This window comes from Castanea sativa, chromosome 5, assembly GCF_040712315.1.
Source record: "Castanea sativa cultivar Marrone di Chiusa Pesio chromosome 5, ASM4071231v1".
NCBI classification, from domain to species: domain Eukaryota; kingdom Viridiplantae; phylum Streptophyta; class Magnoliopsida; order Fagales; family Fagaceae; genus Castanea; species Castanea sativa.
The window spans coordinates 3315647-3387735 of record NC_134017.1 but is presented as its reverse complement, the minus strand read 5'-3'; the positions used below and the strand labels follow the sequence as shown (position 1 = coordinate 3387735).

The 72089-nt window shown below is 34.1% G+C and overlaps 5 protein-coding genes and 2 pseudogenes across 17 annotated transcripts; 6 read left to right on the top strand and 1 right to left on the bottom strand.

Annotated features, from left to right (window-relative positions):
• Positions 1-1295: 1295 nt before the first annotated feature.
• Positions 1296-7867, top strand: LOC142634426 (G-type lectin S-receptor-like serine/threonine-protein kinase RKS1). Of its 4 annotated transcripts, none has more exons than XM_075808716.1 (9): positions 1296-2547; positions 2621-2758; positions 2942-3132; positions 3287-3497; positions 3658-3895; positions 3991-4141; positions 4221-4316; positions 4439-4525; positions 7410-7867. In XM_075808716.1, exons 1-8 carry the CDS (start codon positions 1296-1298, stop codon positions 4490-4492), a joined length of 2331 nt encoding a protein of 776 aa, XP_075664831.1. In that variant the 3' UTR covers positions 4493-4525; positions 7410-7867. The 4 variants fall into 4 exon arrangements, with proteins under 4 accessions (XP_075664831.1, XP_075664830.1, XP_075664829.1 ...); XM_075808715.1 differs by having other exon boundaries at positions 4436-4525; XM_075808714.1 differs by having other exon boundaries at positions 4221-4525.
• A 14217-nt stretch (positions 7868-22084) lies between these two features.
• Positions 22085-26466, top strand: LOC142633566 (G-type lectin S-receptor-like serine/threonine-protein kinase RKS1; annotated as a pseudogene).
• Positions 26467-26999: 533 nt separating this feature from the next.
• LOC142634548 (uncharacterized) lies at positions 27000-66778 on the bottom strand (annotated as a pseudogene).
• LOC142636905 (G-type lectin S-receptor-like serine/threonine-protein kinase At1g11410) lies at positions 34386-39380 on the top strand. Of its 5 annotated transcripts, XM_075811197.1 has the most exons (9): positions 34391-34741; positions 35805-36689; positions 36801-36944; positions 37119-37315; positions 37478-37688; positions 37836-38073; positions 38182-38332; positions 38411-38712; positions 39038-39380. In XM_075811197.1, the coding sequence occupies exons 2-8, from the start codon at positions 35888-35890 to the stop codon at positions 38708-38710; spliced, it is 2043 nt and encodes a 680-aa protein (XP_075667312.1). In that variant the 5' UTR covers positions 34391-34741; positions 35805-35887; the 3' UTR covers positions 38711-38712; positions 39038-39380. The 5 variants fall into 5 exon arrangements, 4 of the variants coding, with proteins under 4 accessions (XP_075667309.1, XP_075667311.1, XP_075667310.1 ...); XM_075811194.1 differs by having other exon boundaries at positions 34386-36689; XR_012844427.1 differs by having other exon boundaries at positions 34387-36689; positions 38199-38332.
• Positions 46278-51110, top strand: LOC142636906 (G-type lectin S-receptor-like serine/threonine-protein kinase RKS1). Of its 6 annotated transcripts, none has more exons than XM_075811200.1 (8): positions 46278-48486; positions 48598-48741; positions 48922-49112; positions 49275-49485; positions 49635-49872; positions 49983-50133; positions 50212-50513; positions 50839-51110. In XM_075811200.1, the coding sequence occupies exons 1-7, from the start codon at positions 47184-47186 to the stop codon at positions 50509-50511; spliced, it is 2538 nt and encodes an 845-aa protein (XP_075667315.1). In that variant the 5' UTR covers positions 46278-47183; the 3' UTR covers positions 50512-50513; positions 50839-51110. The 6 variants fall into 6 exon arrangements, 5 of the variants coding, with proteins under 5 accessions (XP_075667315.1, XP_075667313.1, XP_075667314.1 ...); XM_075811198.1 differs by having other exon boundaries at positions 46281-48486; positions 48916-49112; positions 50839-51102; XM_075811199.1 differs by lacking the exon at positions 50839-51110 and having other exon boundaries at positions 46281-48486; positions 48916-49112; positions 50212-50593.
• On the top strand, positions 58036-62517 carry LOC142636908 (G-type lectin S-receptor-like serine/threonine-protein kinase At1g11410). Its single transcript, XM_075811203.1, has 7 exons — positions 58036-60345; positions 60457-60600; positions 60781-60971; positions 61143-61353; positions 61494-61731; positions 61860-62010; positions 62091-62517. The coding sequence occupies exons 1-7, from the start codon at positions 59082-59084 to the stop codon at positions 62391-62393; spliced, it is 2502 nt and encodes an 833-aa protein (XP_075667318.1). The 5' UTR covers positions 58036-59081; the 3' UTR covers positions 62394-62517.
• A 3948-nt stretch (positions 66779-70726) lies between the features above and the next one.
• Positions 70727-71344, top strand: LOC142637191 (ethylene-responsive transcription factor RAP2-3-like). The gene has a single exon (XM_075811478.1). It carries the CDS (start codon positions 70746-70748, stop codon positions 71271-71273), a length of 528 nt encoding a protein of 175 aa, XP_075667593.1. The 5' UTR covers positions 70727-70745; the 3' UTR covers positions 71274-71344.
• Positions 71345-72089: the final 745 nt, after the last annotated feature.

The window sequence follows — 72089 nt, the reverse complement described above, 5'->3', positions numbered from 1 at the left end:
TTTAATTTACGTATAATAATTAAATAAGTAATAAAATTATGGGGTGTTATAGAAATCTTTCCCAAAATAAAAATTAAAAAAATAAATAAAAAACTTAGAGCAACCTAAAGCGAATGATTTTATCAATTCATTTACCAATTAGGCCCATCAATGTTATTCTCCAAGACAGCCACTAAACGATATGGTTCATACTGTATTTATGCCTCTCCTCAACGAGATGCTATCTCTAGTTACAGATGTATCATATATGTGGATTGAGATACAAATATATCATATATAGCAATCTAGGGTATTGCACCTGATCCAATTGCTCTCATTCATCTCACAAAATAGTTTTACTTCTTCAATTTTTAAATTTTCATTATTTACTTCTAATTTTTATTCAATGAATGAGATTAAAAGTTTCTTTTTTCAACTCTCAGTTTCAGTTATTGAGAGCAATTGAACATGGCCCCATGATCTATGGGACCCATTTGTTGGAAAAGAGTTCGCTGCATGTATCTAAAACAAGTGATAATTACTCTTCAACAAGGAGAGTGCCTATGCAAATTGCAATGCAACACCTTGAGGGCGTGATACTCTAAAACCTTAGGCCAAAAAAAAAAAAATAATAAAAGAAAAAAAGTTTACTACATGATTAATGTCCCTGTGTATCATCACTAGCTTCTATTTCAGTCCTTAGCAAGGCCCGACTGTATCAATCATCATTTTAAAAACACATTACTAACTCAAGGCAGGATGGGTAGCCCTGCCTCCATGAAACTTTTGAGTAATGGTACAAACTCAATATGTTTTACAATTTTTTTCGCAATTGTTGACATGGTCTATTGTGATCTATGCAACAGCATTCAAGATGCGGCTCCAAGCAGAATATCATGGTCCAAAGAATGGAACTTTCACAGAACCACCTGTGAAAACGCCAAGTCTGGGTTTGTTTGCTCATGACCGTTGTTACTAAAACATTGTGGCCCCATACAAATAAAGCCAAGACCGATAGTCGGTTGAACTTGGCCTTTGTGTGCCACAATATTCAATCTGTTTGATGCATCCAGCAATAGGAGCTGACCAACGAGTACATCAAGTTGCACTAAAAGTAAAAGTAAAAATAAATGATATTCAGTCAACAAAAGCCTTCGCTGACAAATTGACAACTAGAGAATTCTCAGTCCATATGCGCAATCCTTAGTCAAACCTTTATCTTTTGGTCTCAACCACAAAAAATAAAAAAAATAAAAAATAAAAAATTTCCAGGTTAAGAAACCATTTGCACAAACAAGTGTGTGCTGAAAAAAGAAATGTTCAACTCTTTGATTCTAATCATTCTCTTCTTCAAATTTTGCACTTCCCTTGACACCTTAACGACAAACCAATCCATCAAGGATGGCCAATCTTTGATTTCCAAACACAACAATTTTGCCTTAGGCTTCTTCAGCCCTGGCAACTCTAGCTACAAGTATCTTGGCATTTGGTATGTCAAAGTGACACCACAAACTGTTGTGTGGGTTGCAAATAGGAACGATCCTATTATTGATTCTTCTGGAGTTCTCTCAATCAACCATTATGGAGATCTTGTCCTCCATGACAGTAATAACCGCCTACCACTTTGGTCTACAAATGTTTCTGTCCAAGACCAAGTGACAACCTCCTCAGTAGCTCAGCTTCATGATTCAGGAAACTTGGTATTAGTCCAGGACAATAACAAAAAGGAGTTGTGGCAAAGCTTTGACCATCCTACAGATACTCTGCTTCCAAACATGAAGTTTGGCTTGCATCTTATGACTGGGATAAACACGTTCCTAACATCTTGGAAGTCAAAAGATGACCCTGGAACTGGAAACTATAGCCTTAAGATGAATCCTAATGGCTCTCCACAATCGTTTTTGTACAACGGTTCAACCCCATATTGGAGAACAAGTCCTTGGCCATGGCCTAGTACGCCAACAACTGAAAAGTACAATTTTGTTAACAATCAAGATGAGATATCTTTCAGCTACTCTGTTGATGACCCTTCCATCATGACAAGAGTAGTGTTGGACAGCACTGGACTGCTTCAGAAACTTGTGTGGGATGATGGTGTTCATCAGTGGAAGGAACAATGGTCAGCACCTAAATACCGGTGTGAAAAGTATGGACGGTGTGGTTCATATAGTAAATGTAGTCCTGATAATATTAATAGGTTTGAGTGTATGTGTTTGCCAGGGTATGAGCCTAAGTCGCATAGAGATTGGGATCTCAGAGATGCTTCAAACGGGTGTGTGAGGAAGCACTTGGAGTTATCTGTGTGTGGGAATGGAGAAGGATTTGTGAAAGTGGAGCGTTTGAAGCTTCCCGATTCATCATTCAATGTAGCTCGGATAGGGATGGGTACGGGTAGCTCTGAATGTGAGCAGGCATGCTTGATGAATTGTTCTTGTACAGCTTTCACCACCATGAATATTGATGGGAAGGGAACCAGTTGCTTGGCATGGTATGGTGAATTAATGGACATTCTAGAGTACACAGGTGAAGGGTCAGATCTAAACGTTCGTGTGGATGCGATTGAGTTAGGTAACCTTCTTTCCTCACATTTTCATAAACTTCTCCATTTCTTTCTTTTTTCAGTTTTTTCCTTCTCCTTCAGCGAAGTATCTAAGGAAATCCAAAGGCTCTCTTAGCAAGCAGAGGAAGCTGGCTATTGCATTAGTGTCTATTGTTGTGCCAATGTTACCGGTATCCTTAGTAGCCTATATTTGGCTAATGAAGAAGAAGAAAACAAAAGGTAAATTAAGTCACTTGTACATGGTGTTGTTCATATATACATGTGTTCGGCTCAGCTATGACAAAACGTCCCATATATCAGGAATCATTTAGATTACTCCTCCACATGATGTCAGCTATATTATATAGATCCTGAATTACAAAGTTATATTAAGCAATGTCTCTCAAATATGTTTTGGGACAGGGAAGAGAAAAGTGCACAATCAATCATTAAATTTTGCGAGTACCAAAGGCTCTTTCAAGGGGCATGAGCTCCACGACAGTAGTACATATCCAGATTTACCGATTTTCGATCTAAGCTGCATAGCTGATGCCACTGAAAATTTCTCTCCGACCAACAAACTTGGGCAAGGTGGTTTTGGCTCTGTATTTAAGGTACAATTACAATTCATTGACATTGTTACGCATTTTTATCTGTTTCATATTCCATTACTATAACCTACGACCAAAGTTATTGAAGGAACAGATAGAGCTTAGTTGCTTTAAAATAATATTCATGAGTAAGCTTAAGTTTGGGTCATGATTTCAGGGCCAATTATCTAATGGAAAACATATAGCTGTAAAAAGGCTGTCCAAGAGTTCTAGACAAGGAATAGAAGAATTCAAAAATGAAGTTATGTTGATTGCAAAACTTCAACACAGGAATCTTGTCAAATTGTTAGGCTGTTGCATTGAAGAGGATGAAACAATGCTTATATATGAATACATGCCCAACAAAAGTTTAGACTCTATTATTTTTGGTATGTCTTCTTGCTAAAAATCTTTGCCTTCATGTTTTATGTTCTTTTATTATATATGTGCAAACAGGAAAAAAAAAAAAATCTTTGTAGTTCCTAAATCCACATATTTCAACACTATTACATCATATTTGGTACACACTTGAGCAAAATCTTATTGTAGATCATACAAGAGCATCATTCCTAAATTGGAAGAAACGCTTTGAAATCATCCTTGGGATTGCTCGAGGAATTTTGTACCTTCACCAAGACTCAAGACTAAAAATAATCCATAGGGATCTTAAAGCCAGCAATGTTCTTCTAGATGCCGAGATGAATCCCAAGATTTCAGATTTTGGCATGGCTCGTATATTCAAAGAGGACCAAACTCAATATAAGACAACCAGAGTTGTCGGAACATAGTAAGTATGCACTTAAACTTGCATGCTTGAACACATACATAGCCATAAAGCATTATGCAAATGTTAAGATTACCTTTGATACTGTTTATTTGCAGTGGTTACATGTCACCAGAGTATGTAGTATATGGACAATTTTCAACAAAATCAGATGTTTTTAGTTTTGGTGTCATATTATTGGAGATTGTGAGTGGCAAGAAGAATTGTGATTCTTATCAGGAGCATCATTCCCAAAATTTGATTGGACATGTAAGTAATAGAGAGCAACAATCTTTTACCATTTGCTTTCATAGTACATCTCTTTATAGATAATGCTACAAACAAACAGGTTTGGGAACTATGGAGAGAAGATAGAGCTTTGGATATAGTTGATTCATCGATAAAGGAGTCATATGTTTCCGATGAAGTTTTGAGATGCATTCAGGTTGGTCTGTTATGTGTTCAAGAAAAAGTAGTGGATCGACCAACTATGTTTGCAGTTAATCTTATGCTGAGCAGTGAAACAACTCTTCCTTCTCCTAAAAATCCTGCCTTCATTTTCAGAAGACCTTCCAAAAAATTGGACTTAGTCACAAGAGGAGCTTCTTGTTCTATAAATGAAGTGACAATAACTAAATTTGAAGCTAGATAAAGGTAAAGGTTCTAGTTTAAACAATGACACATCCTTAGTAGAGTTTTATATCTTTGTTTTCTAACAGCACATCTTTTACCAATTTTTTAACACCCATCTAACTTATGCCATTTGCATGCATAGCACTACGATTTCTTATTGAAAAATGTCCCATCTGTGTTTTGATCTCGTAGATTCACGTGGTAAGCAAACTCATAGAGTTAAGGAGACATCTAAACTTTTTTTTTTAGTAGAAAATAATAATAATTTAGACGCTAAAGCACCTAAGGTATTGCAACTTATTATTTTAACACTTATCCACATTGATCGTTTTTATAAATTGGGTCATCTATTTATATGTGGGTTCAAACCTCCGCTTACAAAAAAAATCAATTGATTTCTAAGCTTGAATAATGATAATGAAGAGCAAAATAAATAAAAATGGGTCAACTCTATGTGATTTTTTAGCATGCCACTAACATAAACTAACAATACATTTTTTAAATCTTTTTTATATTTGGCTTAGACAACACACTTGTATAAGAGTTTTGTACCTCAAGTAGTAAGCACATTCTGGTGTTTCTATGATATCCAGGATTCGAAAACACACACACTAAAATGAGGCAAAACTGGACCATTAAGTTGCAAACTAGCTAGGGAAACTATCAGTCATGCCAATTGATTTTTTATTAACTAAACTATTAGCCATGCCAATTGATTTTTAATTAATTCAAAAAATGCACCAAGTTTCAAGTACATAAAAATATCCCACTTCTTAGTGTCTTTGCTACCTAATATCTGGAGAAAGTTTCTCTGCAATCTAAACTGGAGGAAGTCTCTCCAAACTACAACGTGTCAATATCAAAGAATGACACCTGTCCAACCCAACAAAACTCAAATTCAAGAGGTAACTCCCGTTAACTCAAACAATAGCCACTTTTCCATATCTTTTTTTATTAAAAAAATAATTAATTATTTCTCGCCACCATCTTCTAAATGCTCAGTCCTCTCTCTCTCTCTCTCTCTCTCTCTCTCTCTCTCTCTCTCTCTCTCTCCAGGCCCTTTCTCCCTTTATTCGATCATTTTCAGCCCCAACCAATGCTACCTCCGCCGATCCCCCCGATTTGTCTGTTGTCTCCGACGATCCCACCCATCCACCACTCTCCACCATTCCACCCATCGAATCCCTCATTCTGCCGTTCCCATCCCACACCCACACTGTCGCCGCTGAGCACCACCCCTCCAAACCCTTCTTTTTGTGGCAATCCCTGTGTGATGAATATGATTATATTCGTTCGCAATAATCTCTATGACGAAGAGAAAGATGACTGCTTAACCTTTTCGGAGGTTTTTTTTCCATTAACAGATTTAAGATTTTTATGCGTGGTTTTGTTATTTCTATTGTTGTTCATTGTTTGTGATTGATTTTCAAAGTTTGAATATTGGAGTTTTCCTTATTTAAGTTGAGTTTTGTAGCCCCTAGTACCAGTGGAATTGTGTTTAAAACTGATGTTGTACTATCTATTTAATTTTCCTATCAGTTTTTGTTGGTAGTGATTATCAATGGTAGTTGGGTTTGTTGTGGCTAAACTTTGATTACCGGTGGTAATTGGGTAGGGATACTAGAAGTTGTGAAGGAGGGTGGTAGGATTCTTGGAGGAGGATTTGATGGTGGAGTTTGGGTTGTCAGCCAACTGTTTTACAAGGGAGTTCCTTGCTTGTTGGGTAGGGTTTTAGGAAGAAGTACAAAGAACATAATGAGAATGAAAATAAAAAAATTGACCGGAAAATTGAAAGGCCATTACAGACTTGTGTTAAAGCAGAAAAAATTAGCCAATACCCCCTGTTACTGCATAATTCAAAGCAAACTTAGGGGAATGGTTTCAAAGTTCAAACTCATGCTTAAGTAATATGTGGATTTTCATAGTTTGTAGGTAGGCATTAAAATTGTGATGTGTTAATTAGTAGTTTGATAATATATATATATATATATATATATATATATATATATATATATATATATTTGTATTATATCTAAATGCATTACGCACTTTCTATGCAATAATTTAATGGGGAACCAAAATGCAATAGGCTGTTATGTTTGGATGGCTTAGTTGAAATTCCTAATCCTTTATCCGGCAATTTGTGAAGTCTTGTACTTTGTATTTTGAAAGACAAAGTAGCTGCACTTGTTCTTAATAGTAGCTCTTAGGTTTGTAGCCTTTGTTATGGAAAGCAAATACCAAGCTAGGAGATACAAGTTGTTAAGAAAAACATTGTGTAATGTACTGTGATCGCGATTGTCAAAGGCTTGAAGGTGCTAAGTCATGTTATTTTGTCTAATCTATTGTCGTAATTGAGATTTTGAAAATTGGTGATGCTAGATGTCTATAAAGGCTTAAAGGTGGTATAAAGTTCAAACTTTCTTTTTTGCTTTGTAAATGTTAAAATAAGTTTCTTTGAATAGATTAAAGTCTAAATCAAACCAGAAAAAAACACTAATCAAGAATCATAACGTATAAAATGGCGTTGCTAGATTTTCCTTTGTGACATTTTGCACTAAACTTTGTAATGGACTTCGTAATGTTACAAATTTGAGTGCTACAGGTTCATTTATATATAATTCCCATTATCCAAAAAAAAAAAAAAAAAACCATGGGCTATTTGACATGTACATGTGGTTTGAGTACAGTATTTTTGTAGAAAGGGACTAACTAATACAAGCTTCTATACTATGGTTTAGAAGCTCTCATATTGCTTTTATCCCTCAATAAGTTATGTTTGAAAACCGTATTCACCATTGGCCTTATTATATTTATTCTTTTTTATCATATATGTCATATAATGTAATGTTTGCATCTATAAGATGTTTAATTTTTTTTTTATCATGATTATTTCAACATATAGGGAATGGGAGGACGGATGTAAGCAAGGGTAAGCAAGAAAATGAAAAAAAAAAAAAAAAAAAAAAAAAAAAAAAAAAAAAAAAACCAAGAACTGAAAATGAAGGAGAAGACAAAAGTTATTTCCATTGGACTTTGTATATGGAATGTGCCTTAGCTGAAATTCTTAGAGATGAGCACAACTTAAGCCATAATGCAGATATCATTGCTGAAAAGTTGGAGATATTTGCCTCAATTTTTCACCTCTACCAACAGTGAATTATGCTAAAGTTGGGAGATATTGCCTCAAGTTTGCATTAGAGATTGGCTGAAATGTTGTTGAATAACCTTTTGGTTTCCTTTTAGTAGTTTGTTTTGGAAATTGTCTTGGCCTGTAATTGCTTGTGTTCTTGTTAACATTGGTTAGCTTGTTTTGGTAATTGTACTTGGCTTTGGATAGCCTATAAGTAATTTCTCTATCTATTTTTGCATAGTTCAATAAAATATTCACTTGTTTTGAAGAAGTTGAAAACATAACGTGCAATCTAAAAAGTAATAAAGCTTCTGTAATATACCACTTTGTTCTAGTTTATAGATTCTGCAGCATGAAATAAAGCCATCTTGAAACATAAAATCCAAAAATGAACACCACCTAGCAATGAAACAAAAAAGGCATATACAAAACTTTTTCATTACATAATATGCAGTTATGCACATATGGATCTTAACATATAGAAATGTACATTTCCATTGCATTTAAAAATATTTGTCATTTTACATATATCATTAGTGCCTATCTAGAAGCTAGTCAAACATGCAAATATAGAACCTAACATGTTTGAGTGGCTTCATTAGTTACAAAAATTGTTAGATATTATTTCCAACAAATTGTCCAATATGTTGTTGCCCACTAGCTGTCATTTGTATGTGCAATATATTGTCCATTAGCTGTGCAAAAAATTGTCCAAAAATATTGACTAGCTTGCCAAGTAAGACATGCTCTGCAAAAATATAATTCAAAAAGTCTCCAATATGGTGCTCTTCAAGAATTATAAATTATCATCAGGAGCTACTAAAACTTGCAAATATGCCACCAAATATAAATATATGTATGAAAAAAAAAAACTAGGAAAAATATAGGTTCAAGTTGTAGCAAAAATCACAAGGAATATGCATACCTGATTTGTCTCAACAATTTGTCCAACAACATAGTCTTGTCCAACCAAATGACTACAAAAGACAGATTCCTACATTTTACATTTTAACAAATTGATGTCAATGACATGTTTTTCTTATTATTTCAAGTAGTGAGGTGTTCATTCAATAAATAAATAAATATATATATATATATATATATATATATATATAAAACTAATTCTCCCACATAGGCAATTAGGCTTTGTTATAGGAAGGAAACGTTTCCTTCTTAAAGAAAGGGTGGAGGGGGAGAGAGAGAGAGAGAGAGATGCAAGATTAGCTTATAAATTCCAGTTACAATTCTAACACATATTCATTGCTTCCCCCAAGCACAAGAGATGGATAAAGCGTGACCAGATTTCCTATGAAAACAAAAAAACAAAAACAAAAACCTTACTGAAATTGTGGAACTTCTTAAATTACAATCTATCAAATGGCTAAGTTGCCTATCACACGGACGAGCTTTACCAAATTTCCTAAGAAAATATCATTGAGTTTGTGGAGTTCTTAGTATTATAACTGACCTGCCTATTACATAAATTTGAGTCATGTTGGGGCCAATTGAAACACAAATTTCAAATCTGCTTGGACATATATATTGTCAATGCCTGGTGATACGGCCACCTCTTATTCGCTATCATATAAGTACCAAGAATAAATGAGGGCACATTTCCTTGCTCCCCATTCCTTTATGGCACCCTTTGTTTTGTCATATGAAAAAGAGGGTATATTTGCACAGTAAACATTCCATTAGCATGTTAGCATGAAATTTTGTTTCAAATTTTTTACAGGGAGATGCTATAAATTGTAATAAAGTCTTTGTACTATATCTTTCATCTAATTCTTTGATATACTTTTGCAGCAATATACTACTTTCCATGAGCATGTTGCTTCTCATGAAAGTTGGCAGATGGAGCAACTTGGTAATTATCTAGGAAAAGAAAATGCACAGTGATTATTATTGGTAGGTTGAAAAGTACTCGAAAACTTAAACCCAAAGATTCATACCTGAGTAAAATTATCCACCAATTGTGAAACTTGTTCAACATTACTATGTTCTTCAAGAGAATTAATGTCAACTGAGGAATTCGCCTATAACATGTGCAAAGAATAATTGTCACATAAACTTAAAATAAATTTATAGACATATAGATTCATATATTATAGTGCAATGTAGCATATCTTACTTCATTTAGGCATCTAAGTGATTGAACTTGTCTTGACTCACATGCCTTTTTTCTTTGAGATATAGGATTTCTTGGCCATTCTAACACACCTTTCAACCTTGATTTTGAACGTCCAACAGTAGGTTTTGTTTTAATCCCACATATATCTTGAAATGTTATGTCCTCATGGGATTGGCATCCATTATCACCTTATAAAACATCCCCAAGCACAACTTCATCATGGACCTCTGTCTGATCCTCCATGCTAAGGGAATAATATTTTTCCTCATTTCTTGCAAATTTTTCAATAATGTGTCAGAACATCTTTCAGCATAATCACACATTATCTCAAACTCTGCTGCAAGTATGGAAACTTCACGAAAATTGTGACATAAATGATAGTAACGCTTTCCCAATGACTTTTGAGCATTATTATTAATATCAACACCATGATAGTTCTTGATAGAACCAAACTTTGCATCTTGTGTCCATCTTTTCAATATATAATGAGTTGGAAGTATCTTAATGTTTTTTTTGTCAAGAACCTTCAAAGCATGGACACAAAATTTTTACAAAGTTGAATTTCATGCAACTACACTAAACATTAGTTGTTGAGGCTTCATATTTAACCAGGTGCTCTTGAGTTTTTTGCCTATATTTAACTTTGTATTCAATGATAGTATTAGATTTACTAACCTTGAAAATTTTACAATCCCCCATCTTCATATATTCATCTTGAAACAATTTGAACATTTTTGGGGTGTACAACTTTACAACATGTCTCAACATCTCTACATCAAGTTATAAAACTAGTGTTGCCTGCCTCATTTTGAACTCAGCTTGTAGTTCTTGACATCTCCTATCAGCCATGACTCTAGAGTAATGTCCCAAAAAAGGCTGTTAGGACATTTGTGATTGGATGTTAGGAACATATGTCAACATTTTATGTATTGGCTAATCCTTTGACAAAACGCACTTTAATTATAATTGGATAGATCTAAGATGTGTTTAATACTTCAAGGAACAAGAGTTCAAGTCCAAATATTGAAGCCATGCAAGTATGTCCAAGAATCAAGTAATGAAGTGCTGCATTTTAAAGCTCAACAACTAATATTTATCGAGGTTTATAAGCTGCTGAAGCCCATGGCTCAACAGCTAGTTTGATAGATGGCTATCTATTGAGGTTTATGAAATTCAGTTTTCTGAACTTTTTTTCATCTAATCCGTGAGTATGTGTTTGGGCTTTCTTTTCTCACAACCCTTAACATATATAATGATTATATTAAGGGTCGTATTAGGTTGCATAGCCAAGAGCATAGTTGCACAAGAGCATAATTCCTCAAGCGTAACCGGAAACCTAGTTTGCCCTAGTTCTTGAAGAAGCTGCTGTGTTTGTACACCGTAGGGTTTTGTGACCAAGTAACTTCGTGATCTTCATGTGTTGAAGAATAGAAGAACTTTGCAGCCAACACCCTTCTCAAGTTAGTGATCAAGTCACTTACTAGGATCCGTGCATCTATTGGTAAGTCACATACTGGAGCCGTGCAATACAAGGAGAGATTGTCACTCCAGAACAAATCCAATTAGGTATTGGGGTAAGGGTTCAACTGTAGGTTGGTATAAGGTACTAGGATTCCTTTACTTGTAACCGATTATTTTGATAATAGTGGATTATTGGGAGTGGTGACCTTAAAATCACCCGGTGGGGTTTTTGCCGTATAGGTTTTTCCTATTCGTAAACAAATCACCATGTCATTTAATTTTCGCTGCATATTTAGTTAATTGGTGATTTGTTTGTGTTGTCACACTCATTGTATGTAATTGAACCTAATTAATTCACTTGGCTAATTAATTGGTTAATTCATCACAAGGGGGTCAATACATTTTTTGCCTATCAAGTGGTATCAGAGCAGGCACACTCTAATTAGGGTTTAATCTTTGTTGTGAGATCCATTGACCCCAGTAGTCATGGCTACCATTGGTAAGAAAAGATATGTTATTTCAAATACATCTTGTTTTTCTAACCTCTATTTAATTGAGTGTTTCAAAAAATACAAGTCTAAAAGTTATTTGAAAGTCGTTATGAGGATGATTGAAAAAGATCTTAACATGGTAAAGAAGAAACTAGACTGCCTCAAAATGAGAATGTGCAGACGAGTTCATCTGAGAAGGGTGAAAGTTAAAGGCCTTGGTTGCAAATGGCGGATAAAAGAGAACACCATTCTTACAGATCTATCATCAAAGCATGAAGTGTGCTTTATGATGAAGTCTGCATTCAAGGTAATGGATACATGCTTGTGGTACATTGATAGTGGATGTTCGCAACACATGACTGGAGATCGCTCTCTCTTTAAGATCTTCGAGTCTAAGAAAGGTGGTAATGTTACTTTCGGTAATGGGAGCAAATCATAGATAAAAGGAAAGGGAGTTATTTCTTTACCTAAACTGCCAGATATTGCAAATGTGCTATATGTAGAAGGTTTGAGAGTGAACCTGTTAAGCATAAGTCAGATATGTGATCAAGACTTTATGGTGCTGTTTTCTAAAGGAAAATGTCTTGTGCTAGATGAATCTAGAAAGAAGCTAATAAGTGGTGTTCGCACTTCAGACAACTGCTATGGTCTAGTACCTAATGCTGATACTGTGTGCAATAATATTCACATACCAAATGAAGATCTATGGCACCAAAGGAAGGGACATGCTAGTTACAAACATCTCTTAATTGTATCTAAGCATGAATCAGTGTTGGGGATACCAAAACTCAGCAGAGTGGACAATGTTGTGTGTGGAACATGCCAGCTTAGGAAACAGACAAAAGCCAAACATCCAGGTACTCAGACATCTGCTACATCTAGACCATTGGAGCTACTACATGTGGATCTCATGGGTCCAACTCAAATTGAGTCTCCTGGGGGAAAGAGATATATTATGGTTGTAGTAGATGACTTCACTAGGTACTCTTGGGTCATTCTTCTAAGATCCAAGTCAGATACTCTTGAACACATTGAAGCCCTGTGCATAAGATTGCAAAATGAGAAGAGTTTAAAGGTTGATCGAATTCGGAGAGATCATGGCAAAGAATTCGAAAAGATATACATGGAGTCCTTCTGCACTAGATTGGGTATATCTCAAGAATTCTTCGCTCCTATTACTCCTCAGCAGAACAATGTAGTAGAAAGGAAGAACAGGGTTATTCAAGAGATGGCTAGGTCCATGTTGCACAACAAGGGTGTGGCTAGAAACTTGTGGGGAGAAGCTGTGAACACTACATGTCACACGGTTAACAAGGTATACTTTAGACCTAGTACCAAAAAGACTCTCTATGAGCTATGGAAGGGAAGGAAGCTAAATTTCAAGTATTTCAAAATCTTTGGGAGTATTTGTTTTATTCTCAAGGATAGAAAGAATGTGGAAAAATTTGACTCCCGAAGCGATGAAGGAATATTTTTGGGATACTCCTTCACAAGCAAGGCTTTTCGGGTATACAACAAGAGAACCAAAAAGGTGATAGAAACTGTAAATGTTGTTATCAATGAAGCTTTAGAGTTCTATTCTGAGAATGTCAGTGAGGAAATCCCCAAAGAAATTCTTCCTCCCCAGCCCAAGGACATTCAAGAACCTGTTGATCAAGAGCCTGCCTCTCCAAGTACTCCTGTTGGGAAATTTAGACCCCAGTTGATACAATTAACAAGTTTTAAACTCAAGTTGTTAATTAAGTTTATTATGAATAAAACTTGTTAAAACAAACAAACATCAATATCATGTCAAACTAAAGTGCAGCGGAAAAGTAAATAAGACAAGATATGATGACCCAAGAAAACTAATGAAACCAACCAGTTTCACAGTAAAAAAAACCTGGGGGGAAACCTTTCCGAAAAAAATCCACTATAGTAAAGAGAAGGTTCAGATCTGGTACAAAACCTTTGTCCCTAGACTCTACAATCATCGTAGATGAACTTACAGCAGAAACCTTCTACCGCTTCAGAACCTCTGAACTCTTCAATATATAAACGCCACCCTTTGATGCACGGATCCCAGTACGTGACTAACTTCTTTGCACGAATCTCAGTACGTGACTCACTCACCAACTTAAGAAAGAAGAATGTTGGCTGCAAAGTTCTTCACTTGATCAACAATGAAGATCAAGAAGCACTTGGTTACAAAACCCTAAGGCGCAAAGACGCAATAGCTTCTTTTAGAGAGAATAAGGGTTCGGTCACCTTTTGCATATGTTCTCCTTGTATTTTCTTATGTGACGACCTCTAAAATAAGCCTTATATATGTCTAGGGCTGTGAGAAAAGAAACCCTACACAAATACAAAAGCCTGACCCAAAAATCAGATCTGAAAATTCTGATTTCCGTAACCTCGATAGATAGCAGGTGTCGAGCCTCATTAAACCTCAATAGATAGCTATCTGTCGAGCAGCTGTCCGCAGATGTCCACAAGTGTCGAGCTATCTGTCCAGCTTTAGTAAACACATTTTCTTCACTTGTTTCTTGGTCTCTTTAATCACCATATTATAAGTTAGAGCAAAATAACTCCAAACATATTTGAATTCAAAATTTTGAAATCAAACTTTTTCTGTCATTCAAATATATGTTGCAAAACATACATGAATTGGAAGTTTATGGAATATAAATCCTAACTTCATGCATTGAACTTATAGCAACCTAATGCAAATGATTTTATCAATCCATTCACCAATTAGGCCCATCAATGTTATACTACAAGACAACCACTGAACCATTTGGTTCATATGGTACTTATGCGGGGCCAGAGTTAGAAATTTTCCTTTGAAAGGGAGGGGGTGTGGGGGAGACTAAATGATCATATTGATTCACAAGACACACACACACACACACACACAAAGTCTTGGCCAACTCTGTGTGTGTATTGATCATTTAGACTCTGGGGTGGCCAAGATACACACACACACTATATGTGGGGGAGGGGCCGGAGTTAGACTTTCTTGTGTGTGTATCTTGTGAATCAATATGATCATTTAGTCTTGGCCAGCTCTGTGTGTGTGTGTGTGCGTGTGTGTGTGTGTGTGTAATTACTGGACAAATTTGTCAAAAGATAAATTTTTTAGTTTTAGTATGTGTATGAGATTTTTCAAATAAGATTAGTGGTACCCTATATTGGACTATGAAAATTTATGCATCTAATCTAGTATTAGATGTGTTTGTCATACCAAAGCTTACTTAAATATGGTTGTCTTTTTTTTATGTTAGTATGAAATACTAGATATAAATAATGAATTAGACTATCAATTAGATTCATAAATAAGAGGAAGAAAGATAATTATCAACCATAATATAAATAAATTGAAATTGAAATTGAAATTGAAGTTAGATAAAAATAAATAGAATTTGATGTAAAATAGAAATGCAAAAGGTGAAGAAGAAATGGAGTAGAGAGATTAGGGAACACTTTCACTGTGAGTGATGAGGTAGGTGGAAAATACAAATTAAAAAGGTGAAGGAATAACCTTCTATAAAGGAAGCTACAGCCCAATAGTAAAAATTGTAAAAGTTGAGCTTGTGTGATGATGTGTTGGGGGAGGAGAGATGGAAAAAGACTAACAAAAGGTCAACATAGTTGAATAAATTTGAATGAAAGAAGGAGACTTGGGGGTGGCCAATCAGTATCATTTGAAGGGGCCAAATCTAACAAAAATTCTTTAGGCCTATTTTTTTCGAGCTATAAAAAATTTTATGCCTCTCCTCAACAAGATGCTATCTCTTGTTACAGATATATCATATATGTGGATTGAGATAAAATATATCATATATAGTAATCTAAGGTATTGCACCTGATCCAATTTCTCTCATTCATCTCACAAAATATTTTTACTTCTTCAGTTTTTAATTTTTACTTTTTTACTTCTTCTAACTTTTTTCATTCAACAATTGAAATTGAAAGTTTTTTTTTTCAACTCTCAATCTCTTTCACTGAGAGCAATTCAACATGGTGCTCAATCCCATATATGTAAGTATGTAACAGCCATTCACAATAGGAGGCTCCCATGATCTATGGGACCCATTTGTTGGAAGAGAGCTCACTGCATTTATCTGAAAAGGTTGATCATTACTCATTCTCAATAAGGAGAGTGCCTACGCAATACCTTCAGGGCGTGATACCCTAAACCTTAGGCCAAAAAAAATAAAAGAAAAAAAGTTTACAGATGACTAATCTCCCTGTGTATCACCACTAGCTTCTATTTCAGTCCTTAGCAAGGCCCGACTGAATTAGCTACTGCTAGCCCAAGATCAATCATCATTTTAACAACACCTTACTAACTCAAGGCAGGATGGGTAGCCCTGCCTCGATAACACTTATGAGTAATGGTACAAAATATATTTTACAATTTTTTTCACAATTGTTTACATGGTCTATTGTGATCAGTGCAACATCATTCAAGATGTGGCTCAAAGCAGAATATGATGGTCCAAAGAATGGAACTTTCACAGGACCACCTGTGAAAACCCCAAGTCTGGATTTTTTTGTTCATGACCGTTGTTACTAAAACATTGTGGTCCCATACAAATCAAGCCAAGACAGGAGAGTCTGTTAAACTAGGTTCTTGTGTGCCGCAATATTCAACTTGCATGATGCATTCCTCTAAAGGAGCTGACCAGCGAGTACATTAAGTTGCTCTAAAAGTAAAACTAAAAGGAAAAGACATTCTAGATGCATTAGGTAATCACCATGATAGTCATCAAAAGCCTTTGCTAAAAAATTGATGCCTAGAGAATTCTCAGTCCATACACACAATCCTTAGTCAAACCATTTTGGATTTTTTAATCTAAACCACACACACAAGAAAGTCTAAGTTAATAAAGATCATTTGCACGAACAAGGATTTGCTGGAAAAAAAAAATGTTCAAATCTTTGGTTCTAATCATTCTCTTCTTCAAATTTTTCACTTCCATTGACACCTTAACAACAAACCAATCCATCAGGGATAGCCAATCTTTGATTTCCAAAACCAACAATTTTGCCTTAGGCTTCCTCAGCCCTGGCACCTCTAGCTTCAAGTATCTTGGGATTTGGTATGTCAAAGTGACACAAAAAACAGTTGTGTGGGTGCAAATAGGAACGACCCTATTAATGATTCCACTGGAGTTCTCTCAATCAACCAATATGGAGACCTTGTCCTCCATGACAGTAATAACCGTCTACTTTGGTCTACAAATGTTTCTTTCCAAGACCAAGTGAGAATCTCCTCGGTAGCTCAGCTTCATGATTCAGGAAACTTGGTATTAGTCCAGGACAACAACAAAAAGGTGTTGTGGCAAAGCTTTGACAATCCTACAGATACTCAGCTTCCAAACATGAAGCTTGGTTTGAATCTTTTAACTGGGATTAACATGTTCCTAACATCTTGGAAGTCACAAGATGACCCTGGAACTGGAAACTATAGCTTGGCGATGAATCCAAATGGCTCTCCACAAGTGTTTTTGTACAACGACTCAGCCCCATATTGGAGAACAGGTCCTTGGCCATGGAATACTGTGTCAAATATAGCAGCCTCATCAGGTTACAAGGTCACTTTTGTTAACAATCAAGATGAGATATCTTGCACCTACTCTGTTGATGACCGAGATCATGACAAGAACAGTGTTGGACAACACTAGATTGGTTCATAAACTTATGTGGGATGATGGTGTTCATCAATGGAAGGAACTATGGTCAGCACCTAAATACCGGTGTGATAAGTATGGACAGTGTGGTTAATATAGTAAATGCAATCCCGCTAATATCAATAGGTTTGAGTGTGCCTGTTTGCCAGGGTATGAGCCTCAATCTCCGAGGCATTGGTATCTCAGAGATGGTTCTAAGGGATGTGTGAGGAAAAACTCGGGATTGTCTGACTGTGGGAAGGGAGAAGGGTTTGTCAAAGTGGAGCGTTTGAATGTTCCAGATTCATCATTCGATGCAGCTTGGATAGGCATGAGTATGAGTAGCTCAGAGTGTGAGCAGGCATGCTTGATGAATTGTTCTTGCACAGCTTTTACCACCATGAATATTGATGGGAAGGGAACCAGTTGCTTGGCATGGTATGGTGAATTAATGGACATTGTAGAGTATACAGATGTAGGGTCAGATCTAAATGTTCGTGTGGATGCAACAGAGTTAGGTAACCTGCCCTACCATCAAATGCTCCATCCCCGTTGTAACTATTGATTTTCTTTTTTTCAAAAAAAACAACAACAACAACACACTAACTATAATATTCTAAAATGAGGCATAACTAGGCCATTAAGTTGCAAACTAGATAGGGAAACTATTAATCAGGCCAGGTGATTTTTTTCTATTTCAAAAAATGCACCAAGTTCCAAGTACATTAAAATATCCCATTTCTTAGTGTCTTTGCTGCGTAATGTCTTCTTCTTCTTCTTCTTCTTCTTCTTCTTTTCTTTATGTCTCCTTCAAACCGGGCCTAGTGTCTTTTCTTGCAACCCAAAACTTGAAAAATTAAAATCATATTACCTCCACGGGTCATTCAAAAAACAAATTTTGGCTTCAAACATTCAAACATGTTTGGATTTATCTTTTCCAAGTCATTATGTGACGATTAATAAGACTATCTTTGTGCATTATTTAAACAAATCACATGACTCATTAAAATAGTCATCTAACTAAAATAAATAATTTATTTAATCACCACATCATAGATTGGAAGAGCAAGATAACTCCAAACATGTTTGAAGCCAATTTTTTTTCTGTAATTCAAATATATGTTGCATACATGATTGGAAGACTATGGAATATAAATCCTAACTTCATACATCAAACTTATATCTACAGCAAATGATTTTATCAGTTCATTCACCAATTAGGCCCATCAATGTTTACTACATTACAACCATCGAACTGTTTGGTTCATATGGTACATATGTCTCTCCTCAAAGAGATGCTGTCTCCTGTTACAATTATATCATATATGTGGATTGTGATAAAAACATATTATATATAGCGGCTTAGGATATTGCACCTGATGCATTTGCTCTCGATCATCTCATAAAAGTTTTTTACTTCTTCCAACTATTTTTATTCAATGGTCGATGTATAGGTAAAATCCATTTCTCTATGGATTAGGGCTTAAATCAAATCAATTAATTTGTAGAGGTGGATTAAGAAGTAACTCACGAATGTACAAGGAATCTCAAATGAATTACAGCAAGAGACTTTGACAAAAGGAAATGAACAAAACTGTTTTTATACCATATAAAAGATCATCAGCATACCTAAGGAGTGTACTCAATAAGGTTGTAGAATCATAAAGACTCATTTGCACTACTTGACTCTTTTCTTTCTCTTAAACACAATTTTTCCTGATCCCCAATGCACAAGGGATCTGTTCCTATTTATACTCATGAAGGTCCCTTCCCTATTGTCCATTTGTAGGGTAGGCATGGATCTGGTAAAATACTTGTCACATCCTTCCTTTCCCCCTTCTTTTGAGGTAAAGATGGATTGACGACTGGTTGTTTGACACTATTTTATTGTGTCATTTAGCCATAAATGCGACACTACTAATAGTTGGGGCGCATTTAACGCGAAAGTGATGGTTGTCCCCTCCGAGGTTTTTCTCCTTCTAGTTTGTTCACTTGGTCCCTTGTTGCCCCTACTTATGCTCTTGGAGGTAGGTGTGTTTGTACGAAGAGAGACAACTCATTGTCCAAAGGTAGAACGCTCCTCGAGCAATCTTCAGTGGAGAGGCTTCTCCCCCCCCCCCCCCTTTTTTAAAATGGTACTCCTCGAAATTTTGTGATGACCTTGTCCTTCTTCTCTCATAATTCATGCTCAGGAGATGCTCCTAGATCCCACCTTGGTTTGGGCCCACTATGCTGGGTTTGGGCCTTCTTTTGTTCTTGGCCCTGATGGGCCAGTTAGGCTATGGGACATTTACTGCATTTAGACTTTGTCCCTTATGGTTAAGATTGAAAGTTGTTTTTTTTTAATTTTTTAATTCTCAATTTCTACTATTGAGAGGAATTTCACATAGTGCAATACCCTCTTAATCCCCATACATATTGCACTCTATCACAATAGGTGGCTCTCACACATCTTTAGGACCCATTAAGGGTAAGAGAGCATGTATCCAAAACAAGTGATAATTATTCCTCCTCAGCAAGGAGAGTACTTGCCTGTACAACATCTTAAGCACATGATACCCTAAAAACTTTAGCAAAAAGAAGAAGAATGAAAGAATACTACATAATTAATTTCCCAGTATGGCGGTGTCTCACCACTAGCTTCTATTTCAATCCTTAGCAAGACCCAATTGAATTAGCTAATGCTAGCCCAAAATCAATCACCATTTTAACAACACATTACCAACTCACAGTAGGATGGGTAGCCCTGCTTTTATAACTCCTTTTGAGAAATGTAACTGTAGACACAATAATGTTTTATAACTTATTTTTTACCATTATTAATATGATTTGTTGTGATCCATGCAACATCATTTAGGAGGCCAAATTTGCCATATAACACCCATCTTCAAACATATTTTTTTACTTAGCATCATTTCCAAACTTACTGGCAAACTAACATCTCGAGTCTCTTAGACTTGAGTTCACTGTGGCAACTCGAGTTCCATGTGCTGGCAGAGCTGAGATAGATTAAAATCCATGTGAACTCGAGTTCCTACTTTACACAAATAACAAATCTGATTTATTCAACTCAAAGAAGAAGAAGGAAAAAAAAATGAAGGAATTAGAGGAAAACTTTCGCCTAGAGCTTCACTGCTTGGGTTCAATCTAAGCCGAGGGGTTTGGGTTAGGGAGATTTGGGTTCATGGGGGTTTGGGTAAGGGAGGTTTAAGGTTGCCTTCATCGTGGTTTTTGTTATATTTTTTTTATCTCTCTAGGTTTGTTGCTTCATGTTTTGTTTTTTTCTTTTTCTTTTTTATCTCTCTGCGTTTGTTACTTCATGTTTCTATTTTCGTGGTTTTTGTTTCTAATCTCTTGCTTTGTGTTTCTGTTATTGATGATCTCTCTAGGTTGGTTTGGTGCTTCCTTGTTTTTGTTGATGTTGCGTTGTTTCTTTAGAGACTCGATTTCTACATGGATAATTTTCCACATCAATTCTACAAGCATATGAAACTCAAGTTGATACAATAAACTCGTGTCTAAAACACTCAAAATTTTAGTTTGCTAATAAGTTTAAAAATGATTTTAATTAACCAAATATGTTTCAAAAATGATGTTAGATGGCAAATTTGGCCCATTTAAGATATAGGCCAAAGCAAAACATAATGGTTCGGACTTCATAACTTCTTTATGAATCTAAAAAAATGAATTGTCAAATGATCAATTTTATAAGGGAATAGTTTGTGTTCAGCAACTAGTTGTCACTAGATAGATTGGACATTTGTCCACATTGCAACGTGTCCAGTGGCACTGGCCACTGGACACAAGCTCCACCCATTTAGTAATACATGACAGAAGTTTACTGTACACGTAATAAAATTTTGGTAATAGTTCCTCCAAAAAAAAAAAAAAAAAAAAGACCACCTGTGAAAACTCCCAAGCTTGGAGTTGTTACTGAAAATTGCGGCACATGCACAAGAACCAAGTCAACGACTTGGCTCTTGTGCATGTACCACAATTTTCGCCCTGTACAATGCACCCAGCTATAGGAGCTGACAGGCCAGTACATTAATTTTTTCTTCTTCACCGCTACGGCTTCTTCTTCTTCTTCTTTCGCCGCCGCTGCTGCTGGTGCTTCTTCTTCTTCGCTGACTCTTCTTCTTCTTCTTCTATGCAATATGGGTTTGATGATTCATATTTTTTTTTTGTATAATGGGTATAATGATTCATATATGTTTAATGATTTTGGGGTCTAAATTTGTGTATATGGGTTTAGTGAGATTAGATCTAAATTTAGGATGATTTTGATGAATTTGTAGAGATGCTGGGATTCAAGAGACAGTGAGAATAGATTTAGAGGAAGAAGAAAAAGAATATTATGAGAGAGGGGAGAGAATATATAATAAAAAATTAAAATACAAAGCTACAGTGTTTACACGTTACTGTAGCTAGCATATTTACACAGCGACGCACAATCTGATGCCGGTGAGTTTTGTGCAATATTGTATAAATTTCACCACTTTTTTTGTTATGCACCCATTGAGTGCTCTAAAGCAATCATTGTTATAGTCCTAATTCCTAAAGAATTCTCAGTCCACACGCACAATCGTTAATCTAACCTTTTTTTTATTTTTGGTCTCAACCACTAAAATAAAAAATAAAATAAAATAATAATAATAATTTGTTTGAGTTTAAAGACCATTTGCAAAAACAAAGGATGTGCTAAACAAAATGATCAAGTCTTTGATTCTAATCATTCTCTTCTTCAAATTTTGCTCTTCCCTTGACACCTTAACAACAAACCAATCCATTAAGGATGGCCAATCTTTGATTTCCAAAGACAACAATTATGCTTTAGGCTTCTTCAGCCCTGGCAACTCTAGCCGTAAGTATCTTGACATTTGGTATGTCAAAGTGACACAACAACTGTTGTGTGGGTTGCAAATAGGAACGATCCTCTTAATGATTCCTCTGGAGTTCTCTCAATCAACCAATATGGAGATCTTGTCCTCCATGACAGTAATAACCGTCTACTTTGGTCTACACATGTTTCTGCCCAAGACCAAGTGACAACCTCCTCGGTAGCTCAGCTTCATGATTCAGGAAACTTGGTATTAGTCCAGGACAATAACAAAAAGGTGTTGTGGCAAAGCTTTGACCATCCTACAGATACTTTGCTTCCAAACATGAAGCTTGGCTTGTATCTTAGAACTGGGATTAACATGTTCCTAACATCTTGGAAGTCAAAAGATGACCCTGGAACTGGAATCTATAGCTATAAGATGAATCCCAATGGCTCTCCACAAGTGTTTTTGTACAACGGTTCAACCCCATATTGGAGAACTCCTTGGCCATGGTATAATGTGTCCAATGCAACAGCCTCATCGATTGAAAAGTCCAATTTTGTTAACAACCAAGATGAGATATCTTGCACCTACTTTGTTGAGGATCCTTCTATCATGACAAGAGTAGTGTTGGACAACACTGGATTGCGTCAGAAACTTATGATGGAACAATGGTCAACACCTAAATACCGGTGTGACAAGTATGGGCAGTGTGGTTCGTATAGTAAATGCAACCCTGATAATATTAATATGTTTGAGTGCATGTGTCTGCCAGGGTATGAGCCTAGGTCTCCAAGGGATTGGTATCTCAGAGATGGTTCTGAGGGTCGTGTGAGGAAGAACTCGGGGTTCTCTATGTGTAAAAATGGAGAAGGGTTTGTTAAATTGGAGCGTTTGAACCTTCCCGATTCATCATTTGATGCAGCCTGGATAGGCATGAGTATGAGTAGCTCAGAGTGCGAGCAGGCTTGCTTGACAAATTGCTCTTGCACAGCTTTTACCAGCATGAATATTGATGGGAAGGGAACTGGATGCTTGGCATGGTATGGTGGATTAATGGACATTTTACAGTTTACAGATGAAGGGTCGGAACTAAATGTTCGTGTGGATGCAACTGAGTTAGGTAGCATTCTTCACTTGCTTGCATTTTCTTGAAAGTTTCATTCTCTCTTTTTCAATTTCTGAATCATGTTTTTTCATTCTTTCTTTCTTTTCTTCTTTTTACTTTTTTTTTTCTTTTTCCTTCAGCTAAGTATACAAGGAAATCCAAAGGTTCTCTTAGCAAGAAGAGGAAGCTGGCTATAGCATTACTGTCTATTGCTGTACCGATGTTTCTGGTATCCTTACTAGCCTATATATGGCTAATGAAGAAGAAAAAAAGAAAAGGTAAATAAAAATTTAAAATCACTTGTGCGTTGTATTGTTCACATATACATGTGTTCAGCTCAGCTATGACAAAATGTTTCATATATCAGGAGTCATTTAGATTAGTCCACCACATGATGTGAACTATATTATATAGATGCTCAATTACAAAGTCGTATTAAGCAATGTCTCTCAATTATGTTTAGGGACAGTGAAGAGAACAGTGCACAATCAATCATTAAATTTTGCGAGTGCTGAAGGCTCTTTTGAGGGGAATGAGCGCAAGGACAGTGGTACACATCCAGATTTACTGATTTTCAATCTAAGCTGCATATTTGCTGCCACAGAAAATTTTTCTCCTACCAACAAACTTGGGCAAGGTGGTTTTGGCTCTGTATTTAAGGTACAATTACAATTCATAGACATTGTAGATTTTCTTGCACTTTTATCTGTTTTATATTCTATTACTGTAAGGTAGGACCAAAGTTTTTTTTTTTTTTTTTTATAATCTGCAATGATATTGAAACTCAAGAAACAGAACAAACGGGATAATCATTTTTACAAATAGACTCGATGACCTCGGGAAGATTACCCTAATTAAAATACAAAAAAGGACTAGAAAAAAAAAAAAAAAAAAAACAAATTTGGCAGTAGCATGAGCTGCTGCATTACAACTTCTCCTGACCCAAACGAAATTGCAACAAGAAAAGGAACGAGCAAGATTACGAATATCACTGATGATGGTGTTAATAGTCCAGTCATGGGGGAGGTCAGGGGAGGATAGAGGGTCAAAACAGGCCTTGGTATCTCCATCAAAACAGACGAGGTTCCACAGCTCTTTGATTGCAAGCTCCACTGCCTAGAGAATGGTGGACGCTTTAGCTTGGATAGGCAAACAAACTTTGACATGTTTTTAGAAAAATTTTAGGAAAGCAGTACACGAAAGAAGTTATTTAGTTAGTTAGATTGATTTTGGAAGTCGAGTTTGGCAAACTCAAGTTTGGGCTGAAAGTCAAGTTTGTCAAACTCGACTTCCAAGCAGGATGCATCAATATTGCTTGGAAGTCGAGTTTGTCAAACTCAACTTTCAGCCCAAACTCAAGTTTGTCAAACTCGACTTACGAAAAACAATCTAACTAACTAAAAAACTTCAAATATATGCTATTCACCCAATTTTTTTTTCTAAAAAAGTACTATTAAGCAAATTTTGCGGACTTAACAACATCACCTCTATGATCTCGAGCTACAGCTGCCAAATTTGTTGTGGAGGAGTTCAGCGCTGCATCAGAATTAATTTTGATCCAATTCAGGGTGAGGAAGGGGACTAGGTTGGGACAGGCTGAGGAGAGTGTGGAAAGGCCTTCGGAGCAAAGATTCTTGATATAGCTCAAGGCCACTAGAGAGGATGTTCTGTAAGGGTGTCTGGAACATGACCTCTAGCAGATAGACTTGTTGCTTTAAAATAATAGTCATGAGTAAGCTTAAGTTTGGGTCATGATTTCAGGGCCAATTATCAAATGGACAACAAATTGCTGTAAAAAGGCTTTCCAAGAGTTCTAGACAAGGAATAGAAGAATTTAAAAATGAAGTTATGTTGATTGCAAAACTTCAACACAGGAACCTTGTCAAACTATTAGGTTGTTGCATTCAGGAGGAAGAAAAGATGCTTATTTATGAATACATGCCCAACAAAAGTTTAGACTCTTTTATTTTTGGTATGTATTCTTTCTAAAAATCTATGGCCTTCATATTTTATGTGCCTTTATTACACATGTGCAAAAAATAATATGCTTGAAGTACCTAGAACCACATATTTCAACATCACATGTTGAGTATACTTGAGCAAAATTTTATTGCAGATCATACAAGAAGTTCATTCTTAGATTGGAGTAAACGATTTGAAATCATCATTGGGATTGCTCGGGGGATTTTGTATCTTCACCAAGACTCAAGATTAAAGATTATTCATAGGGATCTTAAAGCCAGCAATGTCCTACTAGATGCTGAGATGAATCCCAAGATTTCAGATTTTGGCATGGCCCGTATATTCAAAGAGGGCCAAACTCAAGACAAGACAACCAGAGTTGTCGGAACATAGTAAGTATAAAACATTCATAAATGTAGACGCACACACACACACACACACACTAGACTTGCACGCCTGCACATATACAAAGAAATTAAAGCATTATGAAAACCTTAAGATTACCTTGGATAATGTTTACTTGCAGTGGTTATATTCACCAAAGTATGCAATATTTGGAAAGTTTTCAATAAAATCAGATGTCTTTAGTTTTGGTGTCATCTTATTGGAGATAGTAAGTGGCAAGAAGAATAGTGATTCTTATCAAAAGCATCCTTCCCTAACGTTAAAGGGCATGTAAGTAACAGAAAACAACAATTTTTTACCATTTTCATTTACAGTACAGCTTTTTATAGATAATGCGACCAACCACACAGGTCTGGGAACTATGGAGAGAAGATAGAGCTTTGGATGTATTTGATTCATCAATAAAGGAGTCATGTGTTTCCAATGAAGTCTTGAGATGCATTCAAGTTAGGCTGTTATGTGTACAAGAAGAAGTAGTGGATCGACCAACTATGTTGGCAGTTCATCTCATGCAGAGTAGTGAAAGAGCCCTTTCTTTTCCTAAACAACCTGCTTTCATTTTCAGAAGACCTTCTGAAAAATTGGATTCAATCACAAGAGGAGCTTCTTGTACTATAAATGAAGTGACAATAACCATGTTTGAAGCTAGATAAAGGTAATGATTCTAGTTTAAACAATGAGACATCCTTAGTAGATATTTCTCTCTTTTTTTTAACAGCACACTATTGCCTATTACGCCCCTCTGAGGTATGCCATTTGCATATATAATATGTAGTACTAGGATTTTGTATTGAAAAAATGAGCCATTTTTGTTTAGATATCATAGGTTCAAATATGTGGTAAGCAAACTCGGAGAGTTAGGAACCATTGAAACATAATTAAGTTGAACAAAACTAATCAAAAGGGTTATACTTGGGACCCCTGTGGCTGTGATATTTTACACCAAGTGTTTCCTTGACTCTTCTCGTCTTTAACTGTATACTTTAAACTGGTACTTATCACAGCATGTCTAGACTAGCTAAACCAACAAAATTGGCTATAATCGATAAAGATGTCCAAGACTGTTATATCATGTGGAAATGAAAGTGAGGACTAATTGGACCATTAAGTTGCAAGCTAGGCAAACTTTTAGCCATATAATTGATTTTTTCTTGGTCACAAACTACATAAATTATAAATAATATCCCACTTCTTTGTATCTTTGCTTCCCGTGTCTTTTCTTTTATATAGCGAACTTGTTCAAGTTAAAACCATGGTAACTCCATGTGGACCATTCAAATATAAGTTGTAGTACAAACTTGAAATGGAATTCTCTCACATATAAACTCTAAGTTGGCACATCAAACTTAGATCAACCCAAAACAAATGATTTTATCAATTCATTCACCATATTAGGCGAATCAATATTAACTGCATGACCACTGTCCTTGAGTATTGCTAACCTTGATTTTGGTCCCAAGTGCCTGTAAAAGCATAAACCATGTAACTTGAAAATTGAGCTTAAATTCTGAAGTTGATAAAAGGAGGAAAAAATATTACCTTTGCAATTGATGGGCCAGGAATACTGGGAAGATATTATCCTTCTCACCCCAAATTAGCAGCGTTTTCTTCACCCATATAACAGCACATGAACATGGAAAACAAAGTTGCAATTCTTCCTTGGCTTCATGGACTCATGCATGGTGTTACATAGAAGCTAAAATTTTATGTCCCTTTGAATATACTAAGTTGCCTACATTTTGTAAGTTTGCTTCGACTGTATCTATGTGAGGCCTCATAATCAGAGATTTTTTATTTTTAGTGCTTGCTAAGAGACTTCAATCCAGGACCTCATAAATCACATGAGGTTTGGAAACCATTAGGCCAATTCCTTGGGGTTTAGAAAACAAAGTTAATCTATGGCAAATATTCAAAGCATATAGAGACAAAGAAAATGCTTCTAGAGCATAAAAGATATGCAAGTAATATGTGTATGACATTAACATTTAAATTTAAGAGGCTATAATAGTGAGTTGATGAGATGCCTTTGCTTTGATACTTATATGTACATTTGGCCCATAAGATCAACAATGAAATAAACAGAACATATGCAGAATCAGTGGAAGTGATTAAAGCATTAAGTATGACCAAGTAACCAAGGAAAAAAATGATTATATATGTAAATAAATAAGATTAAAGCCGAGTTTACCTTAGTTAGAATGGGAAGGTTTGGATCTGCCTTTCGAGATAGCATGTGCTCTGCCAGCTCTAATTTCTCCTTCCTATTCTTCTTACATATTGTCTGATAAAACAACACAGATGACAGCCCACTATAAAATATGAGGAATAATTGTTATATGTTTGACAAATTCAACGCCACTAAACTAATTCAATGTCACAACTCAGTGTGCATTCTATTTATTGATTTTAATTCCCGACCCAAAAAGAAAGAAAAGAACAAAACAGAAACACCAAACATATACATATACCAGTTTGTTTTTCGGATTGTAATAAAAGTTATTCCTACTAATTAATTCACATTAAATTAAAAAGTTGCAGAGTAGAAAATCAAAGGCTCACTTGAAGAAAGTGTACTTGTGCATGGATAGATTCACTGGGGTCCGTAGATCATGTGGATTTTTCAGTTCAAGAAGCTCCAGTACATTTTTCCCATTTTCTTGTGTTTGGATTAACTTAGTTTGATTATATAATAAGCTGTGCAAAAAAAAAAATTGGTTTTTGCTGAATAGTGCAAAAATGTAATTATGCTTAGAAAAAATGAGACTATAAAACTACAAGAGGGAACCCCTCAAGGCATAAATTTTCAACAATCTATTGTAACTTTGACATAATAATAAAGAACAATCATTATGAAACTGACGTTATTGATTGAAATTTCGATAGTATCTAAAAATAAATACTACACCTGGCTTATTGAACCACACATAGCTGGAAGTAGTGTTAGGAGTGTATCAGGCTATCAGCAAGTGTGACAAGAATGAAAAATCAAATTGAGGTATTGAAAATTGGCTAGAGTGGTTGGGAGGTTTACAATGACTCAATGAGAGTATAATGTCAAAGAAACAAGAAAAATCACTTTTCATTATAAAATATATATATATATATATATATATATATATATATATATATATATATATATATGCTAAAGATATGTTCACTTCTACTACAAAAATCTCACAAATTAATGTGATAGTGAATCTGATTAGTGCCGGTATGCTGCATCAAGCACATAATAAATAATTTCTTAATTAATATTGTGTTTTGTATTTCAAATTTGACACACGACTTTGTAATGCCTATCGAGTAAACTTATGTTGTAATTAGAGTAGTATCTTTATGTCACTTTTTTCATTAACATCAAGATCCTGCGTGTAATATATATTCCAAGCATGAGAGAATAATGCGTGTAATGTGTTGCCACAAAGCACGAGATTTAGAGTTGGAATATTAATATATTATATAATCATTGCTCAAAACAATAATTAACAATACAAAGAAATACAAAAGTGCACATATGCTCACGAGGTGGAAGTGAAATACATAAAGGAGGTAATAATACATGCATTTTGGTGTGGCTTAACATACAAATCTGGTATCAGATGGGAGAAATTTCAGAGAGAATCAATCTAGAATAAAAATGAGGTGGGAACGATCAGCATTTCATGGAACCAAATCTTCCTTTTATTGTTGCAATTGGGATCCTTTTAAATATTCTATATGCTGAAATGATCTCCAATCTAATCAGAAATAACTTATCAAAGAAGAACAATTGGAGAAATTTTTGTTCCTTTAAAAGCCATCACATGTATTGAGCATGAGTCCCATGCTTTTCAGTCTAAATTGCTTTGGTAATAATATCGGTGCTTAATTTCTAATAAATTATAATCTTATTTAAAAATTGGGTTTAGAATAATGATATGTGCTTGAAAAGAAATTAATTTAAGGAGAGAAACTCAAATCTCCAACTAAAAATTAGCCCCTAAAGCAATAATTAAGAACTTACTTGGACAAACCCCATCAGGAAAAAATTTGGTATCAATTTAAATGGACTATTCTTGTATATACACAAGTTCATGAAGAGCCTCATATCTTGTGCTTTCTCTGGCACTATAAGATCAAACACATTCCTTCCTATCTTCTTCAACTGCTCCTCCTTTTGGTCATCAGTGTAACACATACCAGAGCTCATAATCCCAACCTTCTCCACCTCATCTTGATAAATTTCAGCCATCCAATATGTCACATACCCTCCATAACTAATGCCTACTCTACTAAAATTGGATTCAGTCACAGGAGTTTCTTGTTCTATAAATGAAGTGACAATAACTAAGTTTAGAGCTAGATAAAGGTAATGATTCTTGTTTAAACAATGAGACATCCTTACTCCTTAGTAGATTTTTTTCTCTTTTTTTTAACAGCACACTATTGCCTATTACATCCCTCTTATGCCATTTGCAAATATAATATGCAGTACTAGGATTTTGTATTGAAAAAATGAACCATTTTTGTTTAGATCTCATAGGTTCAAGTATGTGGTAAGCAAATTCAGAGAGTTAGGAGCCATTGAAACATAATTAAGTTGAGCAAAACTAATCAAAAGGGTTATTCTTGGGATCCCTGTGGCTGTGATACTTTACGCTAAGTGCTTCCTTGGCTCTTTTCTTGTCTTTTATTGTATAGTTTAAACAGGTACTTATGACAGCATGTCTGGACTATCCAAACCAACACAATTGACTATTTCGTTAAAGATTGCCGAGACTGTTATATAAAGTGCAAACGAAAATGAGGCCTAATTGGACCATTTAGTAGCAAGCTAGGCAAACTATTAGCTAGAGAATTGATTTTTCCTTGTTCACAAACTGCTTCTTTATATCTTTGCTTCCCAAATATCTTTTCTTTTATGTTAGAAATTTCAACGAGTTAAAATCATTGTACCTGCATAGGGAGCATTCAAATATATGTAGCAGTACAAATGTGATGTGGAATTCTGTTACATATAAACTCCAACTTGACCCATCAATCTTAGATCAACCCAAAACAAATGATTTTATGAATTCATTAACCGACTCACTATAAAAAGCGAATCAATATTAACTTCAAGATCACTGTCCTTGAGTATTTCTATCTTTAATTTTGGCCCCAGGTGCCTGTAAAAGCATAAACCTTGCTATAGAAACTTGAAAATTCGATTAAATCCTGAAGTTGATGAAAAAGGAGCTAAAAAAGACTAGATTTTCAAATGATGGAACAATAATACAAGGAATACATTACACTAGTCACCCCAAATTATTAGTGTTTCCTTCACCCAAATAACACCACATTCACAACATGGAAAACAAAGTTACAACGCTTCCCAGTTTCAAGGACTTGGGCATGGTGTTACATAGGAGCTAACACTATATTTTCCTTTATTGTATATACCAATTTACCTACATAATGTGAGTTTCCAGTAACTAGTGGCGGAGTCACAAAAAAAAAAATTTATGGAGACTAAACTAGATAGAACAAAATTTTAAGTTTAAAAAAAAAAATATATATATATATATATATATATACACACACACACAAGTATATAAATATAACAAATAACCCTATTCAAAAAATTAATAATAATATCAAATAAATAAAAAACTTCATTTAATTACTTGAATTAAGTAACCATACACTATCATCAATACAAATATATGAAACAAACATGTGGAGTAGAAGTGCCTATTATGTGGCTTCTGAAGTTGTACATTGATCAATGTATATATATGATATAAAGTAGCCCTTAAAAATATAATATAATATAGAAAAGTATTAAAAGTGCACTGGAAATTGGAAACTACTTACATATACCCAGCAGGTTTCTCAAAAAATAAAAAAATTACATATACCTGCAACATTTACTCGGTTGTAAGCCACAAAATATAGAGCAAGCAATAAACCACAAAATAGTTACTGACTTTTAGTCAGTTGTTAAAAGTCAAAACTCTCAAACTATTTACTCTGGCTTTTTAGCTACAAACTCATCTCAAACACAAGTCTTCCCTCATAAGTCTTCTCTCTTTCTCTCTTTTATAGCTTTTGTATGATTTTTTTTTTTTTTTTGACATAATACTTAGGTATTTTGGAAATGAGATTTTATATTTGAGCAAGACTTAGGTATCGTTCCTTAGGTTCCCTTCTTAAGATTATATCATGTGGATTTTTTCTCATAAAATGAAAATGTATGTTTTAATTAAGTAGTCACATGACTGAATCATAAGAAAGGAACCTAAGGAACAACAACTTAGGTACTTGGCTATGTATCTGAATGTGTCTATCAAATATTAAAATTGCCCAAGATGAATATGTATAGATTATATTTTAATTTTTCATTGATTTATTATTTAGTTATAACATCAAAATTAAATTATATGAATATGTAAACTTAAAACTGCCTAAGATAAATTTGTGCTCCTTGTTCGACCAGCCCTGACAATTGGTTGGTTGCTATTACTGGTTCAAATTGTTCAATGTGCTTGTTTGGTTTAAAGCCAAAGCCAAAGCCAATAAATATATATATATATATATATATATATATATATATATATATATATATATTGTCAAAATTTTAAAAGTAGAATATAAATAATAAAAAGAATAATAATATAACCAATGATGTAAAGGATGAGGAGGCTCAATAAGAGCATAGTAACAACAATAAATGCAATATAAAGATCCGGTTAAAGGCAATTAAATCTTAATAAATAAAGTCTATGCAGTCTTCTTTTCTTTTTCTTTTTTGGTTAGATCATGTTCTCTTTACGTTGTTATACAAATTATTTTCTTTCATTTTGATAGGTGAAGTATTCAATTTCAAACATAAAGTATACTTTTTTCTACATAATATTTTAAATATTAAATTTATAATATGGTATAGTCTCTTAAGAATGTCCAAGAAATATGCAGTTCCAATATCATGTATCCATATTAGTAAACAATACCCAATCAATAGTTTGAAACTACCCTTACAATAAGAAAAATTATAAATATGATAATCTCTTTTAGGAAAATAAAAATTTTGAATAATATATTTGAAACTTAAATAATTTAGTTGTATAAGAAAAAAAAATTAGGAAAATATAATGCACGATAACATAATTTAGCAAAATATGGACCACTCAAAAAATGAATAATATCAATCAAACAAATCCAAACCATAAAATGATGATATATTTTTTGAAATAGATAAATGAAAATTAATTTTTTAATTTTTTGAGAGATAAATTATTTTACAAAATTTAGAGAACAAATTATATATTATACTAAAACTAAAAAATAATTATTTATTCCCATGTATCGCATGGGTCCGCAACTAGTTCATTAAAAAACTCATATAATTAAAACTACACACTTCGAGGTATCTTTTTAATCACCATATTATGGGTTGGACCAAAATAACTGCAAGCTTATTTGAATTTGAAATTTGAAACCAAACATTTTCTGTCATTGAAATATATGTTGCAATACGTACATGAATTGGAAGTTTATGGAATATAACTAAAACCTTAGGCCAAAAAATAATAATAATAAAAGAAAAAAAGTTCACTACATGACAAATGTCTCTGTGTATCATCACTAGTTTCTCTATTAGTCCTTAGCAAGGCCCGACTGTATCAATCATCATTTTAAAAACACATTACTAACTCAAGACAGGATGGGTAGCCCTGCCTCTATTAACACTTTTGAGTAATGGTACAAGCTCAATATGTTTTACAATTTTTTTAACAATTGTTGACATGGTCTATTGTGATCTATGCAACATCATTCAAGATGTGGCCCGAAGCAGAATATAATGGTCCAAAGAATGAAAGAATGGAGCTTTCACAGAACCACCTGTGAAAACCCCAAGTTTGGATTTGTTTGCTCATGATTGTCGTTACTAAAACATTGTGGCCCCATACAAATAAAGTCAAGACCGATAGTTTGTTGAACTAGGCACTTGTGTCAATTGTGTGCCACGATATTCAACCTGTTTGACGCATCCAGCTATAGGAGCTGATCAGCGAGTAGATCAAGTTGCACTAGGGTCTGTTTAGATACAGCTAAAAACTAAAACTGAAAATTGAAAAATATTGTTGCAAAATAATTTTTAATTGTGAAAAATTACTGTTCACGCCTAAAATCACTGTTCATTGGCCTAAAATCACTGTTTATGGCCAATGAACAGTGATAAACGCGTGTTCAGGAAAAGGAAAAAAAACCACTGGTACTGTTCATGGAAAAAGTCAACAATCACGGCTTGAAAAAAAAAAAAAACGCTAAAACACCAGACACGTGAGTTTTCAGTCAGATCCAAACGCCCTCTAAAGTATCTGTTACAAGTCTACGTTTTGAGTTCGTGTTTTTAGTTTTTTTTTTTCCTCTAGCGCGTGAACAGTAACTGGTACTGTTCATGCACATAGAATTATTGTGTGGGAGATAAAGTTACTATTTATGCACGGTTCATGACACCCATAAGCACTTTATTCAGAAAAAAATATTAAAAATAGGTCTCATAATACTATTTACATATTTAAAAATTATTTTGTTATAATATTTTCAGTTTTCAATTTTTAACTTTCAGTAACAAGTTCTATCCAAACAAGATGTACCCAAATGAAGCCTAAAAGTAAATTCCAATACACTAACCTGGGCTAATACCAACAAGCTCCAAAATTTTTCAAAATGACCAAGTTGGTCCCTGAATATAATTGGACCCTAAACGGCTTTATGCCCGTTACTCATTCTCAGCTTCTCCTCTCAAACCCTTGTCTTCTCTCTTTCTCAAACGCTTGCTATTCTCTCTCTCAGACGTTCTATCTTCTCTCCCTCTCATACGCTCTCTTCTCTCTTACCCACAACGGCAAAACTATCATCTTGCTCTCTCTCTCTCTTCGAATCAGTGCCATGAAAACAGTTGTCTAGGAATTTTCAAGCTTTTCCTCACCACCGCTGCTGCTGGTTCCTCACTGAAGGCTTCTGTTTGGATTTGGGTTTGAGTCTAGGTCTGTGTGCCAAACGTCAAGGGAACGAGGCCCACGACCTCTGCAACTACCACAGGTAACGAATCACACCGGAAACGCCACCGATCGTTCTCCTCCTCCTTTGTTGGTTCAGGTCTTGGTTGGTTTAGGGATTGGGTTTTTTTTTTTGGGGTGATTTTTGATTTGGGTTTGAAAGGTGAGGTTTGGATATGATCATCTGTGAATCTGTGGGTATTTTTTGGATTTGGATTTTGTCTGAAAATTGGTCTAATATAGTGTTTTTGTTGGAGTACGAATGATTATAGATATGTTTGTATGCTTTGTGGTCAGAGATTTTTGGGGGTTTAAGCTTTTATATGGCTAAGTGCATATATTTGTATAATCACTTTGAATAGAACTCAAGACTCTTAAGAGATATTAGAATTGAACATAAACATTCTGAGAGGGAAGAAAGGCTGAGAGTAAAGTAACGGTCCCTAACAGCGTTTAGGGACCAAATTGAGATTAGGGACCAAGATGGTCATTTTTGAAAAGTTTACTGGAATTTACCCAAACTAAAAAGAAATGATATTCAAAATGTTTTAAATAATAGTTATGATAGTCAACAAAAGTCTTCGCTGAAAAATTGACGACTAGAGAATTCTCAGCAGTCCATGTGCACAAACCTTAGTCAAACCTTTTTTTTTTTAGGGTCTCAACCACAAAAAATCAAAAATGTTCCATGTTAACAAACCATTTGCACAAACAAGGATGTGCTGAAAAAAAAATGATCAAGTCTTTGATTCTAATCATTCTCTTCTTCAAATTTTGCACTTCCCTTGACACCTTAGCAACAAACCAATTCATCAAGGATGGCCAATCTTTGATTTCTAAACACAACAATTTTGCCTTAGGCTTCTTCAGCCCTGGCAAGTCTAGCTACAGGTATCTTGGCATTTGGTATGTCAAAGTGACACCACAAACTGTTGTGTGGGTTGCAAATAGGAACCATCCTATTATTGATTCTTCTGGAGTTCTCTCAATCAACCAACATGGAGATCTTGTCCTCCATGACAGTAATAACCCTCTACTTTGGTCTACAAATGTTTCTGTCCAAGACCAAGTGACAACCTCCTCGGTAGCTCAGCTTCATGATTCAGGAAACTTGGTATTAGTCCAGGACAATAACAAAAAGGTGTTGTGGCAAAGCTTTGACCATCCTACAGATACTCAGCTTCCAAACATGAAGTTTGGCTTGAATCTTATGACTGGGATAGACATGTTCCTAACATCTTGGAAGTCAAAAGATGACCCTGGAACTGGAAACTATAGCCTTAAGATGAATCTTAATGGCTCTCCACAATCGTTTTTGTACAAGGGTTCAACCCCATATTGGAGATATTCGCTAGGGAATAATGTATTCACTGAAACAAGCTTATCAGGTTTCAAGTTTTTTTTTGTTAACAACCAAGATGAAATGTCTACCTACTACTCTGATGATGACCCTTCCATCATGACAAGAGTAGTGTTGGACAACACTGGATTGCTTCGATATCTTATGTGGGATGATGGTGTTCATCAGTGGAAGGAACAATGGTCAGTACCTAAATACCGGTGTGACAAGTATGGGCAATGTGGTCCGTATAGTAAATGCAATCCTGATAATATTAATAAGTTTGAGTGCATGTGTATGCCAGGGTATGAGCCTAAGTCTCCAAGGGATTGGATTTTCAGGGATGGTTCTGAGGGTTGTGTGAGGAAGAACTCGGGGTTGTCCATGTGTAAAAATGGAGAAGGGTTTGTTAAATTGGAGCGTTTGAAACTTCCCGATTCATCAATTGATGGAGCTTTGATAGGCACAAGTATGAGTAGCTCAGAGTGTGAGCAGGCATGCTTGACGAATTGTTCTTGCACAGCTTTTAGCAGGACGAATATTGATGGGAAGGGAACCGGATGCTTGGCATGGTATGGTGAATTAATCGACACTTTACAGTTTACAGATGAAGGGTCAGAACTAAATGTTCGTGTAGATGCAACTGAGTTAGGTAGCATTCTTCACTTGCTTGCATTTTCTTATAAGTTTCATTCTCTCTTTTTCAATTTCTGAATCATGTTTTCTTCATACTTTCTTTCTTTTCTTTTCTTTTTTCCTTCAGCTAAGTATATAAGGAAATCCAAAGGTTCACTTAGCAAGAAGAGGAAGCTGGCTTTAGCATTAGTGTCTATTGCTGTGTCAATATTTCCTGTATCATTTCTAGCCTATATTTGGCTAATGAAGAAGAAAAAGAAAAAGAAAAAAGGTAAATAAAGTCACTTGTGCATTGTATTGTTCTCATATACATATGTTTGGCTCAGCTATGACAAAATGTCCCATATATCAGGAGTCATTTAGATTTGTCCACATGATGTGAGCTATATTATATAGATGCTCAATTACAAAGTAATATTAAGCAATGTCTCTCAATTATGTTTAGGGACAGTGAAGAGAAAAGTGCACAATCAATCATTACATATTACGAGTACCAAAGGCTCTTTTGAGGGGAATGAGCTCAAGGACAGTGGTACACATCCAGATTTACTGATTTTCGATCTAAGCTGCATAGTTGCTGCCACAGAAAATTTTTCTCCTACCAACAAACTTGGGCAAGGTGGTTTTGGCTCTGTATATAAGGTACAATTACAATTCATAGACATTGTTGATATCTTGCAAATTTTTTATCATTTTATATTCCATTACTGTAAGATAGGACCAAAGTTATTGAAGAAGCGGATAGAGCTTTGTTGCTTTAAAATAATAGTCATGAGTAAGCTTAAGTTTGAGTCATGATTTCAGGGTCTATTATCTAATGGACAACAAATAGCTGTAAAAAGGTTGTCCAAGAGTTCTAGACAAGGAATAGAAGAATTCAAAAATGAAGTTATGTCGATTGCGAAACTTCAACACAGGAATCTTGTCAAACTGTTAGGTTGTTGCATTCAGGAGGGAGAAAAGATGCTTATTTATGAATACATGCCCAACAAAAGTTTAGACTCTTTTATTTTTGGTATGTCTTCTTTCTAAAAATCTATAACCTTCATGATGTACCTTTATTATATATGTGCAAAAAAGAATATATTTGAAGTACCTAAAACCACGTATTTCAGCACTATTACATCACATTTTGAATATACTTGAACAAATTTTATTGTAGATCATACAAGAAGTTCATTCCTAAATTGGAGTAAACGCTTTGAAATCATTATTGGGATTGCTCGGGGGATTTTGTATCTTCATCAAGACTCAAGATTGAAGATTATCCATAGAGATCTTAAAACCAGCAATGTCCTGCTAGATGCTGAGATGAATCCCAAGATTTCAGATTTTGGCATGGCTCGTATATTCAAAGAGGGCCAAACTCAAGACAAGACAACTAGAATTGTTGGAACATAGTAAGTATAAAACATGCATAAGCATAGACACACTAGAATTGCACGCATACAAATAAATTAAAACATTATTCAAACTTTAAGATTACTTTTGATACTAGTTACCTACAGTGGTTATATGTCACCAGAGTATGCAGTATTTGGAAAGTTTTCAACAAAATCAGATGTCTTTAGTTTAGGGGTCATCTTATTGGAGATCGTAAGTGGCAAAAAGAATAGCGATTCTTATCAACAGCACCCTTCCCTAACTTTAATTGGGCATGTAAGTAACAGAAAACAACAATCTTTTACCGTTTGCATTTACAGTACAACTTTTTTTATATAATACTACCAACCACAGGTCTGGGAACTATGGAGAGAAGATAGAGCTTTGGATATAGTTGATTCATCGATAAAGGAGTCATGTGTTTTTGATGAAGTCTTGAGATGCATTCAAGTTGGGTTGTTATGTGTACAAGAAGAAGTAGTAGATCGACCAACTATGTTAGCAGTTCATCTCATGCTAAGTAGTGAAAGAACTCTTCCTTCTCCTAAACAACCTGCTTTCATTTTCAGAGGACCTTCCAAAAAATTGGACTCAGTCACAGGAGTTTCTTGTTCTATAAATGAAGTGACAATAACTGAGTCTGAAGCTAGATAAAGGTAATGATTCTTGTTTAAACAATGAGACATCCTTAGTAGATTTTTCTCTCTCTTTTTTAACAGCACACTATTGCCTATTACACCCCTCTTATGCCATTTGCATATATAATATGTAGTACTAGGATTTTGTATTGAAAAAATGAGGCATTTTTGGTTAGATCTCATAGGTTCAAGTATGTGGTAAGCAAACTCAGAGAGTTAGGAGCCATTGAAACATAATTAAGTTGAGCAAAACTAATCAAAAGGGTTATACTTGGGATCCCTGTGGTTGTGATACTTCACGCTAAGTGCTTCCTTGACTCTTTTCTTGTCTTTTATTGTATAGTTTAAACAGGTACTTATGACAGCATGTCTGGATTAGCTAAACCAACACAATTGACAATTTCGTCAAAGATTGCGGAGACTGTTATGTTATCTCAAGTGCAAACAAATTTGAGGCCTAATTGGACCATTAAGTAGCAAGCTAGGCAAACTATTAGCTGGAGAATTGATTTTTCCTTGTTCACAAACTGCTTCTTTATATCTTTGCTTCCCAAATATCTTTTCTTGTAAGTTCAAAAAAAAATATCTCTTCTTTTATGTTAGAAATTTAAATAAGTTAAAATCATTGTACCTCCATAGGGATCATTCAAATATATTTAGCAGTACGAATGTGAAATTCTGTTACATATAAACTCCAACTTGACCCAAAACAAATGATTTTATTCCTACTAATTAACTCACATTAAATTAAAAAGTGGCAGAGTAGAAAATCACAGGCTCACTTGAAGAAAGTGTACTTATGCATGGATAGATTCACTGGGGTCCGTAGATCATGTGGATTTTTCAGTTCAAGAAGCTCCAGTACATTTTTCCCATTTTCTTGTGTTTGGATTAACTTAGTTTGATTATATAATAAGTTGTGCAAAAAAAAAATTGGTTTTTGCTGAATAGTGCAAAAGTGTAATTATGCTTAGAAAAAATGAGACTATAAAACTACAAGAGGGAACCCCTTAAGGCATAAATTTTCAACAATCTATTGTAGCTTTGACTTAATAATAAAGAATAATCATTATGAAATTGACATTATTGATTGAAATTTTGATAGTATCTAAAAATAAGTACTACACCTGGCTTATTGAACCACACATAGCTGGAAGTAGAGTGTTAGGAGTGTATCAGGCTATTAGCAAGTGTGACAAGAATGAAAAATCAAATTGAGGTATTGAAAATTGGCTAGAGTGGTTGGGAGGTTTACAATGACTCAATGAGAGTATAATGTCAAAGAAACCAAAAAAATCACTTTTCATTAAAATATATATATATATATATATATATATATATATATATATATGCTAAAGATATGTTCACTTCTACTACAAAATCTTACCAATTAATGTGACAGTGAATCTGACTAGTGCCGGTATGCTGCATCAAGCACATAATAAATAATTTCTTAATTAATATTGTGTTTTGTATTTCAAATTTGATACGGGACTTTGTAATGCCTATCGAGTAAACTTATGTTGTTAGAAGAGTAGTATCTCTATGTCACTTTTTTCATTAACATCAAGATCCTGCATGTAATATATATTCCAAGCATGAGAGAATAATGCGTGTAATGTGTTGCCACAAAGCACGAGATTTAGAGTTGGAATATTATATAATCATTGCTCAAAACAATAATTAACAATACAAAGAAATACAAAAGTGCACATATGCTCACGAGGTGGAAGTGAAATACATAAAGGAGGTAATAATATATGCATTTTGGTGTGGCTTAACATACAAATCTGGTACCAGATGGGAGAAATTTCAGAGAGAATCAATCTAGAATAAAAATGAGGTGGGAATGATCAGCATTTCATGGAACCAAATCTTCTTTTTATTGTTGCAATTGGGATCCTTTTAAATATTCTATATGCTGAAATGATCTCCCATGCTTTTCAGTCTAAATTGCTTTGGTGATAATATCGGTGCTTAATTTCTTATAAATTATAATCTTATTTAAAAATTGGGTTTAGAATAATGATATGTGCTTGAAAAGAAATTAATTTAAGGAGAGAAACTCAAATCTCCAACTAAAAATTAGCCCCTAAAGCAATAATTAAGAAACTTACTTGGACAAACCCCATCAGGAAAAAATTTGGTATCAATTTAAATGGACTATTCTTATATATACACAAGTTCATGAAGAGCCTCATATCTTGTGCTTTCTCTAGCACTATAAGATCAAACACATTCCTTCCTATCTTCTTCAACTGCTCCACCTTTTGGTCATCAGTGTAACACATACCAGAGCTCATAATCCCAACCTTCTCCATCTCATCTTGATAAATTTCAGCCATCCGATATGTCACATACCCTCCATAACTAATGCCTACTATACTAAAATTGGATTCAGTCACAGGAGTTTCTTGTTCTATAAATGAAGTGACAATAACTAAGTTTAGAGCTAGATAAAGGTAATGATTCTTGTTTAAACAATGAGACATCCTTACTCCTTAGTAGATTTTTCTCTCTTTTTTTTAACAGCACACTATTGCCTATTACATCCCTCTTATGCCATTTGCATATATAATATGTAGTACTAGGATTTTGTATTGAAAAAATGAGGCATTTTTGTTTAGATCTCATAGGTTCAAGTATGTGGTAAGCAAACTCAAAGAGTTAGGAGCCATTGAAACATAATTAAGTTGAGCAAAACTAATCAAAAGGGTTATTCTTGGGATCCCTGTGGCTGTGATACTTTACGCTAAGTACTTCCTTGGCTCTTTTCTTGTCTTTTATTGTATAGTTTAAACAGGTACTTATGACAGCATGTCTGGACTATCCAAACCAACACAATTGACTATTTCGTCAAAGATTGCCAAGACTGTTATAGAAAGTGCAAACGAAAATGAGGCCTAATTGGACCATTTAGTAGCAAGCTAGGCAAACTATTAGCTAGAGAATTGATTTTTTCCTTGTTCACAAACTGCTTCTTTATATCTTTGATTCCCAAATATCTTTTCTTTTATGTTAGAAATTTAAACAAGTTAAAATCATTGTACCTGCATAGGGATCATTCAAATATATGTAGCCGTACAAATGTGATGTGGAATTCTGTTACATATAAACTCCAACTTGACCCATCAATCTTAGATCAACCCAAAACAAATGATTTTATCAATTCATTAACCGACTCACTATAAAAAGCGAATCAATATTAACTTCAAGATCACTATCCTTGAGTATTTTTATCTTTAATTTTGGCCCCAGGTGCTTGTAAAAGCATAAACCTTGCTATAGAAACTTGAAAATTCGATTAAATCCTAAAGTTGATGAAAAAGGAGCTAAAAAAGACTACCTTTTCAACTGATGGAACAATAATACAAGGAATACATTACACTGGTCACCCCAAATTATTAGTATTTCTTTCACCCAAATAACACCACATTCACAACATGGAAAACAAAGTTACAACACTTCCCAGTTTCATGGACTTGGGCATGGTGTTACATAGGAGCTAACAATATATTTTCCTTTATTGTATATACCAATTTACCTACATAATGTGATTTCCTGTAACTAGTGGCGGAGTCAAAAAAAAAAAAAAAAAATTTATGGAGACTAAACTAGATAGAACAAAATTTTAAGTTAAAATATATATATATATATACACACACAAGTATATAAATATAACAAATAACCCTATTCAAAAAATTAATAATAATATCAAATAAAAAAAAAAACTTCATTTAATTACTTGAATTAAGTAACCATACACTATCATCAATACAAATATATGAAGCAAACATGTGGAGTAGAAGTGCCTATTATGTGGCTTCTGAAGTTGTACATTGATCAATGTATATATATGATATAAAATAGCCCTTAAAAATATAATATAATATAGAAAAGTATTAAAGGTGCACTGGAAATTGGAAACCACTTACATATACCCAGCAAGTTTCTCAAAAAATAAAAAACTTACATATACCTGCAACATTTACTCGGTTGTAAGCCACAAAATATAGAGCAAGCTGTAAACCACAAAATAGATACCGACTTTTAGTCAGTTGTTAAAAGTCAAAACTCTCAAACTATTTACTTCGGCTCTTTAGCTACAAACTCATCTCAAACACAAGTCTTCCATCATAAGTCTCTCTCTTTCTCTCTTTTATAGCTTTTGTTTGATTTTTTTTTTTTTTTTTGGGACATAATACTTAGGTATTTTGGAAATGAGATTTTATATTTGAGCAAGACTTAGGTACTGTTTCTTAGGTTCCCTTTTTAAGATTATATCATGTATATTTTTTCTCATGGAATGAAAATGTATGTTTTAATTAAGTGATCACATAACTGAATCATAAGAGAGGAACTTAAGGAACAACACCTTAAGTACTGTACCTAAGTTTTGTCCTTTATATTTATATCAAAATACAATCTTAGCTATGTATCTAAATGTGTCTATCAAATATTAAAATTGTCCAAGATGAAAATGTATAGACTATACTTTAATTTCAATTTTTCATTGATTTATTATTTAGTTATAACATCAAAATTAAATTATATGAATATGTAAACTTAAAAATGCCTAAGATAAATTTGTGCTTCTTGTTCGACCAGCCCTGACAATTGATTGGTTGCTATTATTGGCTCAAATTGTTCAATGTGCTTGTTTGATTTAAAGCCAAAGCCAATATATATATATATATATATATATATATATATATATATATATATATATATATATTAATATTGTCAAAATTTTAAAAGTAGAATATAAATAATAAAAAGAATAATAATGTAACTAATGATGTAAAGGATGAGGAGGCTCAATAAAAGCATAGTAACAACAAATAAATGCAATATAAAGATCTAGTTAAAGGAAATTAAATCTTAATAAATAAAGTCTATGCAGTCTTTTTTTTTTTTTTTTGGTTAGATCATGTTCTCTTTACGTTGTTATACAAATTATTTTCTTTCATTTTGATAGGTGAAGTATTCAATTTCAAACATAAAGTATACTTTTTTCTACATAATATTTTATATATTAAATTTATAATATGGTATAGTCTCTTAGGAATGTCCAAGAAATATGCAGTTCCAATCTCATGTATCCATATTAGTAAACAATACCCAATCAATAGTTTGAAACTACCCTTACAATAAGAAAAATTATAAATATGATAATCTCTTTTAGAAAAATAAAAATTTTGAATAATATATTTAAAACTTAAATAATTTAGTTGTATAAGAAAAAAATTAGGAAAATATAATGCAAGATAACATAATTTAGCAAAATATGAACCGCCCAAAAAATGAATAATATCAATCAAACAAATCCAAACCATAAAATGATGATATATTTTTTGAGATAGATAAATGAAAAGTAATTTTTTAATTTTTTGAGAGATAAATTATTTTACAAAATTTAGAAAACAAATTATATATAATACTAAAACTAAAAAATAATTATTTATTCCCATGCATGGGTCCACGACTAGTTCATTAAAAAACTCATATAATTAAAACTACACACTTCGAAGTATCTTTTTAATCACCATATTATGGGTTGGACCAAAATAACTGCAAGCATATTTGAATTTGAAATTTGAAACCAAACATTTTCTGTCATTGAAATATATGTTGCAATACGTACATGAATTGGAAGTTTATGGAATATAAATCCTAACTTCATGCATTAAACTTAGAGCAACCGAATATCGATTGGTATTTTGGTCGGATGATAAAAAACTATTATAATGAATTGACACCATAAGTTGAAATCCCCCCAACAAAAAAAATAAAAAATAAAAAAACTTAGAGCAACCTAAAGCGAATGATTTAATCAATTCATTTACCAATTAGGCCCATCAATGTTATTCTATAAGATAGCCACTAAACCATTTGGTTCATATAATACTTATATCTCTCCTCAACGAGATGCTATCTCTTGTTACAGATGTATCGTATATGTGGATTAAGATACAAATATATCATATATAGCAATCTTGGGTATTGCAGTACTTGATCCAATTGCTCTCATTCATTTCACAAAATATTTTTACTTCTTCCATTTTTAACTTTTCATTATTTACTTCTAATTTTTATTTAATGAGATTGAAAGTTACTTTTTTCAACTCTCAATTTCAGTTATTGAGAGCAATTGAACATGGCCCTCAATCCCATATATGTATATGTAACAGCCATTCACAATAGGAGGCTCCCAGGATCTATGGGAGCTATTTGTTGGTAGAGAGTTCGCTGCATGTATCTAAAACAAGCGATAATTACTCCTCAATAAGGAGAGTGCCTATGCAAATTGCAATGCAACACCTTGAGGGCGTGATACTCTAAAACCATAGGCCAAAAATAATAATAATAATAATAAAAGAAAAAAAGTTTACTACATGACTAATGTCCCTGTGTATCATCACTAGCTTCTATTTCAGTCCTTAGCAAGGCCCGACTGTATCAATTATCATTTTAAAAACACATTACTAACTCAAGGCAGGATGGGTAGCCCTGCCTCTATTAACACTTTTGAGTAATGGTACAAGCTCAATATGTTTTACAATTTTTTTTACAATTGTTGACATGGTCTATTGTGATCTATGCAACATCATTCAAGATGTGGCCCGAAGCAGAATATGATGGTCCAAAGAATGAAAGAATGGAGCTTTCACAGAACCACCTGTGAAAACCCCAAGTCTGGATTTGTTTGCTCATGATTGTCGTTACTAAAACATTGTGGCCCCATACAAATAAAGCCAATACCGATAGTCTGTTGAACTAGGCACTTGTGTCAGTTGTGTGCCACGATATTCAACCTGTTTGACGCATCCAGCTATAGGAGCTGATCAGCGAGTAGATCAAGTTGCACTAAAATCACTGAAAAACATTGTTGTAAAATAATTTTTAATTGTGAAAAATTACTGTTCATTGGCCTAAAATCACTGTTCATAACCAATGAACAGTGATAAACGCGTGTCCAGGAAAAGGAAAAAAAAAAACCCACGGGTACTGTTTATGGAAAAAGTCAACAATCACAGTTTGGAAAAAAAAAAATGCTAAAAAGCCAGATGCGTGAGTTTTTAACCGGATCCAAACGCACTCTAAAGTATCTGTTACAAGTCTACGTTTTCAGTTTGCATTTTCAGTTTTTTTTTCTCTAGCGCGTGAACAGTAACTGATATTGTTCATGCCCATAGAATTATTGTGTAGGAGATAAAGTTAGTGCATTCATGCACATAGAATTATTGTGGGAGATAAAGTTACTGTTTACGCACTGTTTATGACACCCACAAGCACTTTATTCAGAAAAAATATTAAAAATAGGTCTCATAATACTATTTAAATATTTAAAAATTATTTTGTTACAATATTTTCAATTTTCAACTTCCAAAAATAAGTTCTATCCAAACAACTTCTATCTAACGAACCCTAAAAGTAAATTCCAATAAACTAACCTGGGCTAATACCAACAAGCTCCAAAATTTTTCAAAATGACCAAGTTGGTCCCTGAATATAATTGGACCCTAAACGACTTTAGGCCCCGTTACTCATTCTCAGCTTCTCCTCTCAAACCCTTGTCCTCTCTCTTTCTCAAACGCTTTTGATTCTCTCTCAGACGTTCTATCTTCTCTACCTCTCATACGCTCTCTTCTCTCTTACCCACAACGGCAAAACTATCATCTTGCTCTCTCTCTCTCTTCGAATCAGTGCCATGAAAACAGTTGTCTAGGAATTTTCAAGCTTTTCCTCACCACCGCTGCTGCTGGTTCCTCACTGAAGGCTTCTGTTTGGATTTGGGTTTGAGTCTAGGTCTGTGTGCCAAACGTCAAGGGAACGAGGCCCACGACCTCTGCAACTACCACAGGTAACGAATCACACCGGAAACGCCACCGATCGTTCTCCTCCTCCTTTGTTGGTTCAGGTCTTGGTTGGTTTAGGGATTGGGTTTTTTTTTTTTGGGTGATTTTTGATTTGGATATGGTCATCTGTGAATCTGTGGGTATTTTTTTTTATTTGGATTTTGTCTGAAAATTGGTCTAATATAGTGTTTTTGTTGAAGTATGAATGATTATAGATATGTTTGTATGCTTTGTGATCAGAGATTTTTGGGGGTTTAAGGGTTTTATATGGCTAAGTGTATATATATTTGTATAATCACTTTGAATAGAACTCAAGACTCAGAGATATTCGAATTGAACATAAACATTCTGAGAGGGAAGGAAGGCTGAGAGTGAAGTAACGGTCCCTAACGGCGTTTAGGGACTAAATTGAGATGAGGGACCAAGATGGTCATTTTTGAAAAGTTTACTGGAATTTACCCAAACTAAAAAGAAATGATATTCAAAATGTTTTAAATAATAGTTATGATAGTCAACAAAAGCCTTCGCTGAAAAATTGACGACTAGAGAATTCTCAGCAGTCCATGTGCACAAACCTTAGTCAAACCTTTTTTTTTTAGGGTCTCAACCACAAAAAATCAAAAATGTTCCATGTTAACAAACCATTTGCACAAACAAGGATGTGCTGAAAATAAAATGATCGACTCTTTGATTCTAATCATTCTCTTCTTCAAATTTTGCACTTCCCTTGACACCTTAGCAACAAACCAATCCATCAAGGATGGCCAATCTTTGATTTCTAAACACAACAAGTTTGCCTTAGGCTTCTTCAGCCCTGGCAAGTCTAGCTACAGGTATCTTGGCATTTGGTATGTCAAAGTGACACCACAAACTGTTGTGTGGGTTGCAAATAGGAACCATCCTATTATTGATTCTTCTGGAGTTCTCTCAATCAACCAACATGGAGATCTTGTCCTCCATGACAGTAATAACCCTCTACTTTGGTCTACAAATGTTTCTGTCCAAGACCAAGTGACAACCTCCTCAGTAGCTCAGCTTCATGATTCAGGAAACTTGGTGTTAGTCCAGGACAATAACACAAAGGAGTTGTGGCAAAGCTTTGACCATCCTACAGATACTCAGCTTCCAAACATGAAGTTTGGCTTGAATCTTATGACTGGGATAAACATGTTCCTAACATCTTGGAAGTCAAAAGATGACCCTGGAACTGGAAACTATAGCCTTAAGATGAATCCTAATGGCTCTCCACAATCGTTTTTGTACAATGGTTCAACCCCATATTGGAGATATTCGCTAGGGAATAATGTATTCACTGAAACAAGCTTATCAGGTTTCAAGTTTTTTTTTGTTAACAACCAAGATGAAATGTCTACCTACTACTCTCATGATGACCCTTCCATCATGACAAGAGTAGTGTTGGACAACACTGGATTGCTTCGATATCTTATGTGGGATGATGGTGTTCATCAGTGGAAGGAACAATGGTCAGTACCTAAATACCGGTGTGACAAGTATGGGCAATGTGGTACGTATAGTAAATGCAATCCTGATAATATTAATAAGTTTGAGTGCATGTGTATGCCAGGATATGAGCCTAAGTCTCCAAGGGATTGGATTTTCAGGGATGGTTCTGAGGGTTGTGTGAGGAAGAACTCGGGGTTGTCCATGTGTAAAAATGGAGAAGGGTTTGTTAAATTGGAGCGTTTGAAACTTCCCGATTCATCAATTGATGGAGCTTTGATAGGCACAAGTATGAGTAGCTCAGAGTGTGAGCAGGCATGCTTGACGAATTGTTCTTGCACAGCTTTTAGCAGGACGAATATTGATGGGAAGGGAACCGGATGCTTGGCATGGTATGGTGAATTAATCGACACTTTACAGTTTACAGATGAAGGGTCAGAACTAAATGTTCGTGTAGATGCAACTGAGTTAGGTAGCATTCTTCACTTGCTTGCATTTTCTTATAAGTTTCATTCTCTCTTTTTCAATTTCTGAATCATGTTTTCTTCATACTTTCTTTCTTTTCTTTTCTTTTTTCCTTCAGCTAAGTATATAAGGAAATCCAAAGGTTCACTTAGCAAGAAGAGGAAGCTGGCTTTAGCATTAGTGTCTATTGCTGTGTCAATGTTTCCTGTATCCTTTCTAGCCTATATTTGGCTAATGAAGAAGAAAAAGAAAAAGAAAAAAGGTAAATAAAGTCACTTGTGCATTGTATTGTTCTCATATACCTATGTTTGGCTCAGCTATGACAAAATGTCCCATATATCAGGAGTCATTTAGATTTGTCCACATGATGTGAGCTATATTATATAGATGCTCAATTACGAAGTAATATTAAGCAATGTCTCTCAATTATGTTTAGGGACAGTGAAGAGAAAAGTGCACAATCAATCATTACATATTACGAGTACCAAAGGCTCTTTTGAGGGGAATGAGCTCAAGGACAGTGGTACACATCCAGATTTACTGATTTTCGATCTAAGCTGCATAGTTGCTGCCACAGAAAATTTTTCTCCTACCAACAAACTTGGGCAAGGTGGTTTTGGCTCTGTATATAAGGTACAATTACAATTCATAGACATTGTTGATATCTTGCAAATTTTTTATCATTTTATATTCCATTACTGTAAGATAGGAACAAAGTTATTGAAGAAGCGGATAGAGCTTTGTTGCTTTAAAATAATAGTCATGAGTAAGCTTAAGTTTGAGTCATGATTTCAGGGTCTATTATCTAATGGACAACAAATAGCTGTAAAAAGGCTGTCCAAGAGTTCTAAACAAGGAATAGAAGAATTCAAAAATGAAGTTATGTCGATTGCGAAACTTCAACACAGGAATCTTGTCAAACTGTTAGGTTGTTGCATTCAGGAGGGAGAAAAGATGCTTATTTATGAATACATGCCCAACAAAAGTTTAGACTCTTTTATTTTTGGTATGTCTTCTTTCTAAAAATCTATAACCTTCATGATGTGCCTTTATTATATATGTGCAAAAAAGAATATATTTGAAGTACCTAAAACCACGTATTTCAGCACTATATTACATCACATTTTGAGTATACTTGAACAAATTTTATTGTAGATCATACAAGAAGTTCATTCCTAAATTGGAGTAAACGCTTTGAAATCATTATTGGGATTGCTCGGGGGATTTTGTATCTTCATCAAGACTCAAGATTGAAGATTATCCATAGAGATCTTAAAACCAGCAATGTCCTGCTAGATGCTGAGATGAATCCCAAGATTTCAGATTTTGGCATGGCTCGTATATTTAAAGAGGGCCAAACTCAAGACAAGACAACCAGAGTTGTTGGAACATAGTAAGTATAAAACATGCATATGCATAGACACACACCAGAATTGCACGCATACAAATAAATTAAAACATAATTCAAACTTTAAGATTACTTTTGATACTAGTTATCTACAGTGGTTATATGTCACCAGAGTATGCAGTATTTGGAAAGTTTTCAACAAAATCAGATGTCTTTAGTTTAGGGGTCATCTTATTGGAGATCGTAAGTGGCAAAAAGAATAGTGATTCTTATCAGGAGCACCCTTCCCTAACTTTAATAGGGCATGTAAGTAACAAAAAACAACAATCTTTTACGGTTTGCATTTACAATACAACTTTTTTTATATAATCCTACCAACCACAGGTCTGGGAACTATGGAGAGAAGATAGAGCTTTGGATATAGTTGATTCATCGATAAAGGAGTTGTGTGTTTTTGATGAAGTCTTGAGATGCATTCAAGTTGGGTTGTTATGTGTACAAGAAGAAGTAGTAGATCGACCAACTATGTTAGCAGTTCATCTCATGCTGAGTAGTGAAAGAACTCTTCCTTCTCCTAAACAACCTGCTTTCATTTTCAGAGGACCTTCCAAAAAATTGGACTCAGTCACAGGAGTTTCTTGTTCTATAAATGAAGTGACAATAACTCAGTCTGAAGCTAGATAAAGGTAATGATTCTTGTTTAAACAATGAGACATCCTTAGTAGATTTTTCTCTCTCTTTTTTAACAGCACACTCTTGCCTATTACACCCCTCTTATGCCATTTGCATATATAATATGTAGTACTAGGATTTTGTATTGAAAAAATGAGGCATTTTTTGTTAGATCTCATAGGTTCAAGTATGTGGTAAGTAAACTCAGAGAGTTAGGAGCCATTGAAACATAATTAAGTTGAGCAAAACTAATCAAAAGGGTTATACTTGGGATTCCTGTGGTTGTGATACTTCACGCTAAGTGCTTCCTTGACTCTTTTCTTGTCTTTTATTGTATAGTTTAAATAGGTACTTATGACAGCATGTCTGGACTAGCTAAACCAACACAATTGACGATTTCGTCAAAGATTGCGGAGACTGTTATGTTATCTCAAGTGCAAACGAATTTGAGGCCTAATTGGACCATTAAGTAGCAAGCTAGGCAAATTATTAGCTGGAGAATTGATTTTTTCTTGTTCACAAACTGCTTCTTTATATCTTTGCTTCCCAAATATCTTTTCTTGTAAGTTCAAAAAAAATATCTCTTCTTTTATGTTAGAAATTTAAACAAGTTAAAATCATTGTACCTCCATAGGGATCATTCAAATATATTTAGCAGTACGAATGTGAAATTCTGTTACATATAAACTCCAACTTGACCTAAAACAAATGATTTTATTCCTACTAATTAACTCACATTAAATTAAAAAGTTGCAGAGTAGAAAATCACAGGCTCACTTGAAGAAAGTGTACTTATGCATGGATAGATTCACTGGGGTCCGTAGATCATGTGGATTTTTCAGTTCAAGAAGCTCCAGTACATTTTTCCCATTTTCTTGTGTTTGGATTAACTTAGTTTGATTATATAATAAGTTGTGCAAAAAAGAAATTGGTTTTTGCTGAATAGTGCAAAAGTGTAATTATACTTAGAAAAAATGAGACTATAAAACTACAAGAGGGAACCCCTTAAGGCATAAATTTTCAACAATCTATTGTAGCTTTGACTTAATAATAAAGAATAATCATTATGAAACTGACATTATTGATTGAAATTTCGATAGTATCTAAAAATAAGTACTACACCTGGCTTATTGAACCACACATAGCTGGAAGTAGAGTGTTAGGAGTGTATCAGGCTATTAGCAAGTGTGACAAGAATGAAAAATCAAATTGAGGTATTGAAAATTGGCTAGAGTCATTGGGAGGTTTACAATGACTCAATGAGAGTATAATGTCAAAGAAACCAGAAAAATCACTTTTCATTAAAGAAAAAAAAAAAAATATATATATATATATATATATATATATATATATATATATATATATATGCTAAAGATATGTTCACTTCTACTACAAAATCTTACCAATTAATGTGACAGTGAATCTGACTAGTGCCGGAATGCTGCATCAAGCACATAATAAATAATTTCTTAATTAATATTGTGTTTTGTATTTCAAATTTGACACGGGACTTTGTAATGCCTATCGAGTAAACTTATGTTGTAAGAAGAGTAGTATCTCTATGTCACTTTTTTCATTAACATCAAGATCCTGCGTGTAATATATATTCCAAGCATGAGAGAATAATGCGTGTAATGTGTTGCCACAAAGCACGAGATTTAGAGTTGAAATATTATATAATCATTGCTCAAAACAATAATTAACAATACAAAGAAATACAAAAGTGCACATATGCTCACGAGGTGGAAGTGAAATACATAAAGGAGGTAATAATATATGCATTTTGGTGTGGCTTAACATACAAATCTGGTATCAAATGGGAGAAATTTCAGAGAGAATCAATCTAGAATAAAAATGAGGTGGGAATGATCAGCATTTCATGGAACCAAATCTTCTTTTTATTGTTGCAATTGGGATCCTTTTAAATATTCTATATGCTGAAATGATCTCCCATGCTTTTCAGTCTAAATTGCTTTGGTGATAATATCGGTGCTTAATTTCTTATAAATTATAATCTTATTTAAAAATTGGGTTTAGAATAATGATATGTGCTTGAAAAGAAATTAATTTAAGGAGAGAAACTCAAATCTCCAACTAAAAATTAGCCCCTAAAGCAATAATTAAGAAACTTACTTGGACAAACCCCATCAAGAAAAAATTTGGTATCAATTTAAATGGACTATTCTTGTATATACACAAGTTCATGAAGAGCCTCATATCTTGTGCTTTCTCTAGCACTATAAGATCAAACACATTCCTTCCTATCTTCTTCAACTGCTCCACCTTTTGGTCATCAGTGTAACACATACCAGAGCTCATAATCCCAACCTTCTCCATCTCATCTTGATAAATTTCAGCCATCCGATATGTCACATACCCTCCATAACTAATGCCTACTATACTAAAATTGGATTCAGTCACAGGAGTTTCTTGTTCTATAAATGAAGTGACAATAACTAAGTTTAGAGCTAGATAAAGGTAATGATTCTTGTTTAAACAATGAGACATCCTTACTCCTTAGTAGATTTTTCTCTCTTTTTTTTAACAGCACACTATTGCCTATTACATCCCTCTTATGCCATTTGCATATATAATATGTAGTACTAGGATTTTGTATTGAAAAAATGAGCCATTTTTGTTTAGATCTCATAGGTTCAAGTATGTGGTAAGCAAACTCAAAGAGTTAGGAGCCATTGAAACATAATTAAGTTGAGCAAAACTAATCAAAAGGGTTATTCTTGGGATCCCTGTCGCTGTGATACTTTACGCTAAGTACTTCTTGGCTCTTTTCTTGTCTTTTATTGTATAGTTTAAACAGGTACTTATGACAACATGTCTGGACTATCCAAACCAACACAATTGACTATTTCGTCAAAGATTGCCAAGATTGTCTGTTATATAAAGTGCAAACGAAAATGAGGCCTAATTGGACCATTTAGTAGCAAGCTAGGCAAACTATTAGCTAGAGAATTGATTTTTCCTTGTTCACAAACTGCTTCTTTATATCTTTGATTCCCAAATATCTTTTCTTTTATGTTAGAAATTTAAACAAGTTAAAATCATTGTACCTGCATAGGGATCATTCAAATATATGTAGCCGTACAAATGTGATGTGGAATTCTGTTACATATAAACTCCAACTTGACCCATCAATCTTAGATCAACCCAAAACAAATGATTTTATCAATTCATTAACCGACTCACTATAAAAAGCGAATCAATATTAACTTCAAGATCACTGTCCTTGAGTATTTTTATCTTTAATTTTGGCCCCAGGTGCTTGTAAAAGCATAAACCTTGCTATAGAAACTTGAAAATTCGATTAAATCCTAAAGTTGATGAAAAAGGAGCTAAAAAAGACTACCTTTTCAACTGATGGAACAATAATACAAGGAATACATTACACTGGTCACCCCAAATTATTAGTATTTCCTTCACCCAAATAACACCACATTCACAACATGGAAAACAAAGTTACAACGCTTCCCAGTTTCATGGACTTGGGCATGGTGTTACATAGGAGCTAACAATATATTTTCCTTTATTGTATATACCAATTTACCTACATAATGTGATTTCCTGTAACTAGTGGCGGAGTCAAAAAAAAAAAAAAATTTATGGAGACTAAACTAGATAGAACAAAATTTTAAGTTAAAATATGTATATATATATATATATATATATATATATATATATATACACACACAAGTATATAAATATAACAAATAACCCTATTCAAAAAATTAATAATAATATCAAATAAAAAAAAACTTCATTTAATTACTTGAATTAAGTAACCATACACTATCATCAATACAAATATATGAAGCAAACATGTGGAGTAGAAGTGCCTATTATGTGGCTTCTGAAGTTGTACATTGATCAATGTATATATATGATATAAAATAGCCCTTAAAAATATAATATAATATAGAAAAGTATTAAAAGTGCATTGGAAATTGGAAACCACTTACATATACCCAGCAAGTTTCTCAAAAAATAAAAAACTTACATATACCTGCAACATTTACTCGGTTGTAAGCCACAAAATATAGAGCAAGCTGTAAACCACAAAATAGATACCGACTTTTAGTCAGTTGTTAAAAGTCAAAACTCTCAAACTATTTACTTCGGCTCTTTAGCTACAAACTCATCTCAAACACAAGTCTTCCATCATAAGTCTCTCTCTTTCTCTCTTTTATAGCTTTTGTTTGATTTTTTTTTTTTTTTGGACATAATACTTAGGTATTTTGGAAATGAGATTTTATATTTGAGCAAGACTTAGGTACTGTTTCTTAGGTTTCCTTCTTAAGATTATATCATGTAGATTTTTTCTCATGGAATGAAAATGTATGTTTTAATTAAGTGGTCACATAATTGAATCATAAGAGAGGAACCTAAGGAACAACACCTTAAGTACTGTACCTAAGTTTTGTCCTTTATATTTATATCAAAATACAATCTTAGCTATGTATCTAAATGTGTCTATCAAATATTAAAATTGTCCAAGATGAAAATGTATAGACTATATTTTAACTTCAATTTTTCATTAATTTATTATTTAGTTATAACATCAAAATTAAATTATATGAATATGTAAACTTAAAAATGCCTAAGATAAATTTGTGCTTCTTGTTCGACCAGCCCTGACAATTGATTGGTTGCTATTATTGGCTCAAATTGTTCAATGTGCTTGTTTGATTTAAAGCCAAAGCCAAAGCCAATATATATATATATTAATATTGTCAAAATTTTAAAAGTAGAATATAAATAATAAAAAGAATAATAATGTAACTAATGATGTAAAGGATGAGGAGGCTCAATAAAAGCATAGTAACAACAAATAAATGCAATATAAAGATCCGGTTAAAGGCAATTAAATCTTAATAAATAAAGTCTATGCAGTCTTCTTTTTTTTTTTTTTTTTGGTTAGATCATGTTCTCTTTACGTTGTTATACAAATTATTTTCTTTCATTTTGATAGGTGAAGTATTCAATTTCAAACATAAAGTATACTTTTTTCTACATAATATTTTATATATTAAATTTATAATATGGTATAGTCTCTTAGGAATGTCCAAGAAATATGCAGTTCCAATCTCATGTATCCATATTAGTAAACAATACCCAATCAATAGTTTGAAACTACCCTTACAATAAGAAAAATTATAAATATGATAATCTCTTTTAGGAAAATAAAAATTTTGAATAATATATTTGAAACTTAAATAATTTAGTTGTATAAGAAAAAAATTAGGAAAATATAATGCAAGATAACATAATTTAGCAAAATATGGACCGCCCAAAAAATGAATAATATCAATCAAACAAATCCAAACCATAAAATGATGATATATTTTTTGAGATAGATAAATGAAAAGTAATTTTTTAATTTTTTGAGAGATAAATTATTTTACAAAATTTAGAAAACAAATTATATATAATACTAAAACTAAAAAATAATTATTTATTCCCATGCATGGGTCCACGACTAGTTCATTAAAAAACTCATATAATTAAAACTACACACTTCGAAGTATCTTTTTAATCACCATATTATGGGTTGGACCAAAATAATTGCAAGCATATTTGAATTTGAAATTTGAAACCAAACATTTTCTGTCATTGAAATATATGTTGCAATACGTACATGAATTGGAAGTTTATGGAATATAAATCCTAACTTCATGCATTAAACTTAGAGCAACCGAATATCGATTGGTATTTTGGTCGGATGATAAAAAACTATTATAATGAATTGACACCATAAGTTGAAATCTCCCCAACAAAAAAAAATAAAAAATAAAAAAACTTAGAGCAACCTAAAGCGAATGATTTAATCAATTCATTTACCAATTAGGCCCATCAATGTTATTCTATAAGATAGCCACTAAACCATTTGGTTCATATAATACTTATATCTCTCCTCAACGAGATGCTATCTCTTGTTACAGATGTATCGTATATGTGGATTAAGATACAAATATATCATATATAGCAATCTTGGGTATTGCAGTACTTGATCCAATTGCTCTCATTCATTTCACAAAATATTTTTACTTCTTCCATTTTTAACTTTTCATTATTTACTTCTAATTTTTATTTAATGAGATTGAAAGTTACTTTTTTCAACTCTCAATTTCAGTTATTGAGAGCAATTGAACATGACCCTCAATCCCATATATGTATATGTAACAGCCATTCACAATAGGAGGCTCCCATGATCTATGGGACCTATTTGTTGGTAGAGAGTTCGTTGAATGTATCTAAAACAAGCAATAATTACTCCTCAATAAGGAGAGTGCCTATGCAAATTGCAATGCAACACCTTGAGGGCGTGATACTCTAAAACCATAGGCCAAAAATAATAATAATAATAATAAAAGAAAAAAAGTTTACTACATGACTAATGTCCCTGTGTATCATCACTAGCTTCTATTTCAGTCCTTAGCAAGGCCCGACTGTATCAATTATCATTTTAAAAACACATTACTAACTCAAGGCAGGATGGGTAGCCCTGCCTCTATTAACACTTTTGAGTAATGGTACAAGCTCAATATGTTTTACAATTTTTTTTACAATTGTTGACATGGTCTATTGTGATCTATGCAACATCATTCAAGATGTGGCCCGAAGCAGAATATGATGGTCCAAAGAATGAAAGAATGGAGCTTTCATAGAACCACTTGTGAAAACCCCAAGTCTGGATTTGTTTGCTCATGATTGTCGTTACTAAAACATTGTGGCCCCATACAAATAAAGCCAATACCGATAGTCTGTTGAACTAGGCACTTGTGTCAGTTGTGTGCCACGATATTCAACCTGTTTGACGCATCCAGCTATAGGAGCTGATCAGCGAGTAGATCAAGTTGCACTAAAATCACTGAAAAACATTGTTGTAAAATAATTTTTAATTGTGAAAAATTACTGTTCATTGGCCTAAAATCACTGTTCATAACCAATGAACAGCGATAAACGCGTGTCCAGGAAAAGGAAAAAAAAAAAACCCACGGGTACTGTTTATGGAAAAAGTCAACAATCACAGCTTGGAGAGAAAAAAAAAACGCTGAAAAGCCAGACGCGTGAGTTTTTAACTGGATCCAAACGCACTCTAAAGTATCTGTTACAAGTCTACGTTTTCAGTTTGCATTTTCAGTTTTTTTTTTCTTTAGCGTGTGAATAGTAACTGATATTGTTCATGCCCATAGAATTATTGTGTGGGAGATAAAGTTAGTGCATTCATGCACATAGAATTATTGTGGGAGATAAAGTTACTGTTTACGCACTGTTCATGACACCCACAAGCACTTTATTCAGAAAAAAATATTAAAAATAGGTCTCATAATACTATTTAAATATTTAAAAATTATTTTATTACAATATTTTCAGTTTTCAACTTTCAAAAATAAGTTCTACCAAAACAAGTTTTATCTAAAGGAAGCCTAAAAGTAAATTCCAATAAACTAACCTGGGCTAATACCAACAAGCTTCAAATTTTTTCAAAATGACCAAGTTGGTCCCTGAATAAATTGGACCCTAAACGGCGTTTAGGCCCGTTACTCATTCTCAGGTTCTACTCTCAAACCCTTGTCTTCTCTCTTTCTCAAACGCTTTCTATTCTCTCTCAGACGTTCTATCTTCTCTCCCTCTCATACGCTCTCTTCTCTCTTACCCACAACGGCAAAACTATCATCTTGCTCTCTTTCTCTCTTCGAATCAGTGCCATGAAAACAGCTGTCTAGGAATTTTCAAGCTTTTCCTCACCACCGCTGCTGCTGGTTCCTCACGGAAGGCTTCTGTTTGGATTTGGGTTTGAGTCTAGGTCTGTGTGCCAAACCTCAAGGAAACGAGGCCCACGACCTCTGCAACTACCACAGGTAACGAATCACACCGGAAACGCCACCGATCGTTCTCCTCCTCCTTTGTTGGTTCAGGTCTTGGTTGGTTTAGGGATTGGGTTTTTTTTTTTTTTTTTTTGGGGTGATTTTTGATTTGGGTTTGAAAGGTGAGGTTTGGATATGGTCATCTGTGAATCTGTGGGTATTTTTTTTTATTTGGATTTTGTCTGAAAATTGGTCTAATATAGTGTTTTTGTTGGAGCATGAATGATTATAGATATGTTTGTATGCTTTGTGATCAGATATTTTTGGGGGTTTAAGGGTTTTATATGGCTAAGTGTATATATATTTGTATAATCACTTTGAATAGAACTCAAGACTCAGAGATATTAGAATTGAACATAAACATTCTGAGAGGGAAGAAAGGCTGAGAGTAAAGTAATGGTCCCTAACGGCGTTTAGGGACCAAATTGAGATTAGGGACCAAGATGGTCATTTTTGAAAAGTTTACTGGAATTTACCCAAACTAAAAAGAAATGATATTCAAAATGTTTTAAATAATAGTTATGATAGTCAACAAAAGCCTTCGCTGAAAAATTGACGACTAGAGAATTCTCAGCAGTCCATGTGCACAAACCGTAGTCAAACCTTTTTTTTGTTTGAGGGTCTCAACCACAAAAAAAAAAAAAAAATGTTCCATGTTAACAAACCATTTGCACAAACAAGGATGTGCTGAAAAAAAAAATGATCAAGTCTTTGATTCTAATCATTCTCTTCTTCAAATTTTGCACTTCCCTTGACACCTTAACAACAAACCAATTCATCAAGGATGGCCAATCTTTGATTTCTAAACACAACAATTTTGCCTTAGGCTTCTTCAGCCCTGGCAAGTCTAGCTACAGGTATCTTGGCATTTGGTATGTCAAAGTGACACCACAAACTGTTGTGTGGGTTGCAAATAGGAACCATCCTATTATTGATTCTTCTGGAGTTCTCTCAATCAACCAACGTGGAGATCTTGTCCTCCATGACAGTAATAACCCTCTACTTTGGTCTACAAATGTTTCTGTCCAAGACCAAGTGACAACCTCCTCAGTAGCTCAGCTTCATGATTCAGGAAACTTGGTATTAGTCCAGGACAATAACAAAAAGGTGTTGTGGCAAAGCTTTGACCATCCTACAGATACTCAGCTTCCAAACATGAAGTTTGGCTTGAATCTTATGACTGGGATAGACATGTTCCTAACATCTTGGAAGTCAAAAGATGACCCTGGAACTGGAAACTATAGCCTTAAGATGAATCTTAATGGCTCTCCACAATCGTTTTTGTACAAGGGTTCAACCCCATATTGGAGAACTCCTTCTCCGCCAGGGAATAATGTATTCACTGCAATAAGCTTATCAGGTAAAAAGTTCTTTTTTGTTAACAACCAAGATGAAATATCTGCCTACTACTCTAATGATGACCCTTCCATCATGTCAATAGTAGTGTTGGACAACACTGGATTGCTTCAGGATCTTATGTGGGATGATGGTGTTCATCAGTGGAAGGAACAATGGTCAGCACCTAAATACCTGTGTGACAAGTATGGGCAATGTGGTCCGTATAGTAAATGCAATCCTGATAATATTAATAAGTTTGAGTGCATGTGTCTGCCAGGGTATGAGCCTAAGTCTCCAAGGGATTGGATTTTCAGGGATGGTTCTGAGGGTTGTGTGAGGAGGAACTCGGGGTTGTCCATGTGTAAAAATGGAGAAGGGTTTGTTAAATTGGAGCGTTTGAAACTTCCCGATTCATCAATTGATGGAGCTTTGATAGGCACAAGTATGAGTAGCTCAGAGTGTGAGCAGGCATGCTTGGCAAATTGTTCTTGCACAGCTTTTAGCAGCACGAATATTGATGGGAAGGGAACTGGATGCTTGGCATGGTATGGTGAATTAATCGACACTTTACAGTATACAGATGAAGGGTCAGAACTAAATGTTCGTGTAGATGCAACTGAGTTAGGTAGCATTCTTCACTTGCTTGCATTTTCTTATAAGTTTCATTCTCTCTTTTTCAATTTCTGAATCATGTTTTCTTCATACTTTCTTTCTTTTCTTTTCTTTTTTCCTTCAGCTAAGTATATAAGGAAATCCAAAGGTTCACTTAGCAAGAAGAGGATGCTGGCTTTAGCATTAGTGTCTATTGCTGTGTCAATGTTTCCTGTATCCTTTCTAGCCTATATTTGGCTAATGAAGAAGAAAAAGAAAAAGAAAAAAGGTAAATAAAGTCACTTGTGCATTGTATTGTTCTCATATACATATGTTCGGCTTAGCTATGACAAAATGTCCCATATATCAAGAGTCATTTAGATTAGTCCACATGATGTGAGCTATATTATATAGATGCTCAATTACAAAGTAATATTAAGCAATGTCTCTCAATTATGTTTTGGGACAGTGAAGAGAAAAGTGCACAATCAATCATTACATATTACGAGTACCAACGGCTCTTTTGAGGGGAATGAGCTCAAGGAAAGTGGTACACATCCAGATTTACTGATTTTCGATCTAAGCTGCATAGGTGCTGCCACAGAAAATTTTTCTCCTACCAACAAACTTGGGCAAGGTGGTTTTGGCTCTGTATATAAGGTACAATTACAATTCATAGACATTGTTGATATCTTGCAAATTTTTTATCATTTTATATTCCATTACTGTAAGATAGGAACAAAGTTATTGAAGAAGCGGATAGAGCTTTGTTGCTTTAATCCGCTTCTTCAAACAGTCATGAGTAAGCTTAAGTTTGAGTCATGATTTCAGGGTCTATTATCTAATGGACAACAAATAGCTGTAAAAAGGCTGTCCGAGAGTTCTAGACAAGGAATAGAAGAATTCAAAAATGAAGTTGTGTTGATTGCGAAACTTCAACACAGGAATCTTGTCAAACTGTTAGGTTGTTGCATGCAGGAGGAAGAAAAGATGCTTATTTATGAATACATGCCCAACAAAAGTTTAGACTCTTTTATTTTTGGTATGTCTTCTTTCTAAAAATCTATAACCTTCATGATGTGCCTTTATTATATATGTGCAAAAAAGAATATATTTGAAGTACCTAAAACCACGTATTTCAACACCACATTTTGAGTATACTTGAGAAAAATTTTATTGCAGATCATACAAGAAGTTCATTCTTAGATTGGAGTAAACGATTTGAAATCATCATTGGGATTGCTCGGGGGATTTTGTATCTTCACCAAGACTCAAGATTAAAGATTATTCATAGGGATCTTAAAGCCAGCAATGTCCTACTAGATGCTGAGATGAATCCCAAGATTTCAGATTTTGGCATGGCCCGTATATTCAAAGAGGGCCAAACTCAAGACAAGACAACCAGAGTTGTCGGAACATAGTAAGTATAAAACATTCATAAATGTAGACGCACACACACACACACTAGACTTGCACGCCTGCACATATACAAAGAAATTAAAGCATTATGAAAACTTTAAGATTACCTTGGATAATGTTTACCTGCAGTGGTTATATGTCACCAGAGTATGCAATATTTGGAAAGTTTTCAATAAAATCAGATGTCTTTAGTTTTTGTGTCATCTTATTGGAGATAGTAAGTGACAAGAAGAATAGTGATTCTTATCAAGAGCATCCTTCCCTAACGTTAATAGGGCATGTAAGTAACAGAAAACAACAATCTTTTACCATTTTCATTTACGGTACAGCTTTTTATAGATAATGGGACCAACCACACAGGTCTGGGAACTATGGAGAGAAGATAGAGCTTTATATGTAGTGGATTCATCAATAAAGGAGTCATGTGTTTCTGATGAAGTCTTGAGATGCATTCAAGTTGGGCTGTTATGTGTACAAGAAGAAGTAGTGGATCGACCAACTATGTTGGCAGTTCATCTCATGCTGAGTAGTGAAAGAGCCCTTCCTTTTCCTAAACAACCTGCTTTCGTTTTCAGAAGACCTTCCGAAAAATTGGATTCAGTCACAGGAGGAGCTTCTTGTACTATAAATGAAGTGACAATAACTATGTTTGAAGCTAGATAAAGGTAATGATTCTAGTTTAAACAATAAGACATCCTTAGTAGATTTTTCTCTCTTTTTTTTAACAGCACACTATTGCCTATTACACCCCTCTGAGGTATGCCATTTACATATATAATATGTAGTACTAGGATTTTGTATTGAAAAAATGAGCCATTTTTGTTTAGATCTCATAGGTTCAAATATGTGGTAAGCAAACTCAGAGAGTTAGGAGCCATTGAAACATAATTAAGTTGAACAAAACTAATCAAAAGGGTTATACATGGGATCCCAGTGGCTGTGATATTTTACACCAAGTGTTTCCTTGACTCTTCTCGTCTTTAATTGTATACTTTAAACTGGTACTTATCACAGCATGTCTAGACTAGCTAAACCAACAAAATTGGCTATAATCGATAAAGATGTCCAAGACTGTTATATCAAGTGTAAATGAAAGTGAGGACTAATTGGACCATTAAATTGCAAGCTAGGCAAACTATTAGCCATATTTTTTATTTTTCTTGTTCACAAACTGCATAAATTATAAATAATATCCCACTTCTTTGTATCTTTACTTCCTGTGTCTTTTCTTTCATATAGCGAACTTGCACAAGTTAAAATCATGGTAACTCCATGTTGACCATTCAAATATAAGTTGCAGTACAAACTTGAAGTGGAATTCTCTCACATATAAACTCTAAGTTGGCACAACTTAGGTCAACCCAAAACAAATGATTTTATCAATTCATTCACCATATTAGGCGAATCAATAATAACTGCATGACCACTGTCCTTGAGTATTGCTAGCCTTGATTTTTGTTCCAAGTGCCTGTAAAAGCATAAACCATGTAACTTGAAAATTGGGCTTAAATTCTGAAGTTGATAAAAGGAGGAAAAAATATTACCTTTGCAATTGATGGGCTAGGAATACTGGGAAGATATTATCCTTCTCACCCCAAATTAGCAGCGTTTTCTTCACCCAAATAACAGCACATTAACATGGAAAACAAAGTTGCAATTCTTCCTTAGCTTGATGGACTCATGCATGGTGTTACATAGAAGCTAAAATTTTATGTCCCTTTGTATATACTAAGTTACCTACATTTTGTAACTTTGCTCTGACTGTATCTATGTGAGGCCTCATAATCAGAGTTTTTTTTTTTTTTAGTACTTGCTAAGAGACTTGAATCCAGGACCTCATGAATCACATGAGGTTTGGAAACCTTAAGGACAATTCATTGGGGTTTAGAAAACAAAGTTAATCTATGGCAAATATTCAAAGCATATAGAGACAGAAAATGCTTCTAGAGCATAAAAGATATGCAAGTAATATGTGTATGACATTTACATTTAAATTTAAGAGGCTATAATAGTGAGTTGATGAGATGCCTTGGCTTAGATACTTTTATGTACATTTGGCCCATAAGGTCAACAATGAAATAAACAGAATAAATGCAGAATCAGTGGAAGTGATTAAAGCATTAAGTATGACCAAGTAACCTAGGAAAAAAATTGATTATATATGTAAATAAATAAGATTAAAGCCGAGTTTACCTTAGGTAGAATGGGAAGGTTTGGATCTGCCTTTCGAGATAGCATGTACTCTGCCAGCTCTAATTTCTCCTTCCTATTCTTCTTACATATCGTCTGATAAAACAACACAGACCACTATAAAAATTGAGGAATGATTGCTATATGTATGACAAATTCAACACCACTAAACAAATGCAATGTCACAACCTAGGAAGCACCTAGGAAGCACGGACATGATACTAGTATGGGTACAAGTACAGGCACAATCCAGTGACAGAAGAAATTTTTGAGAAATTATAACATAAAAAAGTCGATACAATAAAAGTACGATACAGTACCCTAAATGAAATGTTCATACTTCCTAGGTCACAACTCACAATGCATTCTATTTATTGATTTTTCCCATCCCAAAATGAAAGAAAAGAGAAAAACTAAACTAATGCAATGTCACAACTCACAATGCATTATATTTATTGATTTTCCCATCCCAAAAAGAAAGAAAAGAAAAAACAGAAACATCAAACATGTATATTTATAAAATAAAATAACCAAAAGACATTGATATATACCAGTTTGTTTTTAGGATTGTAATAAAAGTTACTCCTACTAATAAACTCACATTAAATTAATAAACTTGCTGAGTAAAAAATCACAGGCCCACTTAAAGAAAGTGTACTTGTGCTTGGATAGATTCACTGGGGTCCGTAGATCATGTGGATTTTTTGGTTCAAGAAGCTCCAATACATTTTTCCAGTTTTCTTGTTTTTGGATTAAACTTAGTTTGATTATATAATAAGTTGTGCAAATTTTTTTTTTTGTGCTGAATAGTGCAGAAGTATAATTATGCTTAGAAAAAATGAGACTATAAAAGTACATGATGGAACCTCAAGGCATAAATTTTCATTAATTTATAATTTTGACCTGATAATAAAAAACGATTATTATAAAACTAACATTATTGATTGAAATTCACTATTATCTAAAAGAAATACTACACTGGGCTTATTGAACCGCCAACCAGTGGCAGTCAAAAGTGCATGGTGGTTTGGTCATCGAAATCATCGGTGCATGGAGAAAGACCACATAGCCAGAAGTATAGTGTTAAGAGTGTATCAGGCTATGATCAGCAAGTGTGACAAGAATGGGAAATCAGATTGAAGTATTGAAAATTGGCTAGAGTGGTTGGGAGGTTTACAATGACTCAATGAGAGTATAATGCCAAAGAAACAAGAAAAATCACTCTAATTTCATTAATAAAATAATGCTAAAAATACGCTCACTTTTACTATCAAAATATTACAAATTGACGTGATGGTGAATCTGATTAGTGCCGGCGTTTTGCAACAAAACCATAATAAATAATTTCCTGATTAATATTTTGTTTTGTATTTCAAAGTTGACGCACAACTTTGTAATGCCTATTTAGTAAGCTTATGTAGCAGTTTTGTATTTCAAAGTTGACACACAACTTTGTAATGCCTATTTAGTAAGCTTATGTAGCAAGATTAGTAGTATCTCTATGTCACTTTTTTCATTAACATTAAGATCCTGCGTGTAATATTCCAAGCATGAGAGTATAATGCGTATAATGTGTTGCCACAAAGCACGAGATTTAGAGTTGGAACTTGGAACATTAAAGAATCATTGCTCAAAACAATAATTAACAATACAAAAGTGCACATATGCTCGCGAGGTGGAAGTGCAATACATAAAGGAGGTAATAATATATGCATTTTGGTGTGGTTTAATATACAAAGATCTGGTATCAGATGGGGGAAATCTCAGAGAGAATCAATCTAGAATAAAAATGAGGTGGGAATGATTCAGCATTTCATGGATTTAAATCTTCTTTTTATTGTTGCAACTTAAATATTTTATATGCTGAAATGATCTCCAATCTAATCAGAAATAACTTATCAAAGAAGAATGTTATTGGAGAAATTTTTGTTCCTTTAAAAGCCATCACATGTATTGAGCATGTAGTCCCATGCTTTTAAGTCTAAATTGCTTTGGTGATAATATTGGTGCTTAATTTCTAATAAATTATAATCTTATTTAAAATTGGGTTTAGAATAACGATATGTGCTTGAAAAGAAATTAATTTAAGGAGAGAAACTCAAACCTCCAACTAATAAATTAGCCCCTAAAGCAATAATTAAGAAACTTACTTGGACAAACCCCATCAGGAAAAAATTTGGTATCAATTTAAATGGACTACTCTTGTATATACACAAGTTCATGAAGAGCCTCATATCTTGTGCTTTCTCTGGCACTATAAGGTCAAACACATTCCTTCCTATCTTCTTCAACTGCTCCTCCTTTTGATCATCAGTGTAACATATCCCAGAGCTCATAATCACAACCTTCTCCACCTCATCTTGATAAATTTCAGCCATCCGATATGTCACATACCCTCCATAACTAATGCCTACTACACTAAACTTGTTGACACTCAATCTCTTTAATCCTTCTCTTATGCACCTAGCTTGAAACAGTTCTGACCGGTCGGTCCAATTTGTATAAGACTTGCCAAAGAATAATAAGTCCGGCACGTACAAATTGAAGCTCCTCGATAGTGGCCAAACCTGGGTGAAAAATTGCCACCTTGAATTGCCACCATAGCCATGGATTAAGACTAAGGTGGGTTTATTAAGCTGCCTATGGTTGGGGGTCCAAAAATGCATGGTGGTTTGATCATCTAGGGAAACGGTACATGGGGACATGCTACATAACCTGAAGTTCAGAGATAGCATTGTATCAAGAAATGAAATAAAAACTCTTCCTAGATTTGATAAGACTGAGACCGTGCATTGTAAAATTGACAGTAAGATAGAGAAGTAGTATGAGAAAGCTTGCAACAATTGCACAAAGTCCATACTCTGATTGAAGTGAGACTTTTTTTTTGTCTTCTGTGAGACTATAAATAGGCGATATAGAGAAGTAAATTAAGTTGTGCAAGTCTTGGATTCACATAAAGCTCATTGCCTAACGGCCTTGCTGATTAATTGTTGGGCATAAATTCCTCAATTTTAGCCATGTTGTCAATGTCACAAATATGTGAGATTTGCATTGGATGAAATTGACATGGATACTTGACCACTAACAACAAACAAAGAACAAAGCTCTAAATACTAAAGCTCTTTTCAATTAAAGTTCTTTATTGCAAAAACTCTACAACTAAAACTCTACGGCTAAAACCCTACTTCCTAAAGCAATACCAAACGGACAAATTGTCCACTATATTACAGACTTTTGGTACCCTAAAATTGTGTAACAGCTATTATTCTGAAAAGAACTATAGGAGGGACTTCCCATGTAACGACAATGAATTGAACTCAAAAGTGTAAGACAAGAAATGAGATTTAATTTTTCAAAAACAATGTTGATGTCATCTCTAGTCTACATTGTTTTTCATTAATCTTTCTTGTTTGATTGAAGTGTAGACAAGCAATAGGCCAATAGCTAGTTCCCCACAAAATTGAGTACAGCTAGAACTTTACTTATGGTGTTGTATGAACACACAAAAAAGATAGAGATATTCCTTACTTCTTAGGCCTTGCAATCTTCTGTCTTTACCTTCTTTTTCATCTTTCCACAAGTTTTGTCCATAGTTTAATTTCTTTACCTTTATCCTTTTTCACTTTTTGGACGGCTTGTCTATCGCTTTTGTCATCCAATTACAAGCTTTCCATCTAGATTCCTCCACTAATTTCATTTTCTTCCCCCTTATATACCTACCAATCCACCTTAGTTTGCCCATCAGGTTGGTTCTTCTGCAAGAGAAAAACCAACATTGATAACCATTTGAGCCAAACCAATGGCTACCTTTACTTACACAAGCCAATATTCATCTCAAAGATCAGTAGCCATGGTGCTGGCTCTAGTTTCTGCCATTGTTCTATCGCCATTATACGTGACACGAAAAAATGACACACGATATTCAGAGACAAAATGGAGTTCTGGCTTTGTTCTACCTATGGTTCTAGCAGGACTAATAATTGCCATTAAAACAACCTCATCATGTTCATCCATGTCTGCACAAGGAGGAGGTAGAGCTTCAATAATTCCATCTCCAGACCCTTCATGGGTGCTTAGAATTGGAAGCTCATCTTGGGGGCTTGCTGGTATCTTGGTTATGTTGTTGCTTGTGCTATCATGGCAAGAATCTGTACAAGAGTTTTTCTGGAGATAAAGAGAACTCCACATGTTATCTATGTCTATTGTATTTCATTTTGATTGTGTAAGTTTATATATCAAATAATTTGATAGTTCATCTAGTTATAATTAAATCTTTCTTCTTCTTTTTTTATATAATTTTGAAAGGATCACAATGTGAATGGGAATGCTGGGCCAAATCCAGCTATGTTCTATATTCTAGATAATTGCACAAGGACAAGTAACCATATGAAAGTGGAGCCTTTACAACTAATGGATTTCAATAAGACCACATACGCCACAGTTAGCTAGATTGACTAGATGAATTCTAGATCCATAATTTTCTTTACCGACAGAGATAAAGACCCACACAGATGTTGTTGGTGATCTATTATTTTAATCCAAATGAGTTGCACACGGCCTGGTCCTAGCCAAGTTTTTTGGCTACAGTGCAGAGGCGGAGCTAGGGGGTGGGGGAGTTGCCTCCCAGGCTCTTTGAAAAAAAAAATCCTTGAAGTAGGTATATTATGAATTATTCTTTGGCCAGACAAAAAAAAGACTTCCACTTTAATACCTATAGACCCTTAACACCAAGAAAGTAGGAAAAAAAAAATTTCTCTCACATACCAAATCATATCACTTTTCTACCAAATTTACTATTATTATTAGTATTATCTCACCATGACGTTTTCACCTATTTCATTGCTCCCTTTTTTCTCAATCATTATTTTCAGTTTACTACTCACGACACTTTTCTTGTGGAGCTATGAATACTACAAATTTTACAAATTGACATATTATCAATTAATAAAAATAAAATAAAAATTCATCCAAACATTTGTTTATTATATTCACATCAGTTTGTAGCAAGAATGTATGATGCTTAAATAACAGGTTGTTACTGATTGTTATTAGTGAGCAAAAAATTAATTGACGGTGGGTTGAAATTTGAACCAGTACCAACTTACCACTTATGATTTGTTGTAAAAGTATTGTGAAAATCTTGTTTATCACATTTTTTTCATGGCAATTCAATTAGTGGTCCTCATAAGTAACACATAATTATTAGGAAAAAAATACTTAATGTCCTTTTAATACTATTTTAATCTTGCCCCCTCTCAACTAAAATCTTGGCTCCGCCACTTATACAATGCAATAGTCTAATGCTTCTTCATATAATGTTACATTGAAAAAGTGGTTGGGATCAGGCTAAACAACTAGAGTTTTATTTTTGTATGTTCTTTAGTCTTTATTTAAATTTTTTATTTTTTATTTTTTACAATCAAGGTTATTCAGACTTCTTTGACTATTATTTTGAGTGTATATTGTATGCAATTCCCTCATTCCACATACACTAGATTATTACAAGATTATTACAGGGAGAAATTATTTGGGGTGTCCCCAAGATGTTCTTAAAAAGTTTCAAACCTATGATCTCGTAAATATCATGAGTCCTTAAGCACCACTAAGCCAACGTCTTGAAATTTTTATTTAAATTTTTTTAGTACCCCACCAGTACTGAATTTTGGACTATCAATGGTCTCCAGATCCTTGGCTTCCAAATATATTACTTGTCTTATCAAAAAAAAAAAAAAATACATTACTTGTCACAGAGTTAAATTGGTTTGTATCCATTTTTTAGCTCACAAAAGAAAATTAGATTTCTGTTGGCCGAAGAAAAAATATGTAAATTTGATTTCTTTACTTCTCAACTCTTTTTTTTTTTTTTTTTTTAAGGAAAGCTTTACTTCTCAACTAAATAAACAAAACGGTATCAACATTATTTACATGGGTTAGTCTTTTCAAACATGGCCCAAATACCATTTTATCTCATTTCAAATGTGAGGCCCAAGTTAGGGGAAATTTTAATTGACCCACATTTTTTTTTCTCTTAATAATTGGGAGGAGGGGATTTTTTTTTTTTTTTTATACAAGATAGAATTTCTTTCTATCCTAATCTAAGTGCCATATAAATCCTTTAATTTTTTTTCTAATTTTTAATTTATGATCGGTCTCATTTTAGTCATTTACTTGATTTTGTGTTGTTTATATGGGATTTTAAGACTATTTGGATTTGTTAAATGCCACATTTCTCTTAGATGGCCAAAAATTATAGGGAATTTAAGAACTTAAATGGAAAGGTAGCCTTTTCCAATTTGAAAGTAAATTTTCACTAAGTGTCATCAAGACATACTTGGCAACTAATCCACACCTATATTATAGTCAAGGGGACTCCCTCCCAATAAAAAATTGTACACCACGTCATGCACAAGCTTAAACCTACTTTTCTAAAATAAACTAGATTAAGTCCTAACTCTAAAAGTCCCTTTAGGGAGACGGGGTGTTAGGGTGAACCTAAAGGACATGTTAACCTAGAGTTCCAAATTAAGTGAAACTACATTATTGGTCCCTAAAGTTTACCATGTGTCACAATTGGTCCCTCAAATTTGAAACGAGCACAATTAATCCCTTAAGTTTTAAAATTGAGTTGTATTAATCCTTTTACTAACTGCTATTAACGATGTTATTTACGTGGCTAACAGAATAATGACTTGACATTTTTTTAATGATGTGTCATGTTTTTAATTAAAAATTAAAAAAATAGTTTCCACGTTAGATGATTTTCATTTGGTTTTATGTTTTTAGGTATTGAAGTGAGGAGTGAACGTGTACAAAGGGATCAGACAAATGCTGTGGGGCAAATGGGCGGCTGAGATCAGAGACCCACAAAAAGGTGTCCGAGTTTGGCTCGGTACCTTCAACACAGCCGAAGAAGCTGCTCTAGCTTATGACCGAGCCACCATGCGAATCCATGGTGACAAAGCCAAGCTCAACTTTGCCCATCACCGTCACCAACCACCTCCACCTCCACCTCCACCTTCCACTCCTGAGCCCCCGCTGCCGACAGCTAAGAAGCGTTGCATCTTTCCCGAGTCAAGTGAGTCGAGTTTTGAAACCATTGAGCCACCACCTGTGTTATTGCAACCACTGATTCAGAACGAGATTTGTTGCAAGAATGAGGTGGCTCAGTTTGATGCGTTTGAGCTGAAAGATCAAATCTCGAGCTTGGAATCGTTCCTGGGTTTGAAGCCTGAGCCTGAGCTGGAGCCGAGTTTGGGAAGTGGAAGCAAAAGCGAGATAATTGAATCGAGGGACCTTTGGATGCTTGATGACCTGGTTACACATCAACAACAACAACGCCAGCTTTTGTATTAGCTAGCTAGGGAAACCCAGAAGAACATGTTATATATAATTAATATTATAATTGTAATACTCGATGATCAAAAGTCTGTGACCTTAATCTGTGATTAGGGTTATCTCTTTTAATGCTTACTGTTCTCTTATGTTTCAATATGATTTTCAAAATCATCTAACGTGGAAACTATTTTTTTTTTAATTTTTAATTAAAAACATGCCACATCATTAAAAAAAAAAAGTCAAGTCATTATTCTGTTAGCCGCATAAGTAACACCATTAAAAGCAATTAGTAAAAGGACCAATACATCTCAGTTTTAAAACTTAAGGAACTAATTGTGCTTGCTTCAAACTTAAGGGTCTAATTGCGCACATAGGGTAAATTTCAGGGACCAATAGTGTAGTTTTGTCTTCCAAATTACAGCCACCACAATATTGATTCATGGGATTTTCAATATTTCTCATTAGAAGAAGTGAAATAGTATTTGTCAAAGTGCAGAAGACCACCTCCTTTGTAGTATAATTTTTATCGGTTGTTTTATTTTACAACAATCACAATATATAACCTCAAACTTATATCATTTTTAATCCCAAAATATTTACTAGTTGATTTGTTGTTTTTTCTTTTCTTTTTTTATTCTAAATAGTTCAACTGATAAAGGAAAAAAAAAAAAAACTAAAATATTTTTTTTGATCCCTAAATTTTACCAAATATTTGTTTTTCATCCCTAAACTTTAAAAAGTTTATTTTTCATCCACAAATTATTGAAAAAAAAAATCCTCAAACTAATAAAAATGTTTTACCTTCTATCCTTAAACTTTAAAAGATTTTTTTTT

Excerpts from the sequence above, each read along its gene's own strand:
- LOC142634426 (XM_075808714.1), top strand. The coding sequence starts at position 1,296 with ATGTTCAACTCTTTGATTCTAATCATTCTCTTCTTCAAATTTTGCACT. Across the intron at positions 3,133-3,286 it reads GTTTTGGCTCTGTATTTAAG|GGCCAATTATCTAATGGAAA; the intron begins GTACAATTACAA and ends TCATGATTTCAG. Across the intron at positions 4,142-4,220 it reads CCCAAAATTTGATTGGACAT|GTTTGGGAACTATGGAGAGA; the intron begins GTAAGTAATAGA and ends ACAAACAAACAG.
- LOC142636905 (XM_075811194.1), top strand. The coding sequence starts at position 35,387 with ATGTTAACAAACCATTTGCACAAACAAGGATGTGCTGAAAAAAAAATG. Across the intron at positions 36,945-37,118 it reads GAAAAAGAAAAAGAAAAAAG|GGACAGTGAAGAGAAAAGTG; the intron begins GTAAATAAAGTC and ends AATTATGTTTAG. Across the intron at positions 37,316-37,477 it reads GTTTTGGCTCTGTATATAAG|GGTCTATTATCTAATGGACA; the intron begins GTACAATTACAA and ends TCATGATTTCAG.
- LOC142636906 (XM_075811198.1), top strand. The coding sequence starts at position 47,184 with ATGTTAACAAACCATTTGCACAAACAAGGATGTGCTGAAAATAAAATG. Across the intron at positions 48,487-48,597 it reads TGTAGATGCAACTGAGTTAG|CTAAGTATATAAGGAAATCC; the intron begins GTAGCATTCTTC and ends TTTTTCCTTCAG. Across the intron at positions 50,134-50,211 it reads CCCTAACTTTAATAGGGCAT|GTCTGGGAACTATGGAGAGA; the intron begins GTAAGTAACAAA and ends TACCAACCACAG.
- LOC142636908 (XM_075811203.1), top strand. The coding sequence starts at position 59,082 with ATGATCAAGTCTTTGATTCTAATCATTCTCTTCTTCAAATTTTGCACT. Across the intron at positions 61,732-61,859 it reads ACCAGAGTTGTCGGAACATA|TGGTTATATGTCACCAGAGT; the intron begins GTAAGTATAAAA and ends GTTTACCTGCAG. Across the intron at positions 62,011-62,090 it reads CCCTAACGTTAATAGGGCAT|GTCTGGGAACTATGGAGAGA; the intron begins GTAAGTAACAGA and ends CCAACCACACAG.
- LOC142637191 (XM_075811478.1), top strand. The coding sequence starts at position 70,746 with ATGCTGTGGGGCAAATGGGCGGCTGAGATCAGAGACCCACAAAAAGGT.